Source organism: Rhipicephalus microplus, unplaced genomic scaffold (genome assembly GCF_043290135.1).
Source record: "Rhipicephalus microplus isolate Deutch F79 unplaced genomic scaffold, USDA_Rmic scaffold_20, whole genome shotgun sequence".
Taxonomy (NCBI): domain Eukaryota; kingdom Metazoa; phylum Arthropoda; class Arachnida; order Ixodida; family Ixodidae; genus Rhipicephalus; species Rhipicephalus microplus.
The window spans coordinates 9,429,569-9,500,764 of NW_027464593.1; the positions used below are offsets into that span (position 1 = coordinate 9,429,569).

The 71,196-nt window shown below is 45.3% G+C and overlaps 1 protein-coding gene and 1 long non-coding RNA gene across 3 annotated transcripts; one reads left to right on the top strand and one right to left on the bottom strand.

Moving 5' to 3' along the window:
* Positions 1–9,962: 9,962 nt before the first annotated feature.
* LOC142785276 (autophagy-related protein 101-like) lies at positions 9,963–48,531 on the top strand. Of its 2 annotated transcripts, none has more exons than XM_075883719.1 (7): positions 9,963–10,152; positions 15,154–15,231; positions 16,200–16,283; positions 21,748–21,846; positions 26,781–26,895; positions 38,599–38,765; positions 48,338–48,531. In XM_075883719.1, exons 1-7 carry the CDS (start codon positions 10,123–10,125, stop codon positions 48,422–48,424), a joined length of 660 nt encoding a protein of 219 aa, XP_075739834.1. In that variant the 5' UTR covers positions 9,963–10,122; the 3' UTR covers positions 48,425–48,531. The 2 variants fall into 2 exon arrangements, with proteins under 2 accessions (XP_075739834.1, XP_075739835.1); XM_075883720.1 differs by lacking the exon at positions 9,963–10,152 and adding an exon at positions 10,217–10,660.
* Positions 26,691–58,526, bottom strand: LOC142785277 (uncharacterized). The gene is made up of 2 exons (XR_012888908.1): positions 58,248–58,526; positions 26,691–26,842 (listed from the first exon to the last, which is right to left on the bottom strand). It is a non-coding gene; the product is annotated as an uncharacterized LOC142785277 (long non-coding RNA).
* Positions 58,527–71,196: the final 12,670 nt, after the last annotated feature.

The window sequence follows — 71,196 nt, forward strand, 5'->3', positions numbered from 1 at the left end:
CAACAGCCTCCTTTAGTAGCGTGTGTGTGAACGTTTGCTCACTCTCCCACAACATCTAAACTTGTCTTGACAAGGGCAAGTCCAGTACGTAAATGTCGAATTGTTGGATGCGCCGGCATTCCCTGCTCTACGATGTTTCAGCGGGTCAAGCTTCCATTCTCCCCTGCACTTCCGCTTTCTTCCAGTATGTTATCTTGCGCGTGATTTACGCATTTCAACTGCCCTTTCATCATCAGGAAATGCTGGACGAGAACGACAAGAAGGCTGAATTTTTGAAGGAGCAATTGCAATGCCTGCGTGAGAAAAATCACCGTTGGAAAGAGGTGACCATCAGGCAGGCCATAATGTGGCAAGCTAAATCACCCTGCGGGTACGAAATGTTGCGGAGGTCTGGGTGCCTCACCCTTCCAAGTCGCATGACACTGAAGCGTTACATTGGCTACTGTACTGGAGCAGTTGTTTCGTCGCTAATGAAGCAAAGGCTGCACACGGAAAGCACACACTTGTCCGAACGGGTACGTTACTTCGATCAGAATTATTTACAATATGCACGCGAATAACGAAGGAAGCAGCGCACGCGGCAGTGTTTGACTGATCAAAATACATGCTAGTATAGCCGAATGAAAAGTGATTTAAAGTGAATAAACAGGGACCAGACCTGTGGCAAGGATTACTCGAACGTAAGATGTATTGTTTAAGAGTATACGGCAGTGCGCTATGTTTGCTCTAAACCCTAATCATTTCTGTTAAATTATGGGTCATGTACGGAACAACAAAGAAGGTTATTTATATAATTAACTGTCTCCGCCGATATATAACGCATGTCTGTTAACAGTGAATTCCCCCCCCCCCCATTTTTTTTGTTAGGAAAAAATGGGCTCTTTGATTGTGGATGAAATGTCTTTAAAGCAAGCACTGACGTACGAAAAAAAAGGAGACAAAGTCCATGGCCTAGTCGAAATGGGAGGCCTAGAAAAAGAAGTGGGCATTCAGAACGAGCTGGCCACACACCTTCTCGCCTTTGTATTTGTAGGCTTATCAACGCACTACACGTAAGTGAATCATCACTTTGTCTATCACTATACGTTTCGCTGTGACTGAAAGACTAACCCCACCTATAGATATAAAAAGAAAACGTTGTCTTTAATTAACCAATGATGTGCTATTCCGCGACCAGGGCTGAAAGTCTGGGGAGGGGCAGGGGGAGTCGTCTTCTATTTTTTAAGGAGGGCTCCCCCCCCCCTTTCCCCCGGCAAGTCAACTTTAGCATTGTGCACTTATTTGACAAGCACTCGAGATGAGCAATTGGCTCTCCTCCTCTCTCCAACGGAGTGAGATTTTAAGCCCAGCTGACACCGACGCTACAGAATACTGCTAATTTTTATCTTTTTCAGGCTACCCGTGGGATATTATTTCACGCAGTCAGTAAAAGGAGACCACCTGCATCAACTAACACTTGAAGTAATTAAGTCCATCGAAGAAGCAGGATTCCAAGTGGTCCGACTTGTAGCTGACAACCACGCTTCGAACAAAAAGATGTTCACCATGTTAGGGAATGGTCGTATGATGCCAGTTGTGCCGTAAGTTGCTAAGTATATATTTTTGCTCTCAGCTCGCATTAAGCTGTGCGCAATGCCTAGTGTAAATATTTTTTTATATGTATTCGCAGTGTGCCCTCAATGTATGCATGGATCGAATCCCAGCTGCGGCTGCTGCTTTTCCGATGGAGGCGGAAATGTTGTAGGCCCGCGTTCTCAGATTTGGGTGCACGTTAAAGAACCCCAGGTGGTCGAAATTTCCGGAGCCCTCCACTACGGCGTCTCTCAAAATCATATGGTGGTTTTGGGACGTTAAACCCCACATATCTATCAATCAATGTATGCACGCGCATGCATGCCGTGTTTGAGTGAAAAAAAAAACAAAAGACTTGGTCGCACAAAAAAAAAAGCCTGTATCAGCATCAGAGCCCCCCCCCCCCCTTCTTTTTTTTTAATCAGCGCTGCCATATAAGAAAGCCGTGTCCATAACAAGATTGCTATCAACAGTACAATCGCTGTAAATAGCCCGTCTTTACAAATCAATTGACGTTACGCGTTTGCGTAATGTATGCGCACCTGCATGCGACTGTATGAATGGGTGAGTATACTTAAAGTTTCGGAAGATTTAAGGTGTAGGTAATCTCAATAAAACACACACACAGACCTGCAGGATCATGGCATGAGTGGAGAAATTTTATAATAAGGTAATAATTAACAACGCACACGTCCTTCGAATGGCTAACATTTACATTACTTTGGTAAAAAACAGAAAACCGTATATGCAACTAATTATTCACACCGCAAACGCCGCCTTTCTCCAATTTATTTATTCATTTTTTTTTGTTGTTGTTGCAGACATCCAATGGATATGAATCGGAGGCTCTTCCTTTCTTTTGACCACTGCCACATCCTGAAAAATCTCCGCAACCAGATGTTGTCCACCAAACGCGTTCTGTTCAACAATGGGCATTACTACAGCCCCACGTATTTGAGAAAGTTGCTGGACATAACAGAAAAACAGTCGTCGTTCAAGCTTGTTCGGAACCTTACGCAGAAGCACGTTTACCCGACGAACTTCGAGAAATTAAGCGTGAAGAGGGCCGTTGAAGTGTTCTCTCCACAGGCATGTATAAGAAAAGGTGTAAACCCATTTAGCGTTAGTGTCACACACTCCCAGATTCTCTGTATTCCTTGTAGACATCACAATGCGTGACGCACACAGGTCATGCAGGAAATGCCTTTTCGTTAGCTGTAAATTATGTATGCTTCCTGCAACCTGTATTACACAAAAAAATACATCTAATTGAGCTAGAATCATGCTCGCAGTTTTCTATCAGTAGTGACGTTTATACTTCTCAAATTCTTTGGCGCGCTCGGGCAAACTTTTATGCGCTAATATTACGCCACAACTCATTTTACATCATATTACGTCAAGTGAATGTTCATGCAGAAGCAGAAAAAATTTTGCAGCTTTTCGTTCAAATGAAGCAGTACAAAAACTGCCTTTTAATAGTAATTCACCGCAAACGATACGTGAATATTCATGTTAGTTTCTGGTTTATTTGTTTGTAGAACCCAAACGGAAGCAAATGGTGAAAATGTAATTCAATACGTATATAACTGCTAACATATTTATCAGTATGGTCACATAAAAACATGCACATGAGCTGCTGCTACTGCTGCTGCTAACAGCGCATGGTTATCTGAACATACAATTTCCCTTTCTTAACGAATGTACCTGCGCGTATTGCTTACCACACAATAATTACGTATCATTAGAGCTTCTATAAATATATGTTCACTAACACAAACTCACTTAAAAGTGCACGTTATTGATGACTGCAGTGCCACTTGTAACTCGTCTCACTTGCTGTATACGAACGTCCAAGCTTAGAAACCTCTCTCTAAATAATTCCGATCATTTTTAATATGTCGCGTCTCCTTGGTTTCTAGGTGACATCGGCCTTACGATACCTCTTACAATACGGCCGCAGATTTGGCATTTTCGGGTTTGAAGACTGCCTGCCAACCATCGAGCTGATGGAAATGATATTTAAATGGTTCACCATACACAACATAAGAAATACAACCTTCCACGTAGTAAGCCGGGACCAAAACAGGATGCCGTTCAGTTCCCCAGATGATGACAGGTACATTCCATTTATCCCGCTAGGTTTCATATTTTCTACAATAAACTGCTTTATTTTCAGGTTGATATGGCTGGAGCAGGAATTTCTGCCCTTTTTCGCAGCATGGAAAGCCGCGGCACCACATAAGAGGGCATTCATATCTCTTGAAACATACGAAGCTCTCCAACTGACCACAATGTCCACAGTACAGTGCACACAATTTCTCATCCGTTCAGGTTTCCTATACGTGTTGACTGCCAAATTCTCCAGTGACCCTGTCGAAGCACTTTTTTCCACCATCAGACAGCTTCAAGGAAGCAACGATCAGACAGACGCCCGTGCTGCGCTTTCATCACTGCAGAAAGTCCTCGTGATGGGAATGATGCACTCATCACCAAGCGGCAGTACAGAGCAAACAACGTCTCCTCTTGGATCGCCCAGTGCAAGGCAGGCGTCGTGCTCCACAGCAGTAAAGCAAGCCGGACAACCTCTGGAAATGCACTCGCTAGTAAACCAGAATCAAGGGTCGTCAGGCGAGTGCGCGGCATCGACATCTGCTACTATAACCCAGACGATGCGGCCACATCTAGAAGCCCTGCAGACTTGCCGTGGTGCGCTTTTCATATCTCGTTGATTCCGTGTAATGGAATGATTTACATTATTTAAAAATTATTACACACCGTCCAACAATTCCCCACTATACGATATTATGCATATATTATAAACTCTGCGCTGCTTACTGTGTTACATGCAAGCCGCGTGAGGCAGCGTTTGCGTCAGTGCACGATGTAGATGAAAACATGCTTCTCAATCAGTTATACTGTGTATGTATGTAACGATAAGTCCATGGTACAAGCAGGTACTATGGCTTACATTTAAAAATATAACATGCTTTCACCAGGCGCCCACACAACTCGACTAACCGACGTCCCTTTCCCGCAATCGGGGAAGAAATTTTCGGCGGTTTTGAATCGCTGTCATAACTGGCACACAGATGATGGCATGGCTCGTTTGCGTTCGCCTTACTCTCTTGAGATGCTGTCCCTTCCTAATCCCGTCGTCTTTCTCTTGCTTCTTCTCCTAGATTTTTTTTTATTTTTAAACGTTTCTCCCTCAGTTTTTTTTATGTTGTTGTTTATACTATTCTCCGGACTTCTTCCCTCCTGTCGTGACAAGCTATAAATCGACGCGGAAAATGTGTAAATATTATTATACCTTGAAAAAGACGGGGCTCTCCCGACGCAAACGTCGGCTGAATGAACAGTTATCTTGATGATATGTGGGGTTTAACGTTCCAAAACCACCATATTATTATGAGAGACACCGTAGTGAAGGGCTCCAGAAATTTCGACCACCTGGGGTTCTTTAACGTGCGCCCAAATCTGAGAACGCGGGCCTACGGCATTTTCACCTCCATCGAAAGTGCAGCCGCCGAAGCCGGGATTCGGTCCCGCGACCTGCGGGTCAGCAGCCGAGTACCTTAGCCACTAGACCACCGCGGTGGGGCAACAGTTGTTATCTGAAAGCGCATTAACATCCATATATATATATATATATATATATATATATATATATATATATATATATATATATATATATATATATATATATATATATATATATATATATATATATATATATATATATATATATATATATATATATATATATATATTTCTCATATTTTGTATACGGACACGTGTCGGTTTAATCATGCATGCTTATCTATATACTGATAAAATTCTTGCACACTTTTCATTTCTACCTTCCCACAGGTGCCCCACAGCCAGGCATAAGGGCCAGCACGCTTGGCCTTATAGCGGGCTTCCTGGTGAAAGCAGCTGAGGATTGCATTACTTGCGACGACTGCATCGGCAAAATCAAGGCTCCCAGCTCATCTGGACCAGCTACTGCTGTGATATTTAATTTAGACAGGGGAGGGCTTTCATACCCAACGATCTCATTTCTTTCCTTTGTGAGCACTCTAGAAAGGGCCGCGGAAGCATTTGCGCCATTGGCCATTTCCAAAAAGAGGCCGATGGCACTTTTTGTGCAAACTGTGCTACCTGCAGTGGCCTTGAACCCTCTTTTCAGCCATAAAGGCGCTACTAGCGAGCACCGAGAAGCCATGGCGCGGCTAGTGTTGCAAAAATTTAGCCGTCCTTTCTTCTCAAACTACGTGCGGGACAAAACAGCCAAAGAAGGAAAGAGAAAGAGAATAGCCGAAAAGCCAAAATCTCGCAAGATTTTAAAAGTTTAGTTGCATGCCTCCATTGTATCATGTACGCGCCCAGAACCTTGCTAGCACATTTTATTGAACTATGACCCAAATGCACGCAGCTCTGTACGCGTACATATGTTTTTCTTTATTGCAGACACAAGCCGTCACTGTGTGCCAGCAAGTAGGATATTCTTCGAAAGTGCAGAAACTTTGTTTGAAACATCAGCTTTAACTGGCATATTGTGGCACGCATAAGTAAAGCGACAAATGTGTTTTGTTTCATTTTGAAGTGCTGTAACATTGCTCGAATCACACGCATACACTCGCCAAATTCTTTTAGCAGAAACCTTGATATCACTTTGAGGGATCTGCTTTTCATTGACAAACGAGTATAATGGCACATTTTCAGCATGTGTACGCGCCCCAACTGCGGGTGTCGCCCTTGGGCGCTATCAATCAAACATAACCACTAGTACAACAAAGGCGGTACTATTCCGCCCTAAAAATAAGTCTGTTAATGAAAACATACATTTCAAGTATGGCGATACTATTATTGAGTTAGTAAATTGTATAAAAATTCTTGGAGTTACATTTTCGAGCAATATGCTTTGAAACGATCGCATTTACAGTGTGCTGGGTCAGTTATCTCGCGTAGAGGGCACGGTGTACAGTGGCAAAACTGTTCTACTATACAAGGTAAAATTCTTACTTTATAAATGACTGTTCTGTTGGCATCTTGCTTATTGTTTCTTGGTATGAAGGACTACGACTAACACGCGCTTACAAAAACTGTACCTGATGCAAAAGACGTATATTAGAATAATTTTTTACTGGTCGTATGATGCTCGCAGAAGTGAATTGTTTCAACAGGCTGGAATACCACCCCTACATCGTCTCTACGATTTTAAGTTAGCATTGGTGGTCAGGCGTCAATTTCAAGAAAGTCGACATTATTTGTACGACCTCTCGAAACTGCAGCCAAATAATTTGTTCGAAACATGACATAAAGAAACATGGAAAATAAAAACTTCGAGAACAAACTACTCCACAGATAGGTTGTTCTACACAGTTTCTACGTTAATTGATAAATATGTGAATTTCTTACTCTGTACCCGAACTCAATTGCACGATATACACATGTATAGTTTTCAAGATTTCTTTGCAGTTGCTACATTGTTATCATGGTTGCTATTTTTATTTTTAGAATTTGAACTTGATATTTTTGTAATTGTTGCTTAGATAACATTGCTAACTGTTTGCCAGTGCTGTCGTGCTAAAGGCGTCTGTGGGCCTATGTCAAGCTGCCTCTTTCGAAGAGCAGCTTTTACCTGCCGCTGTCCTTCATCAAACTATTGATGAAAAATAAAACATTATTATTATTATTATTATTATTATTATTATTATTATTATTATTATTATTATTATTATTATTATTATTATTATTATTATTATTATTATTATTATTATTATTATTATTATTATTATTATTATTAACTATGCTCGACAAGATGATGATAATGATGACGATAAAAACTTTATTGGGGTCGCAATGTGTTGCCCTCGATAGGCACATCACTGCCTTTACCATATCGTCTCATCGCACGGACATATAAAATCATAGAAACGCGCATCGGCCAGCGCTCCCCGTTCCAGCAGACAAACTCCCGTAGCGAAATTTGACGCACAATTTTTGTTGTGTAGGTCACAGTAAGAGTTAAAGCTTCAATTCCTGTGTCTCTCCTTGATATGCGTCCGTGGGCGTATGTGCATTATTCTCTTCTATCAATTGACTACAAGTGTAACACCTGTCCAGGGCGAGTGTCCAAGGTAAGTGCTCAACAGGGGCACTGCGTTTCACCTGACGCGTCCTAAACAACCTAAAATCAGTTTGATATTCTATTACCAATGAGTACATTATTAGTCAAAAGCTTTATGAATACTAAATTGAAGTTTTTTTAGGCTGGAATGGCAAAAACAACCATGCAGCAAGACATTTCTACGCAAATATACAGCTTTAGAAGTCAATCAACCAGTATAGCCTAACTACTAAAATGTAACACATAGCACACGTTAGCCTTTTCAGCAAAAAACAATCACACGTATAGGCAGTTTGTCACAGAAGCAGACGCATGGTATCAGTCCGTCGCCCTCCTGCCGGCCGCACAGTAGCAGACGAACAGGTTATAGGTAGCGCCACCTACGGCGAGCGATTGAACGAGAGCGGGGACACGCGCTCCCATAGGAACCCCGCTATCTGAACAGGTCAGGAGTGTAGTAGGTCATGGCCTTGGCTTTCTTTCTCTCATATGTTTCTGCCCTTTCTTTTCTGAAGTCTAAGCCAAAGCCGATCCAACATATATCATAAAGTTATCCAAATTTTTAGTGCGCTATTCGACAGTTGACTCTTTTTGCGGTCTGCCTCAAATCAAAATGCCGCCTATTGTCACTGCCATAGAGTTTCTTAAATATACTCCATGGTTGCTGTATAACGCCTCTATTTTTTGCAGGGACTTTATCGCTGGATCACTGCAAATGACACCCATGTGTGGGTTGCAACTTGCTGCAGCACATGGGTTGCGAGCATCAGAGTTTTGCGAAAGTTGCCAATATGGTGGCTAGAAGCCATAGTCGCCAATCTGCCTTATTTTATAAAGCTGTAAACTCTGTCACAGGCTCCTTGATTTCCCTTGCCTGTCAGATTATCAGCGGTCACTTGAGAAGCGGCCGTCGTCGGAACTTCGGTGGTGACGCAACTTAAGTAGGGTTATCATTTAATAATTTTTTTTGCGTTTTTGAAGCCTATATGCAACAAAAATAATGTAAAAAAGTTTTTAAAAAGCGTAAACGTAGGTATAATTAACTATAATTAACCCGACATAAGTAACGCCGCCATAAATGACGGGCGTTTTGTGCTCATTCAACAGGCTACCCCTTCAATACAAGACAAAGCCTCTGAAACTGCTAAAGTTGCTAATCTCAAAGGCTAAGTACAAAAACCCTTAACCCTACGTAGATAGCGCCGCTATAGACGACGGGCATTTCGGCTCATCCAGCAGGCAAAAAAAAAAAAATTATTTGAGGCCTCCCCACAGAACACTACCAGTTCCTCGCTTATGTTCCTGAAGTGGTCCCGAGAAGGTTCAAAACTTTTATAAAAAGCAAATGTTTAGGTTCAGTTGCTATGGTGAATATATATAAATGAAACAAAATGGGAGAAAACGAGTTTTACAACAATTTTTTTTCTTTCTCCATGCTATGTCATGGAGGAAGAATGCTATGTGCTATCTAGCTGCCATAACGGTGCGTATAATGGGCCTATACCACGGAGGAAGGAAAAAAACTTCCTTCCTCCATGGCCTATACTTATTTTTCCATCCTCCATGGCCTCTACTTAATTCATTGCATGCAACAAAACTTGTAATAATTTAGAAGCAAACACTGCATGCAAGCCGTTGTTCACAGCAACGAAACTTGAGAAGAAAAAAAGTGACAATGAGAACAGTGCCCGTTCTAAGGTTTACAGGTATGTGAACGTCCATGGGTTGGCAATGAAGAGAACCCCACTGCAACAGATTTCATTCATTGCAATGCATTGCACAGATTCTTATAATATCAAATGGTATGAAAATTTGGGCCCAGCAGCGCCCATGGCAACGATTTTAATTGACAATTTGTTAACAAATGCAGAATTTTTTCTTATTAGCACAGCGAAAACATCCACGTTTTTTGTTCACCTAGTGGTTCACGTAAATTCTACAATGCGCAAGTAACGTTAAATTGTATTAATCATCATCTGTATCGATTATTTGGCTTCTTCTTGTAAAACAAAGAATACAAGCCCGTAAAGTACCCAATAATTATGCTCTAAAATAGGGCACTAACGCCTTTATTGTGGAAAAGAGGCCTTACTTTGGTGCCAAATTTGTGATCTTCATGCTTGCATTGCACCGTGTATCGACGGATTAGAATAAACAAGCGCTAGCGACAAAACGAAACCAAGAAACACGCATCTAACAAACCGAAACTAGCAATAGCGATTATCATCGCGTGCAGCAGATACCAGCGTTTGCAGACAACGGAGTGTAGTTTCTGTGCACCCGTGTGTGCCTGGCTGGCGACTCGTCGTTACCTTCGTACTCTTTGTGCTTGTTACCGTGGTTTCAGCGTTGGAAATTATCATCCTGGGGCCGAACACTGAGACGTCTCTGCTCGAGTGCGTTGTAATGAGCGAGACATGAATGCAAGATCCGAGGTTTTCGAGTTGGTAAGCATCGCGGGCGCTGAGCGATCAGCTGATTCCGCGCAGTTCTTTGTTACGTCGTTGTGCGTGCTGACAGATGCCCCTCTTATGAGCTCCCCTCCGTCTTTCGGGCTTCCGAAGCTGTTTCCACGTGCGCTTTCGTGATTTCTAAAGCCGTGCGCCGCTGCTGCCTTGTTCGTAACCGTGCCATGCGATGAAGGAGCCCACGACCTAAAAATTGAGAGAAGGCACGGATATGACTAGCACGGCACACCGTTGAGTGTGTTATTCGCTGCGTGCGCACTGCGGTAGCAGGTGCTCGGGTGAACGGTCGTGTAAACGCCGTCTTCATCTTGATGCGCAGGGTCCATTAATAATTACGGAAAGTCGTGACCGTCAACGGCTGGTTGTGCCTGCTTAACGCGTCGTTGTGTTTCGATAGACGCTGTTCTGTTTCTAGCACAACTCGCAGGTGTGCATCATTCTCACGCGATCACTTACTGAGGTGTTTCGCATGACTAGCGTTCCTAGGGTGAGTGTTTACTGTCGCTAGTTCGACGACCACGGAGCGACTTCGCATTTGCCAAAGCGCTTCTCCGAAAATGACCCCCAACCCCTAATATGCCGCCCATGCCTTCTCTTCTTGCTGCGTGTGTATGCTTTGGTGCTGCTTCAACTTTTATGCAACACAAGATGTACGCGTGAGCGAGTTCTTGTTAGCCATCCGAATTTCCCAGCATTTTGGAGCGGGTTTGTAATTTCAGGGGTTTTATAGTGAGAGTTGAAAGGCATATTCACCGTGACAGAGAAGAGCATTCCACACATAACATATGCTCGTGATTTGATTGGCAGGAGTTACAATACGCAGCAATTTTTTCAGGTACTGGCCAACTGACCGATAAATTTAAGATCACACGATTCGGTCAACATGCCCAGTGAGGTAATAAGTGTGATGATAATATTAGTTGCAGCGGATGCCAGATGTTATGATTACCTGTGAGATCTCTGCAGCATTGCATATTGTAGCTAACTGCATGTAACTTCAGTACCTTATTGTTGGGAGTATAGGTTGACAAAAAATGTGGAGCTCACTCACTCTCTTGAAGTATATTTCGCACTTAGAGCTCAATCAGACTCACACTCACCCGAAATTTGCTTAACCAGACTCGCTTAGTACTGAAACTAAGTAGTAAGCAGTGAGGAGCATTGGGAGGCTGCCTTGCGCAGCTTGAAACCTGATGTCCAGATGGTCATCCTGGGTTGGGCAGAAAGGGTTGCTGAGGACTACCGGGTGTAGCAACCTCTTCTTATCTCCTCATCCTCATCACCTCTCCTCATCAAATAAAAGTTTTTACCACTACCACCACAAAATTTTTCTCGAGCGTACCGACTCAGACTCATACTGACTAAAATATTACCTACTCAGGCTTGCAGCTGAGTCTGAATGAGTCCATGCATTAGTCCATTGGCGTATTAACTTTTTTTGCTTTAGTATCTATGCTCTTCGACAGCAACATTTCGCAGAATTGGTGTTCTCCTTAAAGCCTTTTCATTTCATATTTTCAAATATGAGTTTGCAGTGATGGCAGTTCAGAAAAGACATTTTATTGAAAAAATTGAATCATATCACATATTCTTATCAAAAACATCTCGTTAGATAGTCTGTGAATAGGTAGCTTAAAGCACCTCCAGTCCACTTCTATCGTCACTTTCAGCTCTGATCGATAAATATTGAGTGGATGTACGAACACTAGTTCTTTTTGAAGTATGTGTGAGCCAACACGAGTATAAACGTGAGCCAACGTATGCCGAAGTTGAATAGTGTTGGCAAAACTCTATTTAACTTCGGCATCTGTTGGTTGGCAAAACTCATTTGCTGGTTGGCAAAAACTCACTCAGACTCGGTCGAGAAATGTATTTTACACTTAAAGCTTGCCTAAACTCAGACTACCTACAATTGTTTTCGACCGGACTGCCTCAGAATCGGGGCTCGCTCCAAGTCTGAGCGAGTTTGCCGACGTATCCTAAAAAGCATGACTTGCTGTAATTCTGACCTGCCTAGCTGGCGGCGTTGTTCGAAGCCGCCAGTGAATGCATTCATTATAATGGCAATGCATGGGTTGTGGCCGGTTTGAGAAGAGTTTCATCACGAATTGTGTTTAAATGTGGGGCGTATCTTGAGTCATTTTATTCGATGTGACATTGAGAATCTTCTTTTGCATTTTAGTTGACATTTCTGCGCATTATTTTTCAAATAGAGCCGCAAATCGGATACAAACACATGTATCAGCGTGCAAAACTAGAAAGGGCGATGACGGAGACGTGTTGTGCTGTCTGACCGCCAAATGTGCTGGCCGCCAAATGTTTATTCAACTCATGATACCAGGTATATAAGTATACAATGGTATACTTGTTATCGTTGGTGTACACTAAGCTGTCCTGTAGTTACTGTCTGAGCAAAAATTGGCAAGGACTGTCACATGTGACAGTGGCCGCAGCTTCATCCAGCACGCACGGAAAGGAACCCAATACAAGTGCAATATTTTACAGATAAATACCTTTGTTCTGAATAGCAAATGTAGATTGCAGGTTCATAAAAAATTGATGAAAGACGCTCTGCAACTGTTTTGAAACAAAACAGCACTCACAATCGCTTATTCAACACTTACTAGTAGCACCTCCTGTGGTGTAAACGAGTAAAAAAGATCCTTTATGTTTGTTGAAAAGGCCAACTCATTTGCATTTTTATGCTGTGAAATACTCGGTCTGCACAGTACTTTTGAGTAAAAACTTTCATTCTTAAAGACAGCTAGATTAACTTTGCCTTCCTCTGGAATAATCACCAAAAGGGAGCATACAGCTTTATGGGTCTTCGCAAGTAAAAATTATATATACTGAAATTTCTTGACAACTGATTGCATTGCTGAGCGTTTAACAGTTTTGTAACTGGTTCTTAAGAGCCATAAATTATACCGAATGGTTGAGATTTAATTGTGATGTTGCACGTGCAAGAGCCTACAATGAATGAACTCATGGTCGTGCACAATTTTCAAACTGTGACCTAATGGCAGAGTTACACGCGTTTGATAAAGCAAGAGAGGTTATCACTCATTTCGTTTTTCAGTTGCTCCGCTATGCTCCGTTCATCCTCTCGTTTCTCTTCCTGGCTGAGTGCACCTCCTCGTCGTACGAGGAGCAGAAAGCACGCGTGCATACCTCTCAAATTTAGGCGAGCACCACATGGTGAAAATGCGGAACCATACAACATTTATTGTAATAATGTCACAGTTTTGGGACATAAAACCCCAGAGATCATCATCATCATTAGTGTGCATTTTGTAAGTGACTCGAGCAGACGACAAAAAAAAAGCGCGGCGATGCATGTTGCGGTTGTCACCAGCCAGTGCCGATGGGTACGTTGCAGCGTCACAGGGTTCATAGCGGCAGGCGCCTGTACTGGAATGGGTGTGCTGGCACTCCGCTCGCTAGGCAGCTCAGAAGTATAGTAGGTTGTGGTAAAGAGATTCAGATAATGCCAGAGCATATCTTGATTTGCTGCTCTACATGTGATGGACGAATATAATAAGTGGTCACAAATAGATAACACTATTGAAGCAGCCATGCATAAGGCACATCTTCCTTGTTGCTCAATTAGTACAAAGGACAGCCTTCTAATGTTTAGACATTCGCACAGGTTCCATCAAGGGCAACTATTTCTGTGTCCTAATTATCTGCATTGGAAATATGCATGCCAGATTTTGTAAATCACGCATTCAGCATATGTGCACAATCTCAATTAGAACAATTCTAGCGCCCAATTGGTCATTGGTTCATCGCCAAACCTTGGTTTATTCAGTGCTGTGGCAAAAGAAAAAGGCAGCAGGTTAGCAACGGCATTAAGGGGGGCCCTTTTAATATGTGTGTCTCACATCGGCTTGTTTTGGCATTCTACACACTTTTGTCACTTCCCTGTTGATACCGTGCAAGTACTTTTGCCGAAAAGACTGGTGTGATGGATATCTGAAGGCTTCTTTTCTGTGTTCTGTCATTACAAAATCGGAAAGAGAAGACGATAAAGAGGGGGTGCTTGTCACGTAAACAAGTGCTCCTTGGCCTTTGGCAGTGCGTAGCGCTTCCTGAGGTAAGAGAGTGTCATCTTTGGAAGTGAAGCTCGTTTCCTTCTGGAGTCATTGTGACAATGCCGTTAATTTCTTCTAAACAGTTGTACCGAGTTGTCTTTTGGAAACATTCGTTTGTGTCTAACAGAAATGGAGGCTTCATCCTGGCAGACTTAATACCTTGAATTATCATGCAAGGGTTTATTGCTCAGTTCCTGTCTCGTGCAAGATGCCATGCCATGCCTGAAAAAAAGAGTGGTTCACACTAGCCACCACGGATACGAGCGTTGCTGGCCAACTCTCCCAGGGATTACACAAACGAAGGCCATGTGGAGTGCCTTCCGTCATAACTCCATTAATAGAGCATCAAAGGGGTAATTCGAAGGTTGTGGATTCACGTGCCACTTACAGAAAGGCTGATGCTTCGTCTACTTTACTTCATTTCAAGTAGGGCCATAATTACTGCACTGTGAAGACAACAATTAATGTACCATATGCTTTCCCTAGTCTAATTGTTTGCTGGATTTGTTAGGATGTGGCTGCTAATTAGGTAAAAGAGGATTGAATTGTGACCACATTTTTAGTAGAGGCAGAAATGCTCATTGCTTGTGTACTTAAATTCGAAGAATACCAGATGATCCAAAATTTGGGTCTCTTCCACTGGGATGTCTCTCATAATCATATCCTGGTTTTGGGACGTTAAATCCTGACAACTATAAATAGTGCCTACAGAGCAGTTGACCACTGTCTTGTTTCAGGAGAGACATTCATATGTGTGAAGTAGCACCATGGGGAACTAGTTTCGCAGTTACCCCTCTCTCAACCCTTGCTACGTTCAGTTTGTGTGATTGGAACAAAGTGTACATGTGAGAGAGTTAACAAGACTTTTGGAACTGGTGTATTCCAGTGCCTGGAAGGGCGGCAGGTTCAGGAAGCTGTGTCGGGCATCTTCCACACGCTGCTCTTTCATCGCACACAGGGAAAGGTGAGTGTGCCTTCCGACTGCATTGTCACCACGGCAGTGTGTGCCGTTAGACCTGTGATAGCAAGGCGGCAAGTCTGTGGAAGTTGGCTGCTCTATATCATTATGGCTGAATGGCAGCGATTGGTATGCAGTGCTGTTTATTGGCATAGAAGCTGGTACATGATGGTTAAGATGTGAACCAAAATGTGTTCCTGATGAATATTTGAATAGGAACTGCAAAGATTACAACTGGAAACATTCAACCTGGAACACATCAGGCAAAATACTTTTGCCGAGACAATAACTGAGAGCTGGATGCACTTCAGTACTTGAGGCTGCTTGCCTTTTGGCTAAAAGAATTTGCAATCCCATACAATTCGCTTAGTCATTTTTATGTTTACATAATTTTTTTTGCTATAGACAGAATACTTACAATGTTAAAAATAGTGTCTCCTGTATGGCTTTCTCTTTAGAGAGGCAGCCCAGGTCTAAGAGAAGTGAAACGATGTTTTTTTTTTTATATAATAGTTTGATTTTCAAACTCATTTTTCTTTTTTCTTTGTGGAATTGTGGAAGAAACTTTGCAACCTAGGCCAACCGCAAAATTTTTTAGCACTTCTCACTTCTATGTGTGGGAGTGTTCTATGTCTATTGCAATGTTCTATGTCTGTATTGGCAATGTTCTGTGTCTGTGGATGCATGTTCAGTAGCACTCGTAGAACCTACTTTAAATTCTAGAAATTCAGATTGTACTTTACTATTTGTTTGTTTCACTTGTTTGTTTTTCTTTCACTTTTGCGACCCACCTTGTAACGCTGTTGACCCTTCGAGGAGTGTTTTAAGTACCACACAGCAATCAGTTTGAGCTGCCCAGGTCGTACAAATGTAAACATGAATTCAGCATGACGGTCTCTGAATCACGACTACCTCTTTGTCTAATGGAGCACTTGAGGTCCCTATAAATAGAGCATCATTTTCCCTCTTTGCAGTTTCAGTACAAGACACAAGGCAGGTACTCAGTTGGCACTGTTGGCTTTGAAGACGTCACTTGCGACTTCATAGACTTCACATACGTGAGTATTACTACCATGGGGCTCAGTATGATATGATATGAAAAAACTTTATTTAGGTCCGTCGGGGCGTGAACTAGCACGTAGCAGGCCACTCCCATGTAGGGACAGATAGGCCTAACCTCTCTGCCCCATCGTGGGCCTATTGAATAGACTGCTCATAGCTGCGGCCTTAAATCAGTACTGGATAGCGCAGCATCCCACTTGGACAATGTAAAACACCTTCAACCCGTAACGCAGGGCACCGCCAGAGCATGTGATCTAAGCTGGCAAAGTCTAAGCGTCTGGATTCTTTTGATTATTTTGTATCCCTCCCTTCATTTCTGCAGCGCTTAAAAAGAATGCAGAGTGGCAACTTTACAGTTGAATGGGTATGCTCTCACAGGTAGGAGTCTGCCATGGTGAATCAATGATTACAGTGCTCGACTGCTGAATCGATATTTGCGGGTACAATCTCCATTATGGCGCTCGTATTTCGATGTAGGTTAAGTGGTGGAGTCCCGTGTACTGCGCAATGCACATCTTTCTAAGAACACCAGATGGTCAGCATTTTTTCGGAGCCCTCCAGTACGGCGCCCCTTGTAATCTTACCATGGTTGTAGGGCTTAAAACTCCAGGTGTTGTCACAATGACACCTTGCCAGAAATGCATATTCAAGAACAAGTTTGATCATGGAGTATAAGTCAGAAAAAAGTTGCAGCTTTGCCGCAAAGGCGAAGCAATGAACACAATAGCGACACATTGGAAGATCACGTGCAGAATGGCTAGCAAATCAAAACGTGCCCCACGTATCTCACAAATGACGCATAAAACGTACTCGCAGGTACAGATGAACGCGAATAAGCGTCTCAGTTGTTACTTCGCTGTGTCTGCAAAGTACGCCCTTTTCGCAAACTGAGACTGTGCAACGATTGCAGTGACCTCTGTGCGCCCGGTAACTTTAACAGAATCGTTCTGGTCAAAGCCCAAGGCGTATGATTGTCCCCAACGTGAGATGAGCAAGCGCGCGCAGGAGCGTCCTGCCCCCTCTCTGCGGGGCAAAGTACGCGCGGGAAATGATGGCGTGCGTTGTGACGATGTGGCGATGCGTGCTCACTGCACCATCTCGCTGGTAATGCTGAAAACATGATAGTTCCCCCTGAGATGCCGATCACCAGTGGTAATTGGTAGATATAAATAGCTTGCCGTTTGAATGTTGAAGCAGGTGCTTCGTGGCTGAGTGGCTAACGCCTCGCACTCACAATTCGGAGGTCCGACATTCTATTCCGCGTGCCAGAGTCTTTTTCTGAATTATTTTTCTTTCTTGCATTTTTATGTGTTTAAATCTGTATACATATATGGTGAATGATGGTGATGCCGGCAGCAAAATCTAGCTGAGAGTGTCCATATAATTGCTATAGCAATAATATGAGTTTGGTTGCGAGACTTATCTATCGGTGTGAGGACTTGTTTAACTAATTTCCCTTCATCCTCTAAGTCTTAATATTTTCGCAGTGACTTGACCTTTGAATGAATTGGTGCTGCTTTGTATTTCAAGTTTGTGGGGGTGGCAAATACTACAAGCACAGGGAAAGAAAGGGTATCTACACAGTAATGTGAACATGCAAAGAGGCACTTGTTGCTATTTCAGGGGCTCCAACAAGCTACAGATCTACTCCACTTCTATTAGGTTCTATAACAGTGTTTCCTTAAACTTGACTCATGACTTTACAAAGCACTTTTACCGTGAACGCCACCTTTTTCCACCCCCACATCCCAAACTTAACAGACTGCAGGTGCTAACCCTACGCTTAATACAAACCTACACCTATCCAAACCTTGCCAAGCTTCACATTTACTATCCTGATGGGTACCCCAGTGACACGTGCCCCTCGTGTGGACACACGGCGACACTCGCACACGTGCTCTGGGAGTGTAGAAATGCTCCTCCCGACTCTACCTCAAACAAGTGGAACAGGACCCTCAGCAGCTCACTTTTCGCCGACCAGCAGGCCCACGAAGCGGGCGCCAGGTACTCCTTGTCGATCCCTACTTGGGAGACGCCCGCTATGTGCCAAGCACGTCTTGCAGGACAAAAATAAAGTTTTTCAATTCTATTTTCATTTCAACGTGATGTTCCTCTTGAGAATACAAGATGAACAATTATCACGGTGATGGCACCCGATGGCCTTCAACACACCTACCACAGTTGTTGATCGCTTTCCTCCAGGACGATGAGACAGGGTGATGGGGGTCATGAAGTTTCCTAAAATTAGCTACAGGGAACTCAGATGCTGCTATTCTTCAGCAATCATGGTAATGATGGGTAGTAACACGGATTTGCCAAGTCTTCGTATTCACAGGTTTCAAATGCACTTGTGGCTTCATTTACTGTTGTTTCGATGAAGGAAAGGACTTTTGTGAACTCCGTAAGCTGATTTGAGCAGGTAGGCCTATGTTAAGGTGGTGAACTGAAACCGCGTAATCATTGCTGAGCTTCATATTGTGCCAAAGAGGATTCAAGCCACATGGAGCCAAACAGAGCTAAAATAACAAAGATTAGACGAATCTGTGTACTACTCATCATTGCTATGCTAGCTGAAGCGCCATGAGTTGCAGCTCCTATAGACACTAGCGCCAGGGTTTCCTATAGTGTATTTATAGGAAATTCTAAGGCGGCGTGTCACGATTATCTCGGCAGCGCTTACAAAGGATTCAGATTGAGGAAAAGAGACTGGAGATCGTGGTGGCATGACAAACACATTGTACCAAACTCTCAAACTTTACGCTAAAACAAAACATGTACACAATAATCTGCTATACAACGAAAACAGAACTAACGTCAATTCCAATTCGAGTCAGTTCTACACCTAAGTCAGTTTATAGCCACTACCGCTTCTCCGAGGCTACTCTAATCAAGCTCAGTAAGTGAACGTCTTTACTGTTTGTGATGACGGAACCCCGACGAAGTGTCCTGTTGTCGGAGCCCTTGGAACAGTCATACGGTGGCCTTTTGTCGGCCACCATTGAGCGAGTCACTTGCTTCCACCTCGTAACCCAGTCGTCCTGGACTTGGCAGGTTAGGCCTAATCATCGACGTGCACTCTGAGGACTGTCAAATGGGTCACAGTCGTTCTGGGTCATGTCCCTATTTTGCGTTTTCAATGTCTTGTGAATCTGTTTGGGTTCCAGGCTGCTTGTTTTTTCTACATCTCTGTAAGAACGAGCAGACACCGACGATAGTTACTTTATAGCATTCAAGAAAACAGTCATTGAGTCTGCAGAGGCGTGTGAGGAAAGTGTCTGGGTGCTAGCACAGGCTTAACTGTAGTGCAAGATTAATCTGACGAAGAGCTGCGAATCTTGAGTAATATCTAAAATTTCATCACAGAAGGCATCCGTGGTGCTCCATCTCACCGGATGCCTTTTGCCTCTTCTTGTGACAGTAGGCTCTGGTTACAGTAGCGCAACCACGTGCAGCAGGTGCCCTACGGAAGCATTCGCTTGTGGCAGACTAAGAAGAATTTTCTAGTCGCATGCGGCAGTTGGAAGACAAATGAAGTTTTGGGGCCAGATTGAAAGATTATCGAGAGTTTAGCGGTGTTACAAGCTGCCACTCTAGCGTCGCCAGCGCGAAGTCGGCGACAGGAATGACAGCAGGTTGGTTCGTTCCGTACGCAAGCAGAGACGGTGAAGAGATCAGAGACGTGAGAAAACAAAACAAACTTTACTCTAGTTATATTGCAGCACACAGGATATAATACAATACTTCAATACCACTAACAAAGCACATCAACACTTGATACAACTGAAAAAATACATATAAAAACAATGAATCAGCTTAAGCGAGAGAACTATTACAAACTAACAACAATAGAATTACGCAGGAGAAAGTTCCAAGATATAAACAGGTGAAGGCATACGTGTGATGACCGGCAGCGTTGTGTCCCCGAAGATCGGATGCGAGAAGTCGAAGAGAGTTCTGGCACAACTGCGATGTCGGCAGTGTTGCAACGCTGGTGGCTCCGGGAGGCTAGTGCTTGCAGGTGACTTCGAGCAGGTTGAGCTAACTCGAGGCGAAGTCCCGATGTCTACGTTGCAGACGTTAATATCGCGTCACAACTAGACGAACGGCTAAGTTTAGGTGGCCAGCCGATACAGAGCCACACTAAAAACTTCTAGAAGAGATGCTTGTTGATCTGTTTCTACACCATGTTGGTCAGCGACTAGTCTGCCTAGCAGGGCAAAATCCTGCGCTTAAATCCCTCTCGTGTCTCCTCGCTCTCTTCCTTGGGGACACGAGACCTCTACCTGGGCCCAATCATGTACGTTTAATTGATGGAAACTCCGCCCCAAAAATATTTTGACCCCACCCCTTTTTAATTGGGAGAGGGCCCTCAACTAGCGAGAGTGACAACCTGTCGGGTTGTTGTCATACGGCTTGGCCACCAGAGCGTTTCCCACGCTTTTCCCCGTGGGAACGGTCAAACGTTTGGCTCTCAGCCGGTGCGTCTCGTAGTCTAATCCTTGTTCGGGGTATACCACGGCCTTCTACGACCTTGCAGACACCGCCACAGTTACAAACGGATTAACCGTCGGCGGCGACGTTCTAAGAAGAGCACCCCATTCTGCCCTTCTCGGCTCCCTTTCATGCGCCGCCGTTCTCACGGTCAGTCGGGAAGTACGGCGCCCGTTAATTGCCGTGACGCAGTGCCGCCAAAAATAGCCGTCCGTGACAATCGGGGAGCTTTACTCATGGTAGCTACCAGTCACATCAGACTGCATCAAAATTAGAACCCTTAAGGTGGAGTGTGTGTTTAGACCTACGAGAGCACATTTCAAAGGCTCTCTGTGGAGGTTGCAACCTTTAGGTAGATAACGCTTGAGTTCATCTTTTGACCCTTCAGCATGTGGAACAAGCATGTAAACACACTTGTAAATGGGTGCACACTCACACGCTGCACAGTGGCACTGTGGAGCCTGTGAAATCACACTTCTTTCATGACAAGGGCACCACCTGGTAGTTTGGCCATTTCGTGTACTCCTTGTTTTTCGAGTTTCAGTACTTCTCAGTCGAACGGTGTGTGTGTGTGTGGGGGGGGGGGGGGGGGTCGATTGATATTTTGGTTGTTACAATATGCCCCATCAGCATTGTTTGCTATGCATGACGCAAAGAATGGAACTCGGGAAGCTCGTTTTGTTCGGCTTGTCACTGCTGGTTATGGAGGGAATAAAGTGTCAATGAGACAAACACCAGGTGTGACAAGGACAAGCGCATACTTCATGTGTTCCTCTGATAGACGCTTTATTCCCTCCATAGTAGAGAATGGAAGTTATGTTGCGCTATTTCCCCACACTAAGATAGTGTTTACCTAAGCCGCGAAACAGTTTTGACCAATGCTACTAATAATGAGCTGTTTGGTGGCCTCATTCTGTGTTTCTGGGGGCATCTTTGTTAAGCGAAAATGTTTTTGTTGTCTGTGCCCAGGTACGCTGCGCGTCGGATGAGCTGAATGAGGCGGTTTGTCGTGACGTGACTGCCTTCAGCGACCGCCTGCGCAGCCACGATGGACCCCGTACTGGCCAGGTGAGTTGGGGCAAAGGTGCTTCTTAAGCATGTGCGAATATTCGCACGAATATTTGCTTTGATTCGAACCTAAATTATTGGAAATTTTTCTAAATGAACGAATAGGTGGAGAGGTAGTTGTTTGAAATGAGGAAGAAAGGCACCATCTGTTGCCTTTCTTTCTCTCTTCTGACCGCTACTACCACACCTGTTCGTTCATTTAGAGAAATTTTCCAAATCTGCTTGTACCACTTCTCTCCACCCTTTTCCTGTAAAGGAGGTTTCACTGCATTGAAGGGGCACTGAATCGTGAGTACACCCATCCAGGGGAAATCTGGACTGCTGCAAAGCCCCACTTCAATGTTAAATTAACATATACATGATGCCCTCACATCTGATCATATTTTTTTAAGTTTAAAAGCTTATTACACTGGCTTATAGGCTCTAAGTATAGTAAATTTTAAAACAATGTATTTTGGAGGTTATCTCTGCATTTTATGAAAGGCTAAATTGTGCTACAATACGAAGTTTCTTGTACTTCTCTTCAAACCAAAAAGAATGACATTTCTACATGCCTTCCTGAAGTCTTTAAGGATACTGTGCAAATACTGTGGTTGGGTCATGACAAATATGTCAAATTTTTTTAATATGTGATTGGTACTTATTTAACTTGATTCTAAATTATTCAATTAAATCACTGTTTGCTTCAAATTCGCTTCAAACTCACAAATTTGCTATTTGCAGAAACCTAATGTACATTTGGATATATTAAGAACACCGTAACAAACACCGAGGAAGGTAACAGACACAGGGCTGTATTTTTTACCTTTGTCAGTCTTTGTCTGGAACAGTGTTCTTATATACAGTTACGTCTTACCTACTTGCCCAAGTTTCCACGCTAATGTATGCATAGGGTGAACATTAGCTTTGACTCATTAATTCTGCCTTTTCACAGAAGTTCAGGCTGACCTCCAATAAAGGTTCGGATAATGTGAGAACTCCGTTTATAGTAGGCAGAAATACAATGCAGCTGGGGTGCTAAAACTCCCCATTTGAAGCGTGCAAAACAGGCTTCAGAGAGTTGATAGAGAAGAAACAATGTAGAGTAAAACAGGATAAAGTAAAAGAAGTGTGCATTAGCAGCCACTGAATATGAATGCTTAGAGCGGGTGTGAAAACTTTGAGTGAGCTCTGAAATCGGATGTATTGAATGTCAAGGTCTGTTCGGGTCATATCTACAAATGATGGCCAACTGTTCACACTGTCTAATCAGGTGCTGTTTGAAGGGGCACTGCGATAATTTTTGAGCATGTATTTTTTATCGATTCTTCTGGTGCTGTGGAACACGCCGATATCGTTGCGCACTTGGCAACGCCGAAATCCACGATATTATAATTTTAATTGACCAGACAAACTACCTCGATTTCAGACTACTGCGACATACATCAGCTATTTTTGTCATAGGAAGTGACGTCATGTCATGTGACGTAACGACAAACACCATTCGCTTTTGATTGGCTTGACGTGAGAAATAGCGTGCAATATTCATATGGTGGTAGCTAGGCCCTAAGAGCGAATGCAAAAAACAGCATAAGCCGTTTTTTATACTTTTCAGAAAGAAATAATTCCTGTTGCAAAATGGTGTATTTTGAGAACAACGAACACAGCACTTAGTTTGCGAACGAGGATATGGTATGCCAGCAACTAAAACTAGGAACGCGTGCTGCGTTTTCAGCGAGCCAAAAAGTGGGCACCGGCGTTGCCGTAAAACACGTTTTGCATGCAGGCGACAAGTGACCCCACTCAAAGCGTATGTGTGTTTCTTACACAGTGTGACTATAGTGGCTAGAAAGGTTAGCGTGACTGTGGTAACATCTGCTACCCAACGCACGTGGTTCATGGTAACCATGTTAACAACGCCGTCAAAAAGAGCGGTAGCGAGGTATTGTGTGAAGGCCAATGGGGGGACTTTTCCAGAATGTCTCTGTGAGACACGCGCTGTGATTGGAAGTGGTCTTTGACGTCAGCAGGCGAGTGAAATGCGAAAGAGAACGTTTCTCGTTGTCGTCTGCTCGAGTTTTGAGCTTTGAGGACTGATCACTTCACTTTGTGCGCACCAATTTCTATCATTCTCGTTGCATTCGTCTCAGTAATTATTGCTACAGGGGTTTCGGTGCTAAATACGGCTATACCAAAAGTGTCGCAGAGCCCCTTTAACCCTTGGAGTGTTTTTGCTGTAGATGTATGATGACGGCTCTCTGTCCCGCAACGTCTGCCATACGAATGCATTTTCAACCCTCCACTTGAAATTTTGCGCCATAATGTTGATGCATATGAACTGGGAGGTGCTGACACTGTCTACGACTTGCAGGTGTTGGAAAAACCACGCTAACTTCTCACGTAGATAAATGGAACTGATTTCTAGCGTCAGCGCGTCGAGCGGACTGGGGCAACGCTGATAAGTGACGCCCTTTCATGGTTTCAGTTTCGTAGCGTGATTATAACGAAGGCATGCGACGCTTGACTAATCTTAGCAGGATCGTGAAAGTTGATTTTCGTCTTTATTGGTGTTTCTGCTTGCTTGTTTATCACGGACGCTGACGAGGTACTCTCATTATTCTTTGTTATCGAGCTTACTCTGCTCGTCACTAATAATTGATTATTAGTGACGAGCGTTGCCTATAAAGTATTTTTATTTGGTTCTCTCCCTCTGTTGCCAGGTTGCTCTCAAGGTGATTTTGGTTGCTTACACGAGAAATGCTTTTCTTCTTTCTGAAGGAGACACATTCAAAGTACCCACATCGTTTCATCCTTCACCGCCCATAGGAACCCTATGTGAAAAAGCGCATTCAGCGTCCCCGAAGCTTGAGCGCACGTGAAAGGTGTCTCAGGCACTGCGCTGCTGTGGGGCACTAGTTTCTTATGGTACTTGGGCGGGCCTTATGTTTCTTATGGTACTTGGGCGGGTTTCTTATGGTACTTGGACGCAAAATCATTCTGAATTTGACTAGGCTTGTGCGAATAGTGAATTTCAGGTTCAAAGTGAATAGTGATTTTGGCCGAATAATCTCGAATCGAATTCGAGTATTACATATCACATATAAAAAAATGGGCATATTTATCATGACCTAACTAACCTGCACAATGTTTTTTTTTTTTAATTGAAATAGGGCCTCTATGCAAATGCCATTTCTTTTTTCGTTCAAAGGAAGTCGAAACAAGTTCGAGTAGTAGCAGGATTTGACTTTCAGTGGTATGCGGGTCATAACCCATAAAATACAACATCACATTTTAAAGTTTATTATACTTGGAGCATATAAGCCGTTTCTTAATAAAATTAATTGATTTGAGGGTAATATTTTTATTAAAAGGGGCCGTGCGACACTGTTTCAAGTAGCCATGGAATGGATTAACTAAAAAAGCTCCTTGCCTCGTGAATTCACCGCTGCAAAGATTTTTAGAATTTGTTCCGTACGCACGGCGTTGCAAAGATTTTTTACATGCTGCAAGTGCATTCTCTTTTCTTGTCTCGGCAAAAGTGTTGGAAGCTAAGTAGGGAGGGATGGCGCAAGGAAAGTAAATACGTCACGTGTGCCTTCTGAGCTTGTGGAGTCATTTGCCGAGAGAAGAGAAAAATTCTTAGCTGACTTTGAGAATTTATTGTGGATCGCACGCTGTGTGCTGTGCTATAATAATCGGTTTGCATGTCCTCGGTAGCCTCGACCATCGATCGGCTCAAAAAGAGGTGCAAGCCCCTTTGAATTTGAAGGGGGCTTCGCGGCAGAGCTTATCTTTTTTAGATGGGTGCTTTCATGGTTCAGCACTCCTACACTGCAGTGAAACCGCTTTTACAGGCAGTACATTCAGATTAATATGCAATTAGTCATTTCTTGCGAATACCTCGAAATTTTCAATATGTTAAATTTGAATCAAAGTGAATTTGAATACCCCACTATTTGTTTAAAAGTTTGAAGCATTCGAATATCCACACAAGGCTAGAATTAATTGATTGGTTTGTGGGGTTTAACGTCCCAAAACCACCATATGATTATGAGAGACGCCGTAGTGGAGGGCTCTGGAAATTTTGACCACCTGGGGTTCTTTAACGTGCACCCAAATCTGAGCACACGGGCCTACGACATTTCCGCCTCCATCGGAAATGCAGCCGCCGCAGCCGGGATATGAACCCGCGACCTGCGGGTCAGCAGCCGAGTACCTTAGCCACTAGACCACCGCGGCGGGACAAGGCTAGAATTAATGATGCTATCATAAGTTATACGATGTGTTAGAAAATTTACGACTAAATTCCAGCATTACCATATGCAAAGGTACAAATCACAGTAAAAAAAAGTCGCAAACAAAAACTTTCACTATCAGGGAACCTCTAAAGAACAGCACATGTCTGAAATTTCCAGCTCCACTAGGGCTTGCCTCATAGTCATATTGTGGTTTTGGCAAGTAAGACCTCACATATTAATATTATCGACCAAGGCTTCTTAAGTAAAAAATTTGCCAGTAATTTGTAAGCAATTTAGAATGAAAGTGAAATTTCTTTACAGTTGGTTTTTTGTATTGTATGCCTTAATGAGGCCTTCAGAACAAGTCCTAACAACTTAAAAAGCTTTTAGGGCACTTAATCTGAGGCATGTGATAGCGATGACAAATGTGAGCCTTGGACTAACACATGGCATTCTCGTGCCATGTCCGTTTTATGCCACATTAAATAAATGCTCAAATGACACGAAAATTTGGGGAGAGGCTCAGAAGAAGACAAGTCGCCTTTTCGAAACGTCAGTTGCTGTGACACTCCTTTTTGACATCTCACGCAATCGGTCAGACAGTGCTTTATACTATTGAGACACCTCCTCATTGCAAGGGTTTAATAATCTTGTATGTTTCCAGTACGAAAAGAGCTGTCAGTTTCCCAGACCTCAGCGAGTGTTTCTTCTGCGCAGATCTGGCTGGAGTTCTTCCAGAAGAAGCGCACCCGGTGGCTCCTCTCCTCAGAGTGCATCCCCTGGGAAGTGTGGAACATACGCGTCAACGTTATCACCCTGCCCAACGAGCAAGGTACTTCCGCACCAGACTTCTGGTGCATCTTGGCCTGTCAGGCCATCTCTCCTTCAAAGGATGCGAAATTTAGAAGAGGAAATAACACGAGAGGTGGATTTGTTCAGACTCACGGGAGTGTGGAATATCAATGGCAAGCACAGCTTAGAGCAAATAGAAAATCAATTTTGTCACTTGTCCGTGTCTTTTTTGTTGAACAATCATCCTATATAATAGATTAGCAATTTGCCCAGGATGCCGCTCTCAGTTAAAAAAATTATACAATGCAAATGAGCACAAATGGAACACCTCACAACATCAACATGCATTTAATGTAAACAAGCAACAACCACTCTATCTCATGAGTTTATGTTGGCTGTTGTCTTCTTTACGTGTGCCTTCTGATGCAGTTTTCAGTGCTTTGACAACTGTGGCAATTATAGTTTCTAGTAATTGTAATATTCTTGTTTGTGCAATGGTATGAACCCTTCTGGCAATGTGCTAGCCTGACAGAAAGGAAAGACTGCTACGTTCTTCCGCAAATCTACCTTAAAGGAGATCACTTTTCAGCATGTGTAATAGTTTTAAAAAAATAAATAATGCTTGAAGTTGCTTTGCGGCATGCAGAGCTTGCAAAATGATCTTTAGTGCATCGAGGTTTATGCATGTTAAGGGGAAATGAGAGTTGGAAAATGCAAGTTTTCTTTTATAGTTACGTATTTTTCGTTTTCATTTGCTTCCACTTGTTTAGTCTCTCTACTTTTATGACGAAAAAAAAAAAACTGAATTAAAATTAAACCCGAAATAGGTTAAAATTACTTTTAAAGAGGGCAAGGTGGCTATTTAAAAACTAAAAAGTGCTCATTGTGTTGAGTACCCTGAAAATTGTCACTTGGCTGTTTGCCATTGCATTTCACATGAGCAGTTCACTAAAGCCACTTGCTCAAAGTAGCCATTATTCACAAGCTTTTATGATGGAAGAAATCATCTTGAAAAACTTATCTTTTATCTTTTCCACAGAGATTAGGCTTCACTTATACCTTTTAAAGGTGTTTTTCTTAAGAACCATTCTTAGGCAACTTCTTAAGTTCGGACATCATCTTTTTGTTTTGGTACTTCGGATTGCCCAATCTGTATGAAATTTTACCCGCATGTTCTTCATCATGTGAAGGGTGCAAATATCTCCTTGATATCGGCTGTATAGTTATTTTGAACCTTATGTAAGCAATTGGCATGGGTTGAGGGTTTCAGAATTTTCATGTTACAATCTTTTTTTTTCTTGTCCATTAAATTGTCTTATAAACGCTTTCTTAATGCTTATTTGCATTTTACAGTTAATATAGAGCAATATGAGCTATTATGGCTCAGAATGATAAAAGTTTAGTGGCATAAAGAGTTGTTTAAAAGAAACTGTACTTTAAGAAATTATCTAAACTCTGACCAAAAAGTATGTGAAAAAACCTGACATTTCGGGTTTCCCAAATCATTTCTCAGTTTTAATACCAAACCAGACAGACATCCGTAGAATGGTTACATTAAAGCTATATTTTACACATTGTCATGGCATAAAACGAAGCATCTGCAACTTATATATATATATATATATATATATATATATATATATATATATATATATATATATATATATATATATGCAAGAAAAAGACGTCAAAACTTTCACAGAATCTTCTTAACGTTTTCAGCTGGTGGACCAGCCCTCGTCAGAGTAATGGTCCACCAACTGAAAATGTTAAGTAAAGACGCTTCCGTGAAAGTTTCGTCTATTTTTTGCATACAATACGTCGGATCCAGCGTGAATGAGGTTCGAAGAGTCTGGTGTATGTATGTATGTATGCACACACACACACACACACACACACACACACACACACACACACACACACACACACATATATATATATATATATATATATATATATATATATATATATATATATATATATATATATATATATATATATATATATATATATATATATATATATATATATATATTGCTACGGTATGATCCGGGCTGTAGTATGTGCCGGGTAGGTAGAAGAGGAAGACTATGTTGTCTGGTGCGGCCTGAGGACTCCATCTTTACAGCGACTGCCGAACTTCATCCTCACCCTGTAAATAAATCCACCTATCCTTTTATTCAACTGTAACAGCTTTATGGTGGAGGCGCTGGGTAATCAACCAAGCAACACGACGCTTCAAGCGCCTGATCTACGAAGAAGCTGCCGCCTTGCTGGACTGCCCCCGTTATCACTGGTAGCTGAGATGTCTCACAGCGAATAAGGAAACCGGATCCCCGCAGCTGCAGACCGTCTACCAGTCCCAGCAGCACCGCTAGTGCCAGGTTCGCGTGCGACTGGTCCCTGGTTGCGTCAGGATCTGATAGTGCCTCGCACATTCGGTGGCAAATCTGGCGAGGACGTGGACGCCTGGCTCACACACTACAAACGGGTGAGCAAATGCTACCAGTGGGACGCGGCGACCCAGCTGACCAATGTAGTATTTTTCTTAACGGACACAGCACTCGTGTGGTACGAGAACCACGAAGATGCCCTCACGTCATGGGATTGTTTCGTTTCCGAAATAAGAGCCTGTTTCGGAGACTCCGTAGCTAAGAGAAAGCAGGCCGAACAAACATTACTGCAGAGAGCTTAGATCTTAGGAGAGACGTGCACGACCTATGTTGAGGCAATCTTGAAGCTTTTCAAGATTGTCAACCCTTCCATGTCAGAGGAAGACAAAGTTGGCCACCTATTGAAGGGCATTGCCGAAGACGTGTATTAGTTCCTCATCAGAAAAGACAACCTCGCTACAGTAACCGACGTCATAAGCCACTGTCGCACATTCGAGACCCTGAAGATGCGACGTATCACCCCCAAGTTCGGTCGCCTACCGAATGTAACCACCGTGGCAAGTGTTGACTAATACACGCCGCTTGATCTTGCGTCGACAATACGGCAGATCGTTCGAGAAGAGCTCACTCGACACGCTCGCCCGACGCCGTACGAACCTACTCCCGCACCGCCTCCCTCTCGCCCTCTCGTGTCAATAGCCGCAGCAGGCATCGGTGACTGCAACTGCAGGCCACCCTCACTACCGAGGTCACAGCGCAATAACTACCCGCTGCCGAGGTACGAAGACTGCTTCAGTTACCCCCATCAGCCAGCCAACACCTATAACGACCCGAAGGAATATTTACCTGTACCACCACCACGTCAGCGCAATGCCTTCCAGGAGTACAATCCATGCCGCCAAGCCCCTGTGTGCTACCGTTGCGGTATCGCCGGGCATATAGCTCGGTTCTGTCGTCCACAGAGAGAGCCGACATCCCGATATCATTCCCCATCAGAGTTTTCGCCAGCGGGCACTGGTCACAACAACGGTACTTGGCCCGCCCATTCCAGGAGTACCTCACGGCGGGGAAATCACCACGACAGTTCTCCCGCTTCTGACCATAGTTTGACGCCTCCATCTGGCCGACTGCATCGTTCCCCTCCGTCGGGACGACGCCTGTCATCACCACCGCTGCCGCCGGGAAACTAGCCAGCGCGACCGATGGAGGTGAGGTCGCACAACAGGATTTGCCTCAGATGCCTCTGCCAGTTATAATGTCCAAGAACAAGGTACGTGTGGAAATAGATGGCTTTTGTACAAGTGCTTTGGTGGACACTGGTGCTACGATATCAGTTATGAGTCTTTCTTTCAAAAGTCGCATTGGCCGCAAAGTTATGTTTTCTTGGGGCGAATCAACAAGGTTTCGTGGTGTTGGTGGGGAAGTACTTCATCCTGTCGGAGATTGTGCCGTCAATGTTTTTTGGCAGGAAAGGCGTTCCCAACAGAGCTTCTTGTGCTGCAACGTTGTACCCACGATGTGATTCTCGGTCTTGACTTTCTCCAAGGATGTGGCGCTTTCGTCGACTGTGGAAGCGGGGAACTTTCCGTCAGCGGTGACATTGTTCCTACCCTCGTCGATGAGGCGCCGCAGGCCGCGAAGGACGCTCTGATTGTTTCCGATGAGCTGACAATGCCGCCATGGTCAATGAGGTCAGTTGCGGTGTTCGCCCCAGAATGTGCCACATCTTTTGACGCCATCGTTGAACCTGCCATCGTTCAATGTGCTAAGAAAGGTATACTCGTCCCTCGTTGTTTGGTATCTGTTGATGAAGGAGCAGCCTTTCTGTGGGCACTGAACTGTTCCCCAATGCCGGTTATGCTCCCTCGAGGAATGAAGCTTGGCGTCTTCGATGATTCCACTGAAGGTTCTGTAGCAGTCGTTAACAACGATGAAAGCGAGAAAGGTACAGTCTCTGGCAAGCGCAGTTGCTCTTACGAGTCCCAGATCCTAAGCATGATTAGCACCACTTTGCGGTCACACGAGCAGCAGACGTTACGCCATCTCTTGAGGCGACATGCTTCTGTGTTTGACTTTTGCCAAGATGAGAAGCCACTACCTTTACCATGTTCTCGTGCTCACCATAGGATTGACACCAGCACTGCCCATCCGATCCGACAAAAGCTTTACCGAGTGTCGTCATCAGAACGAAAAGTTATTGCCGACCAGGTTCAGGAAATGCTGAAGAAGGGTGTCATTGAAGAGTCGTGCAACCCGTAGGCAGCACCGGTCATCTTGGTTAAGAAGAAAGATGGTGCCTGGCGGTTCTGCGTTAATTACAGAATACTCAACGCTGTGACCAAAAAAGATGTATATCCGCTGCCTAGGATTTACGATGTTATTGACTGCTTACACTCGGCTTTGTATTTTTCTTCAATAGACCTACAATCAGGATATTGGCAGATACCTATGCACCCTTCAGACAAGGAAAAGACCGCATTCGTGACGCCTGATGGACTGTACCAATTCAATGTGATGCCGTTTGGGCTTTGCAACGCCCCCGCCACTTTTGAAAGGTTTATGGACTCTGTCCTTCGTGGTCTTAAATGGGAGGTGTGCTTATGCTACTTGGATGACGTCGTCATTTTTGGGCGTACCTTCGAAGAGCACAACGTCGGTTTAAGCCTCGTTTTAGACTGTGTCGGAAAGGCTGGCTTGATTTTGAACTCTAAGAAGTGCCAGTTTGGTAAACGACAAGCTTTACTCCTCGGTCACCTAGTTGACAAAGATGGTGTCAGGCCGGATCCCCGCAAAATCGAAGCAGTCGGCACATTCAAACCACCCCAGACACTGAAGGAACTTCGCAGCTTCTTGGGCCTATGTTCCTACTTTCGCCGCTTTGTGCCCCGATTCGCGGACGTAGTACACCCACTGACTAGCTTGTTGCGAAAAGACAGCCCATTCGAATGGACACCTGATTGTGATGCCGCATTTTCTGAACTGAAACTTCTACTGACATCTGAGCCTATTCCCCGTCATTTCGATTCTTCTGCTCCTACAGAAGTGCACAGTGACACAAGTGGAATTGGCATCGGAGGTGTGCTTGTTCAGCGCCATGATAATGCAGAGCATGTTGTTGCTTATACAAGTCGATCTCTAAGCAAGGCTGAAATTAATTATACGGTGACAGAGCAAGAATGTTTAGCGGCTGTATTCGCCATTCAGAAGTTTCAATGTTACCTCTACGATCGTCCATTCACGATTGTGACAGACCATCATTCATTATGTTGGCTTGTTACCCTCCGAGACCCTTCTGGCGGCCTTGCTTGATGGGCTTCATGCCTTCAAGAATTTAACTTCAGCATTTCGTACAGAAGTGGACGATGTCATTCGGACGCTGATTGCCTTTCTCGCCTGCCTATGACTAGGACGGAGGACAGTGCAGATACCTTCGACGTCTGTTTTTCTGCGGTCTCTCACACGTTTCCTCACGCCAATATCTTCAATCGAGAACAATTGAATGATTTATCTTTAGACCCTTTGTTCCTTTACGCTCGAAATCTCAAAGGCAGTGGTCGCTTTCACATTCGTGATGGACTGTTGTGCAAAACGAATTACTCATCAACCTGCGCAGCTTATTTACTGGTTGTACTTCAAAGTCTTCGATGCGACGTTTTCCGTACTATGCACGATGATCCAACGTCAGGACACCTTGGGTTCATTCGCACCCTGCATCGAATGCAGCAGCTTTTTTAGTGGCCTCGAATGCGAGATTTTACGAAACAATACGTCTCGAGCTGCGAGAACTGCCAGTGTCACAAACGACCTACCAGTGCGCCGCACGGCCTTCTTCACCCCGTAGAACCGCCTACTACGCCTTTCGAGCAAGTGGGCATCGACCTATTGGGCCCGTTTTCGCGATCTTCGAACAACAACCGCTGGATAATAGTGCGCGTCGACCACCTTACCAGATACACCGAAACCGCTGCGATGCCATCTTCTACAGCTAATGGCGTCACTGCCTTTTTGTTACGCTCCGTTGTTCTTCGCCATGGTCCACCTCAAGTAATCATCAGTGACCGTGGTCGCCAATTCATCGCGGACGCTGTGGAAGAATTCCTTTGCCTCTGTACTTCACAGTTCAGACATTCGACACCATACCATCCCCAGACGAATGGTCTTGTATAACGCACCAATCGAACTCTTACTAACATGCTCGCTATGTACGACACACCCAATCACAAAAACTGGGATGAGATCTTACCATTTATTACTTACGCATACAATACAGCGAAGCACGAGACTACGGACTTCACGCCCTTCTACCTGCTTTACGCTCGATCACCACGCAGCTCCCTTGATACAATCCTCCCATTTAAGCTCCATACCGATGAGTCCGTGGCTGAAACATTGTGCCGGGCTGAAGAAGCCCGCCAAATCGCTCGCTTGCGCACACTGGCATCACAAGATCGCTTCAAGCAACGGTACGATCGACGCCATGATGCCATTTCATTTTGCAAAGGTGAATTCGTGTGGTTGTGGACCCCCCAACGAAAACCTGGTTTATGTCAGAAGTTTTTACCGCATTACACAGGCCCCTACGTCATTGTAGATCACTTGACTGACTTGACGTACGTTGTGGCACGCTTGACGACACCTTCTCGTCAGTCGAATCGAATGCAGTTGGTGCACGTGGCTCGCCTCAAGAAGTTTCATCCCTCCAGTGACTTAAACTCGCCCAGCGGTCTTCGTCTGTGAACCAGGGATTGCTACGGTATGAGCCGGGCTGTAGTATGTGCCGGGTAAGTAGAATAGGAAGACGACGTTGTCTGGTGCGGCCTGAGGACTCCATCTTTACTGCGACTGCCGAGCTTCATCCTCACCCTGTAAATAAATCCACCTATCCTTTTATTCAACTGTAACAAGGACGGTATACGACCAGACCCACACAAAATCAGTACTGTCCGAGACTTCAAGCAACCGACGTCTTTGAAGGATCTACGTAGCTTCGTGGGCCTGTGTTCTTATTTTCGTCGGTTTATCAAAGACTTCGCCCAGCTTGCTCATCCCCTGACAGAGTTGCTCCGCAAAAACACTCCATTTCGATGGACCATTGAGTGTGAGGCTGCTTTCGAGCAGCTGAAGTATTTGCTTACTTCCGGGCCCCTCTTGCGCCATTTCGACCCGGAGGCACTCACGGAACTGCATACAGATGCTAGTGGTATCGGAGTTGGTGCCGTGCTAGTTCAGTATCACGATAGCCGGCAGCACGTCGTGGCGTATGCAAGTCGTACTTTGACTAAGGCGGAGAGGAATTATACGGTCACCGAACTGGAATGTCTTGCAGTTGTTTTTGCCGTCCAAAAGTTCAGACCTTATTTGTACGGCCGGCAGTTCAAGATCGTCACAGATCATCATTCGCTTTGTTGGCTTGTCGGACTACGTGAACCAGCTGGTCGGTTGGCTCGCTGGGCCTTACGGCTTCAAGAATATAATTATTCTGTGACCTACAAGAGCGGTCGATGTCACGCAGATGCCGACTGCTTATCTCGTCTTACATCTCCAACTGTGGATGCTGATGATGATGATTTTGACAACTACCTGGCCGCAATCTCATCCAACTTCCCAAATTTGGATGTCTTTCGTCACGAACAACAGCGTGACCCTTCGCTGAAACCAATGATTGATGTGGCTCGTAGCTCTAAACGCGCCACGCCATTTGTGATTCATGACGCCCTACTATATCGCAAGAATTACTCCAGCCATGGTTCCACACTACTACTCGTCGTGCCAGAATGCCTGCGTCTTGCGGTATTCCAAGCCATGCACGATGACATCATGTCTGGGCACCTTGGATTTGCCCGAACGCTTCACCGTATCCGACAACGTTTTTACTGGCCTCGACTCTGGAAGACCACCAAGCACTACATCGCAAGGTGTGATGTCTGCCAACGCCACAAACAACCTACCACACCATCGGCCGGCCCACTGCAGCCGGTTAAGCCACCGACATCACCATTCGAAAAAGTCGGCATAGATTTACTGGGCCCTTTCCCCAAGTCTACCACCGGCCGCCGCTGGATTATTGTGTGCGTAGATTACCTGACGCGGTATACTGAAACGATGGCGGTTGCTTCAGCCACATCATCTGATGTGTCATGGTTTCTCCTACACTCGATCATACTTCGTCACGGGGCTCCTCGTGTGGTGATAAGTGATCGCGGCCGTCAGTTTACCGCTGACGTTGTCGAAGAGTTGCTACGGCTTTGTGGGTGTCAGTATCGCCATTCCACACCATACCACCCTCAGACCAACGGCCTCACTGAGCACACCAATCATACCATCATCAACATGCTTTCAATGTACGTCGCAGCGGATCACAAGAACTGGGATGCCGTATTACCTTTTGTTACATACGCCTTTAATACCGCTAAACACGAAGTCACAGGTTATACGCCTTTCTTTCTTCTCTATGCTCGTCATCCGCAAAGTTTCCTTGACACCATACTTCCATTTTCGACGAACGAAAACGCCAGTCTCGCACAGACTTTGTGTCGCGCCGAAGAAGCTCGTCGACTTGCTCGGCTCCGAACTCTTTCCGCCCACGCTCGCGCGAAAGACCGTTACGACGCAAAACACCCACCCGTGACTTTCGCTACAGGTGATTTGGTCTGGCTGTGGACGCCTGTACGAAAAAAGGGACTTTGCCAGAAGTTTCTTTCTAAGTACTCAGGACCGTTTGTCGTTACTCAGTGCTTAAGTGACATCACTTACGCTGTCGCGAGAGTGATAGCTCAGAACCGGCGTTCGCGCAAGACGCAAATTGTGCACATTGCCCGATTGAAGCCCTACAACAACCGATCGCTCCTACTCGCTCGGTGAGCTTCGTCTGGCCCGGAGGGAAATGTAACGCGGACTGAAAGAGCGAGGAAGAAGAAGAGATCGGACGCGCTCGAGCGATGGTGATTCGGCAGTGACGGTAGAGCGCTGACATTTTTCATTGAAAATAAACCCATCACATCCGTAACAATATATGTATATATATATATATATATATATATATATATATATATATATATATATATATATATATATATATATATATATATATGGACCTGCAGGTTAAAGAATTGAATTCTGGCCGTGGTGGCTCCATTTATTTGAAAGGGAAATGTTGGAGGTTTGCAATCTTAGAGTTGGGCGTGCTTCAAAGAACACTAGGTAGCAGAAACTTGTGGGGCTCTCCACTACAGTGACTCTCATGACCATATTATGCAAAGAAACGAGAAACGGTGCGAACTACAAGACAAAGACAGATGACACAAGATGCTGCTAACATGTACCAATCGGCCCAAATAAGCACTGTAATGAGCACAAATGATGCTGTGGTTTTGAAATGTAAAACCACAACAGTTATTATTATTATTATTATTATTATTATTATTATTATTATTATTATTATTATTATTATTATTAACATTGAAACCAATTCAGGTTCTGTATAAATTTATTTACTGAATGCTTTCAGCTCCCAAATGTGCTTGTACTAAATTTAAGTTGGAGGAAGCTGCTGTGGCTCAGGTGATGCTTTGTACTTTGTTCACCAAGTGAGTGATACTTGTAGGACACATTGTTGTTGCCTGAATGATCTTTCTGTATCAACAGAGTTGATTGACAATGGCAGGCATAAAGCACTGGAAGAAAGTGTTGGATTCAGTTGAGCAAAGACTGGCTTCCAGAGGGCATCTTGCTTGTGTGTGGCATCAAATGATTTTTAAACATCTTGTAAATAGTTCACTAAAACCTTGATTTAACAAAGAGGGATATAATTAATTAAGGATTATAACGAAGTAAATAAATATTCTTGCAATAGATACAGAGTTAGCGTTATACCTGTATGTATCGAGAATTTTCGTATATAACAAACTAATTTTTTTGTAAGATGCAACTTGGCTATACAATTAATGTTTGATTTCCTGGACCCTCAACGGACCGCGAAAACGTCCGGAAAAATGGGCAGTCCGGTAAACTGAATGCAAGTGAAAACACACTATTTAATAGGTATATTTCGCTGAAGGAGAGGGTCACGGCAGGGGCACAGGGTTTTCATTGCAATTCAGCAGATGCATCATTTAGTTGGCTCTGAAAAGAGCCGAAAAAAAGAAGGAGAAGAAAAAAATTCAATGTCGCCAGCGCTATCGCATTTGTAACAGGCAGAGGCAACTAGCAACCTGATGTGAATCATCAAGTCAAACAGCCTTAGAAAGACAACCAAGATCACGCAGCAGCAGATAGTCGACGCTGATATGAAAATTCAGGATATGCAATGAGGCATCGCATGTGTTGCATAATAAGTGTTCCTTGTCTTTGCTACCTGAGTAACAGTTTGCATCTTGTGCCATACTAAAAGTGATTATCTACGCAACTATGATTGAAATTTGTCTAGAAAGAAACTCATTGCAGCTATGTTTTTTATGTCAGCTCTAGCGATTTCACCCTTTTCTGACAAATTTTAATTATTGCAAGCCTCCATCCTCGGCTGAATATGTGTTAACATGGGTTTCTAACAGACATTGTGGTCTTTGTAAGCTCACATACATACCTGAAAAGTCCTTAAAACCCCCGAATTTTCGCCATGTAAACGAGCACGAACCCTGTTGAACAAGAACCTACAACTTCTGATTAGCATGCAAGCGGCTAGCTGCACTCCTTGCTATTCATCTTCGTGTTGCCCACGTGTGCGTGTTTACGAATTGTCATCTTTGGCACGTAATGCAAGTGCCAAATTGGTAACACACCAACACACTCATACCTAGCAGTCTGATAAGCTGCATGAACTCAGTCAACATCAGTGGGTAGCCAAGAAGCACACAGTTGTTAGAGTCATGGTGACTGAAAGTGGACACTGTTTCAAGAGTGTGTTGACGTACGTGCACCACATGAGATTAAGAGGGGCATTGATTGAGTAGGGTAAAGCAGCCTTTGGAGAGGAGAACAACTAACAGAGGCTGGCGAAGCAGAGAGCAAAACGAGCAATCGCCGCATTTTGATCTATAAACCCGTGAACTCTGCTGGCACCGTTTCGAGAAATTTTCACGGCGACTTGTTTGTTGTAGATTGTGCACATCTACAATACCACAACTAAATTTAGACCTCTGGATGGTATATAAGGGCCCTTTAAGATGTGGAGCACTAACTTGCTTTTCGGTTGGTTTTGTTGAGTGACATCTGCATTATTTCTGCAACATAGCAAAAGTCATGGGGGTGCAGGATAGTGATCCCCATTTTGACCCCTGATGCCCTAGAGCGAATTTGAGTCAGCTTTGTTGTCCTTAGCATTGTTGCCAGGTGCAGCGCAATTGCATTTGCAGAGCGGCAGCGGCAGCGTGCCCAGCTGGGTGAGCAGCTGGCTGAGAAGGTGATTGCAGTGGCAGCCTCCATCAACCGGCACCAGTACCTGCCCCGGGTGCCCAGTGAGCCTGACGTGGAGCTCGTGTTTGACACCCGCTTCTCAGACGTCCAGCCGTATCATTTCAAGGCACGTACCGCACCGTGTAGCTTTCCAAAAGCAGAAGTGTTTTAGATGCGAAGCAGCTTATGACAGAATTGAATCTAGTGTGCGTGACCGCCCTTCACTGTGTACATGCAACCGCTGGCCCAAGCACTGCCAGAATGGCTCACGCGCTAGCGCGATCAAGCCTGCGTAAGGAGCTGGGCAAGATACTGTGGCATTTCTCCCTTACACTCTCTTGGCAATCATGGGATGGCATTGAGAAACGAGATTCTGCAGAAGCGCGATGAACCAACACGTATCCTGGTCCAAACGCTCTGGCATGCGCTGGCGCGTTCGGACCTGCGTAAATGGCTGTGTAAGAGATGCAGTGTGCGTCCCCCAGTGCTGCTTCGCATTGCCTCATGGTCCTTTTTAGTGAGAGATGATGTAATTTTTTTCTTTTGTTTTGGTCAGCTGCAAACAATATTCACAATTTCGCAGGCAAGTGGCACCCTTAAAATTATCATGGTGGAGGAATTTCAGCACGTGGGGAAGTTGGAAAATGTGGTCGTTCCAAGTTGGCACATTTTGTCTTGATGTAGATGCACAGCACACCAAAATGCACAACAGATAAGGATGACAACACACGTAGTGCTATGCATGCCTCGGTTCTCTTTCATACATATAAGAACTTACTTATGAACAGTAACAATCAAACCAATTGCCTCTTTCTCGATTTTACCAAAGCTTTTGATACTGTCCTTCATGGTTGTTCAATCTCCAAAATGTCGTCTCTCCGTATCAATTCATTAGCACTGTCTTGAATACGCAACTTCTTGTCATCCCGTCAGCAATACAGTCGAGCCCACATATAACAGCCCCACTTAAAACGAACTTTCGCTTAAAACGAACAATATCCGCTTGACCGTGAAAATATACATTGGTTCAATGGCACAAAATTGCACTTACATCGAACGTCTCCGAGCGCCGCTGATCGGTTACAGCGAACGGAGTCAGCGATCTGCCGACTTCTCGGGAAACCAGTTTCGACCACCGATCAGGCATCGGCGAGGTGCCCATACATTCTTATTGTTAAATGCCGACCCTGTCTCCGCGCCCCTCTAGTTGCCACTCTCCCCGACCGCTTTTTGTTATGCACCCCTCCGTCCTTTGTCCCCCAGCTACTCTGAACACCCCGCATCGACAGACGACGCCCGTCTTTTCACACTGCCACCAATCTTTTGAAGACCGGTCGGCCATCTACCTTGTTTTGATGGCTGGTACTGTCGTTGGCGTCGCCGGCCTGAAGTGACCAGACCATTTGCCAACATCATCGGCCACCGACTGTATCCGATAGTCTGCGTCTAGTGCATGCGCGTATGCTACCCCACCGACTCTGGTAATTTGCGATTTGTTTCGTGTTTAGGACTTATTCTCGCTCACTTCGCACTCAACTCAGCATGCCTTCCGCGCGCGTGCACCGCAAAAGTGCGAAAACGGCTGTTAATTTGCGCGAAACGAATCGCGAAATATTGAACTTCGTGAGGCCACACAAACCTGCCAGCACAACGAAAAGATTTTTCGACCACGGCCGCCGATTCTTCGAACACCGCCGCACGCACCGATTCAGGCGGTCACGCACTCTTTCCAAGTTTTTCTACATGCGAGCTTCCCGGACCTTTCAAGCAAGCTACCCAACCTGCCTCCTTCTTGTGTGTTTTGGTTTTCAAGGTCGCCCTCCCGCCGCATCCTCCCCTCTCTTTATCGCAACTCCTTGCCCTTCTCTCGCAAGTCTGCTCTCCTCTCTCGATCACAACCCCTTCGCCCATCTCCACCGCTCCACGACGCCCGCCACGCTGGCTCAATTAGTTTCGTTTTCTGACTGGAAACGCGCCCAGAGCTGTTCCACGCGTGTGCGCGTCTTGCTCGCTCTTGGTGTGCGTGTGTGGTCATGATGGCCGACAGCGGGACTAGCACGCTTTTTCGTGCCACTAACAAAACGTAGAAAATATGACCGCTTGACTTGAGCGTAATCCGCGCTCTGCAACGCGGAGCGCTTGCTCATAGCTGTTGGCCATCTGGCAGCCAACTTGCCGCTTCGGGCGTCTCGGTATTCAGCTGTGGAGATGGTGAATATTTTGTGGGCGGCGGTGAGGGCTACATGTACGCGAAACTGTTTTCGCGAGGCCGGCTTCGTCGACATCGGGCCTGATTCCGAGCGCGAACAGGATCACTGCGGCGGCGATTTGTGGCGGCGCTTCATCGACTCCGACCGGGGAGAGTGGGTGGGACATCTGTTGCCATGGTTTAATTACGACTGATGATGATGCCGACACTGCGGAACTCTGCACGGATTAGGGCATAGTGAATGAAGTATGTGGCGAGTGATTTGGAGGAATCGGATTGCGAGAACGACGAAACTTTGGAGCCAGTGCCTCATGCAGCTTATGCCACGGGTTTCGGCGAATGAGCACCCTGCTGTTTTAAATGTGCTCGAGACCGCCCTTATCGCTTCTGTTCTTCGAAACACGTGCGTCACGAACTTTTTGGGGCAAAAAAAGTTTGTGTTTTCACTCGCAACTTTCTTTAAAAGCTGCGTTTCATTTACTACAAACTTCGGGATGCCGCGTCACGCTCAGGTTCTTTATAAGTGGGCTTGACTGCACACGGTGGTTAACGACACTTCATCTAACATTTACAACGTCGCATCTGGTGTTCCCTAAGGCAGTGTACTGGGTCTATTACTCTTTTTAATATACATTAACAACTTGCGCACTTACCTTTCATCCTCAACTATGTTGTTTTCGAATTATTGCGTCATCTACCGCAGTCTACTGACGATCATTTTGCTCTCCGAAATGACCTTAATCTAACCTACAGGTGGTGCGAAACTTGGCAGATGTCTCTTAATAATTTTAAATGCAAGTTAATCTTGTTCACTAGAAAGTGCTACTTATCCGTTTTCTATACTATTGATAACCCTGTTGTTTCAGCCACACCATCGTACAAATATCTTGGTGTTTACCTTTCATCAGACTTATCTTGAACTACGCACATAGCAGCTGCCTCTTCAAAAGACTCCCAGTCTCTCGGCTATCTGCGCAGAAGCTTGCGCAATGCTCCTTCTATCGTACATGCATTATCATATCTATCTTACGTTGATCCACAATTACAGTACGCATCATCCACATGGTCACCGCATCAAGATTACCTAAGTTTGTACTTTGGAAGCCATCCAGAATAGGGCAGCGAGATTCGTAGCTGGTAGCTACGACTATCATTCAAGCATCACCCTAATAAAAGAAGACCTTGCATTCATGTCACCTGATATATCTACAGGTACATCTACAGTAACAAATGCTATTGTTTGCCGCTTCATGTCCTTCTGTGCACTGTGCAACGCATTTACATCGCACGTAGTTTCGTGCCCATTCATGGTCACTCACTGGCGTTTCACTCATTGCCATTGCCTCGAGCCATAGCACATTGGGACGGCCTTCCAGATCACATCGTATCCATCGGTAATCATGAATCTTTTAGGGGCAAAGCTCCTTAAAGCGTAGGTCTGTTCATTGTCGGCGTATATATGTAGCCACCTCTAGTTTAGTTCTTGCATTGTTTACTAGATGGCATGGCTACCCCTAGTTTAGTTCTTCGATTGTTTACTATATGGAGGGGAGCAATGTAATAAAATTCGTTCGCTGTTGGTGTGCGCTCGGAGCTGCCCGATGGATAAGGCTGCAGAGCGGCGAGCGCGCAAGGCGGCAGCAGCGCGTGCTCGATGCGATGTGCGAGACCGCGAGGCAGAAGCGCTCCGTGAAGGTGTGGGACGCCGCTGCCAAGATCCCAGCGTTCAAGAACGAGAGGCCCAAGCGTCACGGCAACGGCGCGAGGACCCTGCCATACATATACACACACAGTGTTTGTCACGTCTTTCTTGATGATGTAGTGGGCGAACTTTCACTGAGCAGTCACGGTTTTACCGATGATTTCCCCTCAAGAGCTTCGCCCACTCATCCACATTCACCCCGTGGATATGCTGTGAATTTTTGTGATAACCTTATTTTGTTGCATTTTACTATTGCATACTGTATAAACAGGACTATAGCTTGAGTGGGAATATAGGTTACCGAAAAAAAAAAAAAGGAAGATAAACCCAAAACTGCCGAACCACATTTATTTGTGAATTGGGCGCACCGCACCCCGATCGTTGGAGCTCCCCTCTACCACCATCACAACTGCTCCTATTCATCCGACGAAGCACCACTGTCTTCTGAAGACGAGAGATTGTCGCTGGCTGCCTCCCACAGTGCGTCGTCTTCAGTGCCATGCAGCGAGTTGCTGATGCAACATTTCTTGAAAGCATTTTCCACCATGGAATCCGGCAAGGAATGCCAGGCGGAAAGCACCCAGCCGCAAACAGTCGCAAGCGGGGGCCTTTGTAGGCGGCCCGTCAGTGTCTTGGGTTTGTCGCCGGACATCCACTCTACTCGGTCCTTGAACGGCTTGTTTAGCACAACGTCGAGCGGCTGGAGGGTGGACATGATACCACCTGGTATCACGGCGAGGTTCGTTTTCCCGTCGCCGAGTGCGCATTTCACTGCGTCGGTTAAGCGGCCACAAAACGCATCCAACACCAGAATGCTGCGAAGACGCAGCAGTGCACCTGGCCGTCGGTTCCACACCACTCGTATCCATTCGAGCATCATGGCCTCGCCCATGTATCCTTTTTTGTTGACGCGAACGACAACACCGGACGGGTACGCTTCCTTCGGCATTGTCTTGCGTTTGAAAATGATGAAGGGCGGAAACTTTCAACCATCTGCCGTGCATGTCAGCATGACGGTGAAGCGCGAGTGCTCGTTGCCAGTGGACAACAGCTTCACATCCTTGGCGCCGCGCTGCGTGATCGTGATCAACGAAGACATGTCAAACCACACGGGGGTCTCATCGGCGTTGCTAATCTGCCCCATCATGTAGTCGTTCTGCTCCCGAAGCCAGTTCACGAAGTGCTGAAAGTTTATAAGCTTGTCCTCGAACTCCTCCGGCAACTTTTGACTGATGGATGTGCGCCGCCCTGAGAAAAAATTTTTTGCGTCGCATAAATCGATGCACCCAAGAGTTTCGTGCACGAAACTCTTCTCTGGTGAGCCCAGCTTCTTGAGCGAGTTCTACGGCTTTTTTGCGGATGGTATCCACGGTCATTGGCAGCGAGCGCGCACGAACTTCCCGCACAAAGTCCACTAGATTATCCTCCAGCTGCGGATGAACGGCACTTCGTCCACGAAACGACATTTTTCAAGGATTCCACATCTGCAGCTTCCATTTCTGCGCCCTCTAATAGCACACGCTTTTTTCTGATACATCAAAGCGGCGCTGAGCAGCTATATTCCCGTTCGCTTCTGCGAACTCAACAGCACCTAGTTTAAACGCAGATGAGTACTGCCTCCTCGCACCGCTACTCATATTCAGTGAACGAAAAAAAAAAAAAAAAGACTACTAAAAATGCAGGACAATGTCAAGCGGAGCGAAAACGCAGAACAGATTGGAAGCAAATCACGAACACAAAGAAAACAGACGAAGAAAAAAGAAACAGCCTGCGATTAGGTTTGGATGCGGATATGGCCGCGTCTAGCTTGTCAAGCATATGCAAGCCACATGTTGCCAGACAGCAGCGTACTTTCGGCTAGACACCGCTATATAAGCAAGGAGGATACATAAAACTTGCTGGAGTGGAAGCCGCCTATGCGCCGCTGCGGGAGAGAGTGAAGCCGCGCCGAGCATGCGGCGGCCATGTTGCCAGTGGCAGAAAAGAGCCGAGCGCTTCAAATTTATGCTTCATCGCGCTGCGGGTGAAGTGACTCGTGTGTTTATTGAGCAACGAAAACAAGTAATTCTGGTTGTAAATGTTTATTGCGACTTGTACGCAGCCAAGTGGCATGTAGAGAACTCAATTAAAGTGCATATGCATTAAATAGCGATGCCTATAAGCAAACACTTCATCGAAAACATAAGTGCCCTACTGGTAGCTGAAAATTATTGCCCTTGTCAAAAGTGGTCCCACCTTACTTTTGACCGATTTTCGTTTTTTTTTTTTTTTCCTTCGTCATGTGTTGTATCCTCACTTTTACGTATTGTTCGGCAATTTGCCTGCACAAACTGTACGCCTGATTATCAAACGTATCAAAGTCTGGGACGTGTTGCTCTAGTTTATGGAACCAGTTTTACTCGGAGGAAGCTCATAGAACTTTCAGGATGAGCTGTTTTGCTCTTGACCTCACCGTTGTGATGGAATCACATTCAGCCTGTAGCCGCCTCAATCCTCGACTTCTTTACAGGGGCTAATGACATCTCGCGACAGTGAAACAAGACCACCTCGCCTCTTACATTTAATTAAAGGTGTCAGCTCATCTGAGTGCATGGCTGCTATGCACTCTTCACAGGTAGTTGCAGTTCGACCTGTCGAACAATGAAGCCTGCTATGTATGACACCACGGAACCGACAAAAACAGAAAAGCTTTCGGGCCGTAGTCAATGCGATGCGTATTGTCGTGGTCATCGGGCTGCAGGACTGGGGCCTTGCGCATGTCAGTGAGATTGCTTCTTGGATCTACCATAACTGCAGGAGTCGCCGCATTCAATACGGAGAGAACATCTAGGGAGCAGTGTCCAGAACTTGAAGACGTGACTTCCGTCTGAACCAATAGACGCTTGTATGCAGCCATAAACTTCTAAGCTGTTGGGTTGTTGTTATGGCCGCATCATCCACGTATTGATTCAAAGAAGTTTCATGATGATAAGGGGCGCGAAAAGAAGTTTTCGGCATAGTCTTGATTGAGTTTGTGTGTCAGTAAGTATTTCAGCTGACCCTGGCTGACAAGTCTGTCAAACATTCTTTCCGTGCTTGCCATGCGTATCCAAAAACCAATGAATCCGTTTTTTTTTTTTTCAGTCCTTCTTTCACTGCCGTATCTCTCAGCCCGTTTATGTACGCTCGAGTCTCCGCAAAAAACAACTTCCAGAATGCCGCGTTTCCCTGCCAAAGGGGCGCTTTGTACGACCTTGCCAGCGGGTTCCTGGAGTTTAAGATGTCAAACAAGCGATCAAAAGTTCTAATAAACATAGATCCTGTGCTGGCACCCTTGAATTGCAGCGGCTTTAGCTTTCGTTCGCAGAAGTCCAAAGCGTCGGCAATTGAGGCACTCGATCAGTTGTAGACAGCATATCATACTTTAATTTTCTTGCTTTTCCCATTGGACGTGGACTTTCGTAACTTTGTTTCCGAGCCACAACCCTTCTTCACGTTGAAGTGCCTTCAATGTCACTTCATAACCCACTTTCACATGCTTCCCTTCAATGTCAAAGAGGTGGTCAAAGCACTCTGGCGCGAAGTGCACAGAACGAAGTGATCTCAGTCTTTCGCATTCTACTTCTCACGGCGAACGGCCCACTCCCAGAGGCTCCGCGTTACGGGATCTTTAGGAAACCTGTAAAACAAATCCGGACTGTTATGTTTTGCACGCTTAGATCGCGTCAGCTATAACTCCCTTTAGTAGCGAGTGCGGAATGGCTATGCCGAAGCCGTTTTCGTGTACGTACAGGTGGAATGTGAGGCCACAACCTTTTTTCAACCTGTTGGCACATCCGTAAACGACGCAAGAGGCAACCATTGTAAACCATTTGTTTTTACATGCCAACAAGGTGAAACAAGAACGGACGAAATCAGCAGCTCGCGAGGGCGCTGAGCACGCTTTTTGCCACTGGCAAGATGGCGGCGGCTGGCTTCACTCTCACAGCGCCCCTTCCACTCCAGCAAGTTTTATGTATCCTCCTTGTATATAAGACGACGGGCGACTTTAGCTTATTATTTTATTGAAAATATCTCCACTTATATTCCGGTGTATAAGGTAACTTTGTTGCACCTTGTTGTTTATCATTTGTTTGTTATTGTTTTTTATTTTATTTTTACTTTTTGTCTGTATTTTTTTCGCAATGTATAAACTGATGCCTTCCTTACTCAATGCCCTTTAATGAAACTGTAAGGCATTTTGAATAAATAAAATATAAGAAAAGCTGCTGTCAATAACCATGTAACAAAGGTGGACTCGTGACCCTAGTTCTCTATTGCATCTTCACTCTACAAGGACTAGCTCCAAATTACACTTCCCCTAAAGCCATATCCGAGACCTTCATCTTAAAGAACTAGTTTTAGTTTTCTAGAAACTTCTACAGCCGAAAGCAAGAAAGTTGCTGTTTCAGTGATCAGACATGGAATTAGCACATTGCTTAGTACTAGTACTGTTTTACCAACAGCTACTAGCTTGAAAGACGATGGCTCCTGCCTTTTTTACGTATAGTACACTCTCAGTAATATGAACTCAAGATGATCTCAGTATTTTGTTGAAATTATTGAAATGATAAATTATCAAAATTCTCATAACTGTGACTCTGGGCAACATACCAACTAGTGTTGTGATTTTCATTGTTTCCCAGTGCCGCAGCAACGTCATATACAGCCTTGCATGAATGCCAGTAAGGTTTTTAGACATAAGCGATTATACTGGTATTATGCAACGCGTGTACACAAGTGAAAATAAGAGATGAAATTTATTCATTTATTCATTCTGTCAATCCTTAGAAGGGGCTATAGCAGGGAGGGCAAGCAAATACAATACATAATAAAATCAGCAAAAAAGTGACACTATGAAAACCAGGCAAACACTGCAATGTCGAATGTACACATTCGAAAAACCAAGATACATAAAGTATAAAATATGTATAATAATAGAGTGAATTTGAGTATGTATTGTGTTCCTTGACAGCTTGTTGCCCCTTCCAATTCTTAGAATGCTTTGCCACATTACACTAGTATACTGCAACAAAAATGACATTAGGAAGTATTCCTCATGCAATAGACCAAGGTTAGGTTGCCTCTCCCCCAGCCCCTTTTCCAAGTCAGCACGCAACTGTTGGTGCGTGCATTTCGGCCAGTTCAGTCATTAAGTAGCCAGGCGGGGGCTTTATGTGCCACTGTTTGTGACTTAAAACTATGAGTATTCAACTAGAATCAATGGTCGAAATTTCCAGAGCCCTCCACTACGGCGTCTCTCATAATCATATGGTGGTTTTAAGACGTTAAATCCCATATATAAATCAATCAACTAGAATCAAGAAATGCAGCAGATATTACTAGGCATGCACAAGCAAAAAAGTTTGAATTCACCGAATTTTCACCACGGGGCACTTTGAATTAGGCAGCTTTAAAATACATGATGAAAATAGTCGGTTGGCCAGAAATTTTGCGTTTGTGTATATTATCAGATTTTCATTTATTGTGGGTCTACTGCACAATGCCCTGAACGCATATTTCATGTCGAGTTGACAGATAGCACAAGAACTGTTCACTCACTGGAGCAGCCCTGTTTCCTTATGCCACCATTTTGCAGAGTTACGTAATATTGGCTCCAAGAGAGTTAGCTTCCAACCATACTTCATAGAACATTTCAAATTGTTGCCATCGTAATTACTGCTTCGTCTTTGGAGCTAGATTATGACTTTGTTTCTTTTAAAAAGTAAACTTAGCCAATCGTCATGTCAACTCTTTGTGGCACACGCAGGTTGGCTACCACACATCCGGACCCTGCAACAACCCATCAATGGGCAGCACTGTGCGGAAACTGCTCAAGGACACCCTGGCCTTCTGAAGATTGGCCACTAGACGATCACATTTGGCGCATGTACATATGCGGCACACTGCCTATTTGTTTCTAAGCTCAATGGAATAAACCTTTTGTTTTTTTTTTCGTACGTACCTAAGTGTATTGTCCTACTTGAAGACATTTGTCTGCAAGAGCTTCATTAAGCTTGTTGATCACTCACTTATTCATATGTACACACAGTGTAGCATTTGTAGTAGAGTATAGCAGATCTGCGCATAAGCAATATATATACTAGCAGTTTAATTTGGAACAGTTGACATTCATAAGTGAGCATAAGCGAATAAGAAAAAAAAGTAAAAGTAACGGAAGAAACAAGTGCCAGAAGTAAATTGCTCCGCGCCAACTAACTGCCGTGCGGTCACATCCCCAAACTGCAGAAACTAGGAGCCCTTACTTTCAAATATTTGTTTGTACCTGTAAGAGGCAAAGAACAGTCACTATAGAATAAGCCATTCCGAAGTTTAAGCTGAGTGAAACATTGGGCAAGTTAGCGCATTGCTTTACAAAGGGCTTGGGGTGCAACTAACAAGGAAGAAAAGTGAGAGAAGATAGCCCAGAGAAACAGCCTTTTAAATAGTATGTTTTTCTTCCAACACCCTAATACTATATATATATTTTCATAAGCGCACACACATTCCAAATGCGGCTTAACAACACTGGTGGCACACAGCTAGCTGTAGTGGTTGTCGGGGTGATGGTGCAGCAGGATTTGTTTATGTAACAAAAGTCTTATTGCTAGCTTTAACAGCTTGGCTGATGAAATACTGGTTCCAGAATTCTATAACATTGCGGTGCTTCGAAATGCATGCACACCTTTCATTAAAAAAAAAAGAAGTGGCAGTTTCGATATGGAGGGGGCTGCTTCACAGTGACTTAGACCTTCAGTAGGCTGTGCCTGACGAAGGGTTAATTCACAAGGAGACATTAACTCTTTACATTATAGTAGCAGCTTTTGTCGTCTGCCGTCAGTTGTGCGTAAATAATGACGAGTGCAAAAATTGTCCTGCAGTTTAGGTTGCACGCAGGGCGCTGAGTTCACAACCCAGAGAACTGCGTTGACTCATTATGACAATGCCCGCTGCAGTGGGGCTGACTTGCAGATGCAGCTCGTAAAAAATAAACTTTAAAATATAACTAAAATTGTTTATACCTGTTTCTTGAATGCAGTATCTGAAGAGTGTTAACATTGCATGCCAAGGAAACGAGAAACGGTCGTTTTGCGATGCCTCACAATCCAACAGTGATCTTTAATGAATGCACAAATAAGAGGGTCACTAAAGAAAAAAATTATTCTTCTCGTATTATTGAATTGCCCTTTCACAATACCAACAAATTGGTAAGCCTGAAAATGCGCAGAAAGAAAGTGCGCACGACGACAAGGCCATGTGCTCATCTTGTAAGAATCGAGAGCGCCTTCCCCTGTGGCGTCTCGTTCCGTTCCTGCTAGGGCACGCCCTGATCCCACTTTGGTGCCAGTTATGTGGAGTTAGATTTACACGAGAAGCCTTAACCATACGAAGCGACCGCGAAGGGACGCGACGTTATCCACTGCCCACTGCCCGCACAAACACACTACGGCCGGGTTCGTCGACTCTCCGACACGGCGCAAAAATGGCACTTGAGGCAGTTTGTCAACAAACACAGGTTTGCTAACCCAAGATGCAGCACAGTGTGGCAATCACGAAATCGCGGCGCTTCAGGAAAAACCCGCAAGGCCGATAGAGTATACACCTGCCTGCGGCGTTATGGTTACCACATAAAGAGGGAAACACCGAAACGCAAACGAGAAATCTTCTGTGAAAACGAGCATGGCTTCCTCGTTTCAGGTGTGCGAGCGAGTGCCAGTCAGCTGGGAGCTCGAAGTAGAGAAGGGGCTGTCACTAGCAGCCTATTAATTCGGGATTGATGTGTCATCCTATCTTTACCCTAGCAAGCAACCCGTTGTTGGGAAGCTGTCAGGCAGGCACCCTTTTTGGAAAGCTTGCCATGCCAAGGGGCACTCCTGTCCACTCCTACATAGAGTTACTGTATATGCTACCTTTATGCCTTTAGGTAAAGGTAGCATATGCAATAACTCTACTTTCAGATAAATTACTTCTGCGTCAACGGTGTGCCATTCGTGGCGGAAACGCACCACATATATGACACTTACCTGGCTTAGGTGCTTGCGTGAGGCCTCGGGCTGCCTCACTTATGTTGACCTTGCAGCGGTACAACTTGGTTGTGCACTACCAGAAAGAGAGTTCGAACATCGTGGCTCACACCTTGACACGAGCCCCGGCATCTGACGCTTCGGTCCGCCACCCCAGAGAGCAATCTCACCTGTAGTAGACTACGAAGCCTCCAGCCTTAGTGGGGCGCAAGGGGCGAACCCCGACAGCTAAGTCACTGTCAAGCATACCGCCTTGAGAGAGGATGCATACCTGGTAATTTCCGTAACTTTCGACGGTACTTATATCTTCAACAGAGACGACCTGTACAGAAGGCACAGCCGGACGATATATGTTTTGTCAGCAAATTATTGATGGGCTCAAACAGCTGACAGCTCCGAATTAGAGCGTAGCAGTGAACCCGCCTAGTGCAAATGCACAGCTAGTATTGCTGTTAGTGCCGAGTGCCGGGCTTAAACTGGTATTGCTGCGGGCACGCTGAATTCATACCTTCTTGATAACGAACTGATAAATAGCTACCCAGGAGTCTGTCAAAGTGATGATACCGTTGTGTTGGCCCAGCTCAACCCCGACAATACAGAAGCCCCGCAGTCGAAGTGGCTGGCTACCAAAGGAGAGCACGGCCAGTCCAGCATGGCCGGCACGGCCGGAGAGCGCGTGCTCTTTCAGAGCGGTCATGGGGAGAGCAATCGACGGTCTAGTTAATGTCTCCAACCTTAAACATTTTGTTGCTTGCAGCAACCATTTGGCAGGTGGGGGAGGCAGTCACCAAACCCCAGGAAAACCATGAGAAGGCTGACCCCATGCTACGCCACTGGCACAACCTATAGCTGCGGAAACGCACTTAAGCGACCTTTCTCCTACTATAGCAGGTAACTGTAATTAATTCTATCTCATGTCAATAACGAGAGAATAACCGCTACAGTGTGCAGACACACGTCTAGAAGTGGTCCATCTTGGCCGAAAGTGCCCTCTGATTTGTCAAGGCCTCAATCTGGCAAGCACCCTCTTTGTCGGGTAGCACCGTCAGGCAGACGCTCTTTTGGGCAAGTTGGCTATGCCTGTGGCATTTCTGGCCGTTTATGCATCGTCCGGTCGTCTTCCTGCGCTCGGCTCTCCCGTGCCACCAATCTGTTCCTGACGATGCGGCCTGCTGTCCCCTGTTTTCTCTGCTGGAGCTTGGTCCCTACCATCTGCCCTCCTGACAAGAACATCCTACCCAATTGAACTGGTGGCCTTGGCAGCCGCTCATGACTAGGCCATCCACCGATGCTTTGGCCCTGGCCCGAGCGTGGTCACTCTGGCTTCCGTTCCTAGCTGCTTGCTGTTCTAGCGGGCCGTTCCTGCCAGACCTCATCCCAACAATTTCGGCCGCAGTTGGCTGCCGCACGCAAGCCTGGCACGGCCCCATCTTTCTACTTCCTCAGGCCGGTGCCCTTCAACTTCAAGCGTGCTGGCTGCCACTTGCAGTGCTTTCCCGATCGTTTCTTCTGGACTGCATACCTCCTCCCCAGCAATGGGCTCTTCCTGGTCTGTTGTAACTTTTGTGTGACCAAGGCCGACCATGGACTCGTCTCAACAGGGGCGAGAACTTTGCCTCTTCAGTTGCGCGTCTTAGTTTTTCGGTCTGGGCCATCGAGGAGATACCAACCTTTTGAACATTGCACTATCAGCCCGCCCCCTTGCGGCTGAGCTGACCTGGCCACTTGGCCTTGGAGCTCTTTGAACACTCTGGCCTCAGCTTTTAGGAGGGGGGGGGGGGGGGGGTATCGAGAGCGCCTTCCATCTTGGCAGCTCGTTCCCTGCTGACACTGTGCCAGCTTCGCACGGCTTTTCTTTGCTGTGTCAGAGAGTCGACTAACTAGGCCGTAGCGTCCTTGTGTGCGACGGCAGTGGAGAATGTCGATCGCGTTCCTTCCCAATCGCTTCGTAGGGTAAGCTTCCTGTGCATAACCAATCTCCACAATCGTCAGCATTACCATCAGCCTGTTTACACCAGCCTGTTACCATCAGCTTATGTTTACAGTCAAGTTACAGTGTACTAGAAGGGGGCGGTGAAACGAACGAGGCGGCTGCGTCACATCTCGGCTGATTGTCCGGCAGGTGACAGTAGCGGTGGCGCTGTTGTCTCATGGTACTGAAGATCTCAGGAGCGTCTGCATTGGGAGCGCGCACGCCGTAGCCTGTAAAAGCATGTAATTGCCCGTTTTTAGCGCGCTTATTGCGTTTCTGAGCGCTTATCAGTAGACGCACCATGGTGCACGAGTGAATATGCAGGCATGCCAAAATTGCGTGGATACACTCACTGTTTCAAGAGCCTGTCGACCCACACAAAAAAAGTCAAATGGAATTTGCACGGATCTGCCTGGCTTCTCACTCAAGCAGCACTTTGAGCTGCGTTACATCATAAGTTGCTATTGGCGAAGAGAGGAGAAGTATCAAAACCGCGATGAAATCATGCGCTCGTTTTGTCAGCAGTCTCGATCTACGATATCCAGAGCGCAGTGTTCCTCATATAAGCCTACATGCGCCCAATTGTTTCACGAGAAACACGAGTATAAGTAACGTTGTTACAACATTTATATCAGAGATGACTCGGTTTTATCATGCCAGTTTTGCATAAGTAAACAATTATTGCTTTCTGAAAGGCTTATCGCATAGTGAACATATTAAAAACAACACACAAACATATTAAAAAGTGCCAATGGTATATATAGCCCGTCTGTTAATCTGCGTAAATTCATAGTAACAAGTTGTCATTTTGTATCGACAGCTTTAATTGTGCTGCTTTCCAAATATTCTATTTGCATAATGCCATTCGAAGCCAGCAAATTTAAGACAATGTTTTCTATTATAAGTGTAGTTCAATTATGAAGTGTCAAAAGTGTAGGCAGGCAGTTCTGCATCTTGTTTTGGGGAATTCAACTTGCATATGTACACAGTAAGTACATGCACGCATGCACACACATGTGCCACACACACACACATTATATATATATATATATATATACACTGAAGAAGTTTGTCCAATGGGCCAAGCGTACTTGGGCCTTCACAAACCTCAGAGAAGACCGGTGGTTGAAACCGTAGGAAATAAAACTAAGACAACCGTTATATATATATATATATATATATATATATATATATATATATATATATATATATATATATATATATATATATATATTGACGCGTATGTATTGGTCGACAAAAATGACGATAATGGGATTTGGCGGACACCAGCTGGTGGAGCTCTGGCTGATCGAAGACAAAGAAGGTGATCTTGCTGTTCGGCTGCTGAGAATCGCTGTGTCAACGTCTATCTGCCTTTTCTTCGCGTTGTACCGCGACACTGGTGGAAGAGCTGGGCCGCAACCCTGCCTAATGCTCCATACTCCCGCTGGGAGCCGTTCCTATAGCCCGGACGCATTGCCACCTATTGCAACTTCCGTACACCGGTTCAGTCGGCGACTGATGTATGCCTCGCGCCAGAGTACACTCCTTCAACGGAATCTCGCAGGTGCCGATTACTTCAGCAAATGGCCAACGCCAGTCCGCAACCAGCGCCCCAAGGCCCCCCTTTGACACAGCCTTCAGTAACCATCTTTCAACCGCTGGTTCCCGATCACTTTAGTGGCGGCACCCATGACCACTGGCTTGAGAACTATGAGCGTGTTGCCAAGATTAATCTGTGGCTTGAACAAAAAAAGCTCTCACGCACCTTTTTCTACCTTGACGGCGGTGCGAAAATTTGGTATGGTGTTAACTTGGGGCGACTTCTGACAACAGCTTGTCGACACGTTCGCCAATGTCGATCGATGGGACCATGTGCAGCAGCTGTTGAAGCTACGGGTTCAAAAGTCCAATGAAAGCGTTTCTATGTTCGCTGAAGATATGACTCGTCTTTTTCGTCGAGCTGACCCGAACATGAGTGAAGATAGGAAGTTGAGCTACCTCATCCGCGGCGTTAAAGAGCAACTTTTCGCCGGGATACTGCCAACCCTCCAAGTACCGTAGTTGACATTATCAAGGAGGCAACGGCTATTGAGCGGGCCCTCCATCAATGATGCAGGCTGTATGATCGAATGTCTAGCAACGCCTCAATCAATGCTGCCACCATACCTAAGAATCAAAGCTCCCTGCGAGGCCTCTTTAGGGAGATAGTTCGCAAATAACTACAGAAGTTCCGGACTCCAATCGCTCAAACCCCCGTTGCGTCCGTCGCTGAACTGATACACGACGAAATCTGCCACGCATTTTCTACCGCTGGTCCTGATGACGAGCACCATCCCATGAGCTACGCCGACGCTCTCCGACGTTCACTATCTGCGATATCGTCGCTATACCGCCCAGTGCCAACGGCCCCTTGGTCACCGCCGCAAGAGCAGACCCTGAGCCTACCACCAAGCCAATCGACGTACCACAAGCCGTCCACAGCAGGACCATGGATATTGTCGCAAGATGGGAGGCTTAGACAACCACCGCTCTGCCATACCGCCCAGTGCCAACGGCCCCTTGGTCACCGCAGCAAAAGCAGACCCTGAGCTGACCACCAAGCCAACCGACGTGCCACAAGCCATCCACAGCAGCACCATGGACATCGTCGCAAGATGGGAGGCTCAGACATCCACAGCTCCGAAGAACAGACGCATGGCGCACAATCGATCGACGTCCACTATGCTTTAACTGCGGAGGTGCAGGTCATATTGCCATTCATTGCTGCCACCGCAGTGATTCGTTCCGCCCTCTTCGAACATGGTCTGACGATCGCCATGCGAACGAAGAATACATACTCCGCAGGGAGGACGACTCTTTCCAAGGAGCCCGTTCTCACTTTTACGACTACCGTACTTCTAACGAGGAGGCAATACCTATTTGCCAGCCAGGTTTAAGACGTTGACCCTGCTCTCCTTCTCCCGTGCATTCGCCTTCGTCACACCGACGTACCTCCGCGGACCTTAACGCAAGAAGATCACCCAGCTTGTGCCGGAAAAACTGAGGGTGGCGACCTCCGGGGGTAAGGTTGCAGGCCATGAAGATGACGATGAAAAGCCCCCATTACACGATGCTGTAAAGCTTACAAGACGTGAGAGCGCCGACATTGTGACCGCCGACTTTAGTGGTTTTTTTGACGGCCAGAAAGTATAACAGCCTTAGTCGACACCGGTGCCGATTATGCCGCGACATAGTGCCTGCGATGAAACAACGCGCCCATCGCCGCGCGCACAAGGACATACATGCGCACCGTCTACTGTTGTGCAGAGACGATGATAGCACGAGAACCCAGCTGGCCCCTGCTGATGTGCGCCACGCGCTTGGGACTCTTCTTGAAGAAGTAGAAGAAGGAGACATATTTCTTTTTAACAAGCCCAATGGTCTAGACTACACTCCCCTCAGATTACGTTCGTCCAAGCGTTGCTAGAGCCTCTCAATGTAAATATTTATCAGATTGGCATAACGAAGACGCCTAATTCAAAACTTGAAATTAAATTGATATTTTCCCCTCTAATGCGAAACAACTGCCCCTTCAATATTTAAATATTCGGTTAAAAGATTACTTGACTCATCTGTCCATAAACAACAATAGTGCGACAGATGCGTCCGTATTGAACGAAAAGGCTGGAATAGGCATCTTCTGTACTTCTCTCGACTGGTCTTTCTCAGTTCGATTACCAGATTACATGCCTATATTCATCGCTGAATTATTTGCTATAATTCTAGCGCTTCGTAAACTTCCTGCAAGCGAATCAGAAGCGGTCATACTTACCGATTCTCTCTCAGTATGCACTGCACTATCTACAGCAAAAAATTTGACATTATTGAGTATGATTAGCAGTTTATTACCAGAAAACCTGAAAAAATTTCACTTGCTATGGATACCTGGCCACTGCGGGATTTATCCAAATGAGATGGCAGACTCGTTAGCCAAAGCATCTTTAAGCGGACCACTTTTACCTATTTTACCTGATTTCGCCTACGTAACAGCTAGCAATCAGATATAGAAAGGCTTGTTTGCACAAAGAAATAGAAAAATTATCATTGGATAAAGTCAGAGACTTCGTACATCTAAGATATTGCTGGAACAAACAGTGGTGTGTATCTCGGCAGTTAGAAATTACAATCACCAGATTACGATGCAGAATTCCGCATCTGAATTACTACCTACATGAAGCTGGACAAACAGCATCTCCGTTGTGTCTCTTTTGCAAGGAATCGGAATCAATAGATCATTTCTTTTTATCCTGTCAACGTTATGCTTATCAAAGGAAAAGATACCTGGTCGAACCAATTGAGAAGCTAGGTTTAAAAATAAACGTGGAACTAATTTTATCCTTCGGAGGGTTTACATTAGGTCATAGCCACAGGGAGGTTTTTTCTGCTGTGTGCGAGTACATAAGGGCAACAAAGAGATTATCCTGTTAGCCTATTGTTATTATTTACGGCTACGAGACTACCTGAATGCCTGACTTAGCCCACTTGATGATCCTTCCGCCCGGTTCTTGGCCGATCCCTTTTTGTGGGCGAGTGCCTGCAAAGCTGAAAGTTCGTCATCATCATCATCATCATAACAAGCACTACGGGAGACGCCTATGGACTGCTGGAAGGCTGGATCACGTCATCTGAAAGCATCTCCTCCACTTGTTTCTTGATGACGTCTCTTTCCTTTTGTGATACTCGATATCAGTGTTGGTAAATTGGTCTCGTGGCTATCTTCTGTTATAATCCTGTGTTTTGCAATAGCCGTGCGTCGCACCTTAGAGGACGTTGAAAAGCAGTCTGAAAACTCTTTTATAAGGGCAAACAATCGTTTCTTTTGATATTATGGGAGCCTGTGGTTGACGTTAACTGATGCGTCGACGTGACAGGTCTCTTGTGGAGTGGTTCACTACATAGTTCAGTCGCTATGCAGAACTCGTGGAAATATGCGATAGCCATACCTTGCGCGATGTGCTGACATTCATTCCCAAAATTCGTAAGGAGGACAACTGAGCGGCCATTCCTTAAGTGAACAACACCTCTCGCCACGCAAATTCCTTTGTTTAAAAAGAGCTCTACGTTTCCATCCGCTATTCCTTCGTGGCCACAAAATGCCTTATTTTCAACAAGCACCATTACACTACAGCGTGGTGGCACTGTGACGTTATCATCAACAACGCGCGGAGCAGTAAGACGTCGCTTTTCCGATTCTTCCACCGACATAGCTTGTTCGGTCGAAAACGTTACACTGGATCTGCGCAGATTAATTATGGCTCCATTGGCTTGCAGAAAATCCATTCCTAGTATAAGCTCCCTTGAACAGTACGGCAGTACGACGAAGTCAGCAACGTAAAAAAAGCCTCTTATTTCGAGCCTTGAGGTGCATCTGCCAAGCGGTGTAATAGTGTGGCCACCTGCCGTGCGTATCTGTGCCCCACTCCATTTTGTCACAACCCTTTTAAGTTTCTATCAAAATTTGTGACTCATTACCGAATAATCAGCGCCGGTGTCAACTAAAGCATTTAGCTCGTATCTGTCTATTTTCAACCGCAAATCTCAAGTAATCTTCGCACTGCTGCGCTTATCCTCTGTAAACATAGCATCGTCACCTTGAAACCGTAATGGAGGATCTTCGCAACTGTAGTTATCAGCGGCCTCACCTCCACAGGTCGCTTGCTTCAGTTTTCCGGGTGTGGGCTTGTAGCACGGTGCCCAGACCGTGCGGAAGAAGCAAGTGGGCTGGGTGATCGGTAACGCCTGGGCGACGGCGATCTTGGCTGATGTTGGCGTGGAGTGAGTGGGCTCTGGCGCGCGGACAAGTACTCTTTGATCTCCGTTGGCCGTTCACCGTTTCGAGGGCATGGTGCGTACAACGGAAAGCCCCTTAATCCTGCATGTATTTATTTATTTATTTATTCATGATACCTTACAGGGCCCGATAGGGCATTGAGTAAGGGGGGCAAGTACGAAACAAAAAATATCAGAGAAAAATGCATTAATAAATACAGGGAAACAAAATTGAAAAAAAGAAAAAAAGGGTACAGTGCAGTTAAGGAACTTTTTTTCTTTCCTCCCTTTCCTTTTTTTTACACATGGCAAAAAACAGCAATTAACAGCAAACGAAAAAAACAAATATATATATATATATATATATATATATATATATATATATATATATATATATATATATATATATATATATATATATATATATATACACACACACACACATATACATATGTACAGTGCAAAGCATTTTCAAACAGAGGAACAGCATTTCTTATTCCATGAAACAATTTTTCGCCAATCACACACACTCGCAAAGGAAAGAATGGAGGAAGAATTCGCGAAATAAAAAGTAATGGTGACGACATGATACTATTTCAAGAAATGCTTACGTAATTGGTCAAGAAATGCTTGATGGTTACTGATAGATGCAACATTGTCGGGAAGATCATTCCATAGAACAATTGCTCGGGGAAGTGCTGATGAATTGAAAGTGTTAGTTCGTCCACTGATGCGTTTAATGCTATATTGATTATGCAAGCGGCGTGATATGCGTGAAGGCGCTTCCAGTGGTAAGGGAGATGGCCTGATGCTATAGCGATATTTATGGAATAAAGATAAAAGAGCAATGGAACGACGAACATTTAATGGCACAAGCGGTATGTCATGTTTGATCTGCGTTATGCTGGAATGTGGGCTGTAGTTGGAAGTAATGAAACGAGCGGCTCTGTTTTGTACAGACTCAAGTTTGTTAGTCAGGTAGATTTGATGAGGAGACCACACTGGTGAAGCATATTCTAATTGCGGACGAACGATGGTTTCATAGGTGAGTTGTCTTAGACTGCTTGGTGAGTTCCACAAGTTCCGGCGCAGGTATCCAAGTGACCTGGATGCCTTGGCAGTAATGGTGTTAATATGCATGTCCCATGAAAGATTGTGCTTGAGATGGACGCCTAAATATTTATACGATGATGCCTGGGATACTAATGTGCTATCTATGAGGTATGAAAAATCGGAATTGATACGCTTGCGGCTGAAAGTGATAACCTTGCATTTAGTAGAGTTAAGACTCATCTGCCATTTGTCACACCACTCTGCAATTAATGTGAGATCATTTTGAAGTACGAGGTGATCTTCGGTGGATTTAATTGAGCGGTAAATGATGCAGTCGTCAGCGAAAAGACGCAGGTTAGAAGATATGCCTGTGGGTAAATCGTTAATGTATATTAGGAACAGTAAAGGACCAAGGACACTGCCCTGGGGCACACCTGATGTTACGTCACAGAGAGATGAGGTAAAACTGTTTGCTGAAGTGAACTGCTGACGGAAAGAAAGAAAGTTACGAAGCCATGATAATGTTAAAGAATCCAGACAGAGAGCTGATAATTTCGAGAATAAACGCGAGTGTGCCACACAGTCAAATGCTTTAGCAAAATCTTAAAAAATACAATCCGTTTGAAGATTAGCGTCCATGTTAGAGTGCAAGTCAGTTGTGAATTCTAGCAGCTGCGTGTCACATGACAGTCCTTTTCTGAAACCGTGTTGCTGAGGAAAAAAGAAGGAATTATGTTCAAGATGAGCGTAAATATGGGAGGCGATAATGTGTTCAAGTAACTTACAGCAAATGCATGTTAGTGATATGGGTCGGTAGTTATGCGGGGAATTTTTATTACCGCTTTTGAAAATTGGGATGACCTTGGCGATCTTCCAGTCCGTGGGTAATAAGCCTGATGATAATGATTGCTGAAAAATATAGCGAAGAATTTTACTTGATATTAGGACTGTGTTTTTTAATATTTTAGAGTTAATGTTGTCAACTCCAGCACTGGTTGAGATCTTGAGATTTCCTATGAGATTAGCGACACCTTCAGCGGAGACATCAATCGCACTCATGTACTAATAATCATGGTCAGGAACAATGGGTATGTTGGAATGATCTTCCCTCGTAAATACAGAAGCAAAATATCTGTTAAAGACATGCGGGCATTCGCTATCATCAAGTGGCTGCTGTTTATCGTCACACAGTGAAATGTGATTACTAATGCTATTAGGAGACACAACACGCCAAAACTTTTTAGGATTAGATTTCAAGAGAGAGGGAAGATCCTGGGAAAAATATTTCTTTTTTGAAGTTCGAACGGCGCAACAGTAGCTTTTTAAGCATTCGCGATATTTTTTCCAAGCCGATGATGTAGGTGCAAGCTTAGCTTTTCTGTAAAGACGCTTCTTTTTATTACGATGACGATTAAGATGTTTGTTAAACCAGGGATTAGTTTTATCGTTGGAAGTAGACACCACGGGAACGTATCGGTGCACTAAATTTGTTAGCACGTTCTTAAAAAGCACCCAGTTCTGCTCAACGGTCCTATCAAAAAACGAAGGTAAAAATGTCCGAACGAAAAATTTGTTAAGTGCAATATTCATATCCTTATAATTAGCTCGATTGTAATCGCGGATTTGAGTGATCGTGCTACCTTGAAATGCAAGAGGAATGGTAAGTTGTAATTGGATAAGCCTGTGATCACTAAAACCGTCAAGGTATAATACATCACCAATTGACTCAGGAGCATTGCAGAAAACGAGATCTAGAATATTAGTACCGCGGGTTGGCTGATTAATTGCTTGGAAAAAATTGAAGTCTAAGGTGAGGTTTATGAGCTCTGTTGCATTTTGGCAAGAAGATGACAATTGAGACCAATCTATTTACGGAAAGTTAAAGTCACCAACCAGGTATGTAATGTCAGCTGGGTATTTACCGATAGCCGAAGTAATGGAACTTTGAAGTTCGTCAATGAAGGAACTATTGGAATCCGGCGGACGGTAGCAGACGCCAACCAGTACCTTTGCCGTTGATGTAGTACAGGCGGCCCACACTATTTCAAGGCAGGAGTCGGTATTCACCAGAAACGGCGCTAATCCTTTTTTGATAGCTATAAGAACACCACCGCCTTTTTTAGCTTTGCGGTCATGTCTATAAAGGCTATACTTATTTGGGTTGGCAAAAATTTCACTGTCCATTACATTCGGATGCAGCCAGGTTTCCGTAAGTGCAACAATATCGCTATCAGCATCTTCCAAGTAGGAACACAAATCATCACGTTTAGGAAGAAGACTTCGAATATTAGTAAGAAATAAAGATAGTGTTTGAGAACTGCTGCGACTAGGTCTAGGTATTGCTCGAGTTCTTTTATCCCTGCCTAGCTATCTAGCAGCTGCTATAACAGTGTCTGTCGCACTATCATACACATACGTTTGTTGATCAATCAGTAGTTTATCAAAGACCAGCTTGCCTCTCTTATCCTGCATCTTAGCAAATTCAAGTAACTTTCGCCTTGCTAACCTGGTCGCAACAGAAAAGTCTTCTCTAATTGAATAAGTCGAGCCTTTGAGCTTATGCGCAGATGCAAGAATTCGCTGCTTGTCCTTGAAGAATGCAAGTTTCGCAACGATAGGTCTGCGCTTATTCAAGGCAAATTTCCCTAGTCGATGAACACGCTCAAAATGGCTCTCAGTGATAGTAACATCCAGCTTTTGGGAGCAGAAGGTAATAATTTTCTGCTCAGAATCATCCCATTTTTCTTTTTCATCATCCTCAAGCCCAAAGAAAAGCAAGTTCGACCGCCGAGACCTGTTCTCAGCATCGTCACATCTTTCTGTAACCTTATTTAGTTTCGCAGCTAGGTCACACAAGGAAGGATCAAGGCCACTGAGCTTAGCTGTGCTAAGTGACTCTATTGTGTTTTCCAGTGACGTAACACGGCCAGATAGCTGCGTAATTGCCATATCTGTAGCACGTTGCTTTTCCTTTATGCCCTTCAGCTCATTAAGTATTTCCGTTTGACCGGTCTCGAGCCTACGCATGGTATCCAATACTAATGAAAGCACACCCTCCTGTGTTGTTTGCACAGGGGGCGGACCAGGATTTGTCTCTACATCGCCGGCCATTAAGAGCAGCAAGGACATAGCAGCGGAACAACATCGCGACACTGAGCAGATAAAGCGCTTCATCATAGCACAGTACTTTGGTGGGCACGACACCGCGAACAAACAGTAGTCACTACTCCTTGGACCGGCAGCACCGCCTAGGTAACTAACCTGCACAATCAGGACGGGTAAATGACGCATGTCTGATGCGGTGTAGTGCCCAAATCCGCCGGTGGTACGGTAGCTTTTATATCCTGGACCAGCTGTGACGTGGATCGTTGACGAAAAACTTTGTTGCCAGGTAGAAGCAACGATGTCATCCAGTATCAGCGTAGCTGGCGATGAAACACGGAAAGGCGGCAGCAGAAGGTCGTGACCATGCTCACGCTGGGCAGCCGTCCAGCACACCGCGCCACAGAGGAGAGCACCCTGCACAATCAGGACGGGTAAATGACGCATGTCTGATGCGGTGTAGTGCCCAAATCCGCCGGTGGTACGGTAGCTTTTATATCCTGGACCAGCTGTGACGTGGATCGTTGACGAAAAACTTTGTTGCCAGGTAGAAGCAACGATGTCATCCAGTATCAGCGTAGCTGGCGATGAAACACGGAAAGGCGGCAGCAGAAGGTCGTGACCATGCTCACGCAGGGCAGCCGTCCAGCACACCGCGCCACAGAGGAGAGCACCCTGCACAATCAGGACGGGTAAATGACGCATGTCTGATGCGGTGTAGTGCCCAAATCCGCCGGTGGTACGGTAGCTTTTATATCCTGGACCAGCTGTGACGTGGATCGTTGACGAAAAACTTTGTTGCCAGGTAGAAGCAACGATGTCATCCAGTATCAGCGTAGCTGGCGATGAAACACGGAAAGGCGGCAGCAGAAGGTCGTGACCATGCTCACGCTGGGCAGCCGTCCAGCACACCGCGCCACAGAGGAGAGCACCCTGCACAATCAGGACGGGTAAATGACGCATGTCTGATGCGGTGTAGTGCCCCGGTAAGGGCAGAACCTATACAGGTGACCTGCTTCCCCACGATGGAAACACAGAGGCCTGCGCTCATGGTCACGCCAGATGTCACTTTTCCGGGGCCTTTGATCCACGTAGCGAGCTACACCATGGGCTCGAGGCAGGTAGGTAGCCGTCGGTTCCAGTGGACGATGTGCGCTGCGTACCGTCTGTGGGCAAGGAGAGGCCATCGCAACTGCTGCATTGGTGTGTGCCGCGGGTTGTTTGAGTATTTCAGAGTACGTTGGGATGCGTTGGATCGGCTATGGCGCACGCTCCGGCTCACGTATCATCTGCCTCAGTTCATCTTGTACTACGTCGACGACAGACAGTGTTGCTGTAGTGTGAGGTGCTTGCAACTTGCTGAGCTCTTCCCTGATCACCGACCTGATGAGTTCTCGCAGGGCGTCCATGTCACTTCGCTGGCGTCCAGAGAAGACATTTGCAGGTGCGTAGTTTATGTCTCGATTGTACTGTCGAGCCCGCTGTTCTAGCGTTTTCTCGATGGCTGTCGCTTCCGTATGAAACTCCGCAACTGTTCGTGGTGGGTTGCGGACGAGAACAGCGAATAGCTCTTGCTTCACCCCATGCATGAGGTGGCGTAGCTTCTTGTCTTCAGTCATATAGGAATCTGCGCGCTTGAACAGGCGGATCATGTCCTCGATATACATTGCGACACTTTCGTTGGTGAGTTGGTTCCTGGATTCGAGCGCAACCTGCGCCTTTTCTTTGCGATCCGCGCTGGCACGAGTCGCCAGAGCTTGTCGCCGAAATTCATCCGAGGTCGTAAAGGAGGTTTCATGGTTCTCATACCACGTCTTTGCGAAGTCCGCCAAAGCAAAGTATACGCGGCGGAGCTTCTCTCTCTCGTCCCAACCGTTCAAACGTGCCACTCTCTCAAATAGGTTCAGCCAATCTTCTACGTCTTCATACGAGTCGCCATGAAATACTGGTGGCTGGTGAGGTTGATTTATCTCCACTTGGGCTGGTGTTACATGACTTGTCATGGTGGTGGCGTCCATTGACTGAGTTCCCCTTGGCGTGAAGTGGAGTGGACTGAATTCTGGTGAATCACCTCGAAGACGGCGACTGGTCCTCTGATGCACAGGTGTCAGCTCTCCAGGATCAATTCGCTGGTGGTCGGGGCTATGCTCTTTTGCGTTCGTAGGGCTTTGATTCATTACCCAGCACCCCCACCAGAAATGTAACGATGTTGAAGGACTCAGGGTGTAATAAAACGTATTTATTGAAGGGCGAACCTGTGCCTACAACTCAAAGGGACTATGGTCGTAGCCCGTTATAGCAGAGCACCAAAGATGTCTCCTTCTTCTACTTCTTCAAGAAGAGTCCCAAGCGCGTGGCGCACATCAGCAGGGGCCAGCTGGGTTCTCGTGCTATCATCATCGTCTCTGCGCAACAGTAGACGGCGCGCTTGTATGTCCCTGTGCGCGCGGTGATGGGCGCGTTGTTTGAATGCAGGCACTATGTCGCGGCATAATATTATCAGTAAGGACCTCACCGTCCGCCTCAAGAAAGTGAAGATGCTGTGGACAGGCCCTCGAATAAAGACGGCAGGTGGTCAGTTATTGATGTTATTGATGCCCTCTGGAAGATGCACAGCGAGAATTGACATAGGAGGTTCTTCTTTCGTTGCGTCATTCGTCGTTCTCGCCGCATGCTGAAAGGATCTAATTATTGGTATGGACTTCTTACGAGAGTACGGCGCCATCATCAGTATCTCAGACAGCTTGATTACATTCCGCAACAGTTCGGGCGCACCTGATTGTCCACAGGCACGACCAAACCAATTGCGTCTAACTGATGACAATGTGGTTCTCCCTCCTCGGTCATGCACGCTAGTTTCTGTGGCAGCCGCTGTCCAGTTTGACGGCGAAGGAGTTGCAGACCGAATAAGCTTGCTCCTCCTCACACACGGCATTTTCGTCGCAAGAGGTATTGTCAGTGTCGCCGCTGCACGCATGGACTTGCTTCTGACAAACTTTAGGGGTGAGCGCCAGCACCTTCTAAAAGGCATGGCCGTCGCTTACTTCGACAATATCACAGACGCAGAAGGCTGCTTGGCAGTAGTCGATGAGGTGCCAAAACTTGATTCAACACCAGTTCTCGACGTTAGCACTACTTTGCCTGAGAACGAGCGAAAAAGGTTTCGTGAGCTACTAACCGAATATAAAGACTGCTTTTCGACAACATCAAGAGTTGGCCGCACGCCTCTAACCAAGCATCGGATAATTCCTGAGGACATGGCGACACCAATTCACCCAAAACCCCTATCGCGTGACTCCAAAGGAACGCGAAGTGATAGAAGAGCAAGTCGACAAAATGCTAGAAGATGACGTCATTCAGCCCTCAAAAAGCACCTGGGCATCACCTGTAGTCCTCGTTAAACAAAAAAAAAACGGCAGCCTGCGCTTCTGAGTAGATTACAGAAAACTCAATCAGCTGACAAAGAGAGATGCGTATCCACTTCCTCGTATAGATGACTCTCTCGACAGACTTCAACATGCTCGTTAATTTTCATTGATGGACCTGAAGAGTGGATATTGGCGAATCGAGGTAGACTAGAGAGACCATTATAAGACAGCTTTTGTGACACCAGATGGCTTATATGAATTTAAAGTCTTGCCCTTTGGTTTATGCTCAGCGCCTGCTACCTTTCAAAGACTCGCGGATACCGTACTTTCTGGGTTGAAGTGGAAAACCTGCTTGGTCTACCTTGATGATATCGTAGTTTTCGCCGCAACATTTGACCAGTACCTTCAAAGACTTGAGGTAGTTTTACAAGCCATACAGTCCGCGGGCTCCACGTTGAAGCCTGAAAAGTGCCACTTTTGCTATGAAAAACTGCAATTTCTTGGCCACGTTGTGAGTCATGCAGGCATTTGTCCTGATCCTGAAAAAAATTGCAGCTGTTGCACAGTTCCCGGTGTCGACTGATAAGAAGGCTGTCCAACGATTCCTCGGCCTATGTGCGTATTATAGGCAATTCATCCCCGACTTCGCACGCATCGCATCTCCGTTAACCTGTCTCACGAGAGAAGACGTTCCCTTCCGATGGAGCAACAAAGAGGAAGCTGCTTTTAAGAACCTGCACCAGCGACTACAGACGCCTCCAGTGCTTGCCCACTTTGATGAGAAAGGCCCAACGATGCTACACACTGATGCCAGCAATGTTGGTCTGGGAGCTGTGCTTGTGCAGCTGCAAGAAGGCACAGAAAGAGTAATCGCCTATGCAAGCCGAACACTAACACGCGCCGAGATTAATTACTCCATGACTGAGAAAGAATGCCTCGCCGTGGTATGGGCGGTCACAAAATTTCTCCCGTATTTATACGGCCGCCCTTTCAAAGTCATCAATGACCACCGTTCACTGTGTTGGTTTACGAATCTTAAAGATCCTACCGGGCGATTAGTGCGTTGGAGTCTCAGGCTGCAGGAGTACGACATGACGGTTGTACACAAGTCAGGGAACCGCCACATGGACGCCGACTGTCTGTCCCGCTCACCCATTGAATCGGCAACTCTATCCGATGAGGAGGAAACAGTATTCCTCGGTGTGCTCGATACGACCGCCATTGTAGGCCCATGTGCTCGGAGTTGGGTGCACGTTAAAGAACCCCAGGTGGTCAAAATTCCCGGAGCCCTCCACTATGGCGTCTTTCATAATGAAATGGAGGTTTTGGGACGTTAAAATCAACATATCAATCAATCATATCAGCACGCATTTAAATCACACGTCACCGCCCCAATAACAATATCCATGCAATGGCCCTTAGTACAGCTACTATTTTTAGTGGGTGCATTTCTCGTCCGGCTACGTTAGACTTGAACAAGTTTTAGGATGTCATACCGTCGAAAAGGTGAAATTTACAGTGCGCATTTGTACAGAGACACACTATATTTAGCTTCGCCAACTGAAAACGTTCGGCGTAAGGCTAGCACCTAGAATTTATTTTTTTTTTGGTGGGGGGTGCAGCAGAACGGCTAGCTTTGGCAATTGGTGGTCACTGTGAATTCATGTAAATATTTTAGTATACCCCGAAAGTTAAATTACAAAAACATTGCCATGGTGTAGGGGGTTCAGATTCCCTTCCTCTTCCCTCTATACTTACGGCCTCCTGGTTCTGCATGCGTTTGAAAGGGTATTTTTTTTTTAATCTCACTGCTTTCTGAGCACAGATAACTTCCAATTAATCGGCTCAGTTATTCTGAATATTGTAAACACCTTGAGGCCAGGATTCCGGCTCGCGAGAGGCTAGTTCTCAAAACGTCCACCACATGCCGCATGACTTGGAACCCTCCCCTCATTCTCGCATTTCTTTTCCCGCTACCGAGCAGACGGGCTCCGAGAGGAACAGGTACAGTTTAGAACAGGTTTCCTCAATGCCTGCCGTAAGGTTTTCTCAATGCCTGACGGAAGGCAAAAACAAGCGTCTTCGCATTTCTTTTGCTCTAATAAATGACAACTCATATTATATATAATCTGGACCGGTCATGCATGGCTTCGCAGGCTGAGGACTTCTTTGTCTAACTCAGTTGAGTTCGTGACCTCACTAACAATTATAAATATGTGCGGAGAATTTATTGTACACGAAGAAGTCACACCCAACCAACCTTACTTTTTTGTCACTGGTTATGTATTATATTTATAATTTCAGCTTCGGTGATTAATTCAAGGCCTAAATCATATGTTTGGCAACCAAATCATTAGAGCTCCGACTTTTTACATTGTTTTTATCTGATGTCAGAGGCAGGTGCTCTGCGATATGGCAGCCACCGTGACTTTTAATCACATAGAGTGTCAGTTCAGCCAATGACTTAAGAGTCAGTCGGTCCCTGCGTTCTTCTGTGCTCTCCCCGCTTTCTTATGTTCACACGCCGCGTCGAAGGGGAACATAAAGCAAAGCGCAGAGGCACTGGGACTAATTTAGTATCATGGTAACATGGTTTCTCGCTCCACACATCTTCATATAACCCAGCTTGTAGTATAAGCCTCCAGAGCGCCTTCTAATTTTCCTATCAAGTTAGCAAGACTAGCGCAGTTGCACAATGCCAGAGAGTCTCCGTGAAAAGCAACAGCAATGTTAAGCGGTTTTCAGTCATACTGAACACTCTTTTTTTCAGTCGTATTTGATTCTTCATTGCCCACAGTATAGCGAATTTTCAAGGCAGTCAGAGAACCATGTTTGATATAGAAATACCTTGGAGGGGAGACGTTGGGTACGTTGGCTGAGACGAAATAAGACTGATTTTGCATTTCATCCATCTTAGGTGAGCGCACTAAAAATTCCGTGAGATGTATTTTTTTCTTTAGCATATAAGTCAATACGGCACAACGTCCAAGCTTCGTTGTCGCAAAGGAGCTCGCGCGATAAAATCTTCAAAGGAACACGCTTGCGCGAGTTCCTCTGAAGATTTTCTCGTTTGCAGCTTTTATCGCTGGTTAAAACCAGCCTTCTTTTCTTGCTTCTAAACCTCCACTCTGTCACATTTTAGGTACATATATATGCACAGGAGATGGCAATAAAATTTCAGTTGTTAGTCAGCGCTCTGTCTCTACTGTCCTTTTTTTTTCCGAGTTTTCGCGCTGCCCTTTCTATGTGAGCACTATGAACCAACTAGCCCAAACCAAAGTACTTCTTTTTAGCTGACTTGTTGCCTCTAGTGAACCCAGGGACGAAGCTATGACTTTGTTTTGGCGCCATGAGAGTGCATACAGAAGCATTGATGTAAGAATGCCACCGCAATGTAAAAAAGAAACGAGAACGAATGCGCCCGACGAAACCGTCACTTCTGGAAAGTCGACGAAACTGTCGGAAACGTGCAAACGACGTATAGACGGTGGATGGATGGATGGATGGATGGATAAGGCTGTACCCTTTAGATCGGGCGGTGGCTAGTGCCACCAAGCCGTAATACCTAAAGAACCAAAAACTATATTTTTTTCCTTAAAAAAAGAAAAAAAAGAAAAAAAGAGAAAAAAGAAAGAGTTTGAGGATTCGTACTTTGCAGTGAAGAGTTTAATTTTCACTCGTGCCTTGACTTTAGCCACCAATCAGATAACCTCCTTCTAGTTAAGTCTACCCGCTTAAAGTTTGTTTTGCCCTCCCGGTCCCTAAACCCAAGTGCTTTGAAAAACTCTGCGCCATCATTCTGAACTATAGGGTGAAGCCCTTTACAGAACATTATCAAGTGTTCGGCAGTTTCTTTTTCCTCTCCACACGCACTGCATACCGTGTCTACCCCTTCGTATTTGGCCCGATATGTCTTGGTTCGCAGTACTCCCGTTCTGGCCTCAAACAGTAGAGAACTACCCCGAGTATTATCATAGATCCTTTCCTTGGCAATTTCCTGCTTAAACGTTCGATAGATCTCTAGTGCGGACTTCTTTATCATGCCCATTCTCCACATGTCAGTCTCCGTTTCCTTCACTTTCTTCTTAACCGATAGTTCTTTTTGGTTTGGCCACCTGCTGTTTTCTAAGTATTTACCAGTCAACTTCCTGGTTCGCTTCCTCCATTTGGTATCGACATTCTTCATGTACAAGTAGCTGAAAACCTTCCTAGCCCAACGCTCTTCCCCCATTTCTCTCAAGCGCTTCTCAAATTTTATCTTGCTGCTAGCTTCCCTGCCCTCAAATGATGTCCATCCCATATCACCTTGTACTCCCTGATTTGGTGTATTCCCGTGAGCTCCTAAAGCAAGCCTACCTATTCCACGTTGCTTAATTTCTAATCTTGCTTGAACTTCTGATCTCATGCACAAGACCGCATTGCCGAACGTCAGCCCAGGAACCATGACCCCTTTCCATATTCCTCTCACAACATCATACCTATTGTAATTCCACAGTGCCCTATTTTTCATGATTGCTGCATTCCTGTTACCTTTAGTCGTCACGTATATTTCGTGTTCCCTCAGATACTTGGTCCCATTGCTTATCCATACGCCCAGATATTTGTATTTATCTGTTATCTCAAGCGTGACCTCCTGTATTCTAAGCTCACTACCTTCGTTGTCATTGAAAATCATGACTGCTCATTTTTCCTTACTGAATCTAAAATCTAACCTATCTCCCTCATTACCGCAGATGTCCATCAATCTCTGCAAATCTTCCTTGTTGTTGGCCATTAGCACTATATCATCTGCGTACATTAAATTCATTAATGCTGGTAGTGCCTGATCAATAAGTTTTCCTTGTTTGACTAAAGAGAGGTTGAAGCCCAGTCCACTTCGCTCTAATTTTGCCTCTAATCCTTGTAGGTACATCATGAATAATAAGGGTGACAGGGGGCACCCCTGCCCAAGCCCCCGTTTTACCTCTGCAGGCTTGGATACCTGTTTTTCCCACTTTATAACTACCTTGTTACCTTTATAAATACCCTTTAAAAGATTAGTGACTACATGTTCCACGCCTAGTGTGTCCAGTATTCCCCACAATTCCTCTTGAACCACGCTATCGTATGCTCCCTTGATATCCAAAAATGCTAGCCACAGGGGCCTGTGTTCCTTTTCTGCTATTTCGATGCACTGCGTCAGTGAGAACAGATTGTCTTCCAACCTCCTGTGTTTCCGAAACCCATTCTGCAGTTCCCCCAGCACCCCCTCATGCTCTATCCACGCCTGCAGTCTTTCCTTTATAATCTGCATCGCCAG

What these genes read in the sequence shown, in the direction of transcription:
- LOC142785276 (XM_075883719.1), top strand. Translation starts at nt 10,123, where the DNA reads ATGAATGCAAGATCCGAGGTTTTCGAGTTG. An exon ending in ACTTCATAGACTTCACATAC is followed by an intron (nt 16,284 to 21,747) that starts GTGAGTATTACT and finishes GTCTGTGCCCAG; the next exon opens with GTACGCTGCGCGTCGGATGA. An exon ending in TCCAGCCGTATCATTTCAAG is followed by an intron (nt 38,766 to 48,337) that starts GCACGTACCGCA and finishes TGGCACACGCAG; the next exon opens with GTTGGCTACCACACATCCGG.